General features: G+C 41.3%; 2 protein-coding genes across 2 annotated transcripts; both read left to right on the forward strand.

Annotated features, from left to right (window-relative positions):
- The first annotated feature begins 6,517 nt into the window (after positions 1-6,517).
- On the forward strand, positions 6,518-32,092 carry cds2 (CDP-diacylglycerol synthase (phosphatidate cytidylyltransferase) 2). Its single transcript, XM_080738005.1, has 13 exons — positions 6,518-6,714; positions 12,238-12,380; positions 14,281-14,377; positions 15,634-15,731; positions 16,775-16,914; positions 19,405-19,463; positions 23,815-23,897; positions 25,347-25,434; positions 26,153-26,221; positions 26,972-27,124; positions 27,618-27,737; positions 28,003-28,106; positions 28,800-32,092. The coding sequence occupies exons 1-13, from the start codon at positions 6,649-6,651 to the stop codon at positions 28,933-28,935; spliced, it is 1,356 nt and encodes a 451-aa protein (XP_080594131.1). The 5' UTR covers positions 6,518-6,648; the 3' UTR covers positions 28,936-32,092.
- Positions 32,093-35,941: 3,849 nt separating this feature from the next.
- Positions 35,942-50,861, forward strand: arhgap25 (Rho GTPase activating protein 25). The gene is made up of 11 exons (XM_080738556.1): positions 35,942-36,079; positions 41,453-41,655; positions 42,009-42,096; positions 42,459-42,572; positions 43,014-43,218; positions 44,708-44,840; positions 45,454-45,527; positions 47,329-47,450; positions 48,035-48,192; positions 49,110-49,678; positions 50,479-50,861. The coding sequence occupies exons 1-11, from the start codon at positions 35,986-35,988 to the stop codon at positions 50,678-50,680; spliced, it is 1,962 nt and encodes a 653-aa protein (XP_080594682.1). The 5' UTR covers positions 35,942-35,985; the 3' UTR covers positions 50,681-50,861.
- The last annotated feature ends 6,572 nt before the right edge of the window (positions 50,862-57,433 follow it).

A 57,433-nucleotide genomic window follows, 5' to 3' on the forward strand; every position in this document is an offset into this window, starting at 1 on the left:
ACAAAAATCTTCTTTTGGGGGTCCTCCTAGGCACAAAGTCCTTTCAGATGGGGGTCCGTGGCCAAATACATATCCATGACAACTTTAACTTTATAGAATAGATGCTAGGCTGCTTCCTTTGGATAGATTAGGTGCCAAATAGGCCTAATGGGAGCGTGTGAATAGAACAGGGTCATACAATTTGGATCCATTCACAAACTCTCAGATAAACTAGAAAATATTGTTCCTTCGAAACAATTGTGGGCTCGCTTCAAGCCGGAAAACAATGGCTATAAATGTACAAAATGTCAAGATCGCAGGCAGTTCTCTCTTTGACGTTACTGACGTCAAAGATCGGTCCATTTTGGACCAAAAATGTGTTGTGCAAAAGTTGACCCGCTGGTGGCGCTATAACAGGCCAATGTGAGAAGGGTGGTATCTGTTCCTTGACCTATTGGGAATGTGCTTGCAAGATTTCACGCACATTGCAGGCTGTGTTCATGATTTGAGGTGTTTTTGGCTTTGGCCACTTTATCGCTGCTTGCAGCTATATTCATTATTTATTTTTATTTTTTTGTGTGTGTGCACTTCATAGGCATATTAGATAAAGGTCCTTAGATTGTGTGTAGAATGTTTCATGCAAATTGCAAAAAAAGAAAAAATCCTATTTTGAGCGTTTCACAAACTGCTCAAAATGATATAGCGCCCCCCTTTGGCCAATTGGGGTAAGATTGGTTTTAGTGATATTTGGACTAACACTCTACATCTTTGCCAAATGCCATGAACATGTTACTTTGCATGTATGATTTAGAGGCAGAAGAATAATTTGCATAAAACTGCAACATTCATTGAATATATTTAAAAAGGCATGTTTCAATTTTAAAGAAATCCGATCTGACAGATCTTTAGATATCGGTCCAAAGTTCACGTAAAAAAAGTTTTGTGCACGTGGAGCGAAAATTCCAGAATAAAAGCGGGTTTACGCGTTTTACAAACTGCTCAAAATGACGGAAAACCGAAGGCCGGAGCTTACTTAACAACGACACAGATGTCTTCCGCTCGAGTCAAAGCACACGTGTAACAAGTTGCATGTCTTCAAACGAAACGAGTCATGACTTATGCCCGTTTGAAGTTTGAATTTTCAAACACTTCGTATAGCACCCCCCTTTGGCCCATTGGAATAAAATTGGTTTCAGTGATACTTTGACTAACCCTCCACATCTTTGCCAAATGCCATGAACGTGTAACTTTGCATGTATGATTTAGAGGCAGAAGAATAATTTGCATAAAACCGCAATATCTATTGAATTATTAAAAAATGATATTTCACTTTAAAAGAAATCCGCCGAGATAAATCTGACCGTATTGGTCCAAAGTTCATGTGAAAAAGGTTTCGTGCGCGTAACGAAAAAAACCCAGGAGGAGATAGATTTTTACTGTTTTTCATATTATTCCAAATTGTGGGAGACCTAAAGGTCAGAGGTCAAAAGTTAGAGGGTAAAAGTTGTTCGGCATGAGGAGACGCATACGTGTATACAGGTTTCATGGCTGTACCTAAAACACAGCATGAGCTATACCTGTTCAAAGTTCGCACTTTCGAAGGCTTCCTACAGCGCCACCATTTGGCCGATTGCTGTAAAAAGTAATAGCACACTGCGCCACAGTAAGCTGAACACATTGATGTTTTTATTTTCATTTTCTCACTAAGTATGTAGGAGTAGAAAGGAACCGAAGATCCCGTCTACTGATTGCCTGCCTGCCTGCCTGATAGATAAATAAATATTGACAATATCTAAAGTGTGCTCGCCTTATAGGCGAGCCCACAATCAGCACTGGAGATTTTACAGTGTGGATTGGATTCCCAGAGATAAAAAAAATCTATATAATTATTATGAAGTGTCCTTTAAATTTAAAATGTGGGGAATCACTGGTCTACAGAACAGAATAAGTGCATTAGCTTAACGCTGGCTACAGTACTTACCACCATCTGTGGCTGGAGAAGTGTTCTCTTTGTCTTCCATGGTGCTTGTAATGAGTTGCTCTGAATTCAGTTGATTCTCTGATGAGACATCGTCATGCAGACAGAGGCCATCAACTTGTTGAGCGTCATCTGTAGAAAATATGGCAGAAAATACATTTATTAACAACAGGCAGCTTGCTCGTGAATCGTGATGGCAGGGTTATTGTGCTAATAGATGTGTAGATCAGCGCGTTTAGATCTCTGTACTTAATAATATGCTATTTTCTCTGATGAAGCTCTGATTTAACTCAACAGAAACCGTTGTCTAACAAGGCTGCTTTGCACTGATGTCGGGAATCTCCATAATTATTTGCCATACAGTATGTATTTGTCCAGATATTTAACACTTTTTTTGTACAGTATAGAACGGAGATAAAGATAACATACTACTCCAACTTACCACCATCTGTGGCCGTAGAATCCAACCAGGTGTGGACTTCCTTTATTGTAGTTTCCAAACTTTCCACGGAAGATTGGAACAGAATATCAATCCATAGATTGGTGGCAGTGGTGGCAGGGGACAGCAGACGTTCTGGACTAGCTGACAGAGCTGCTCTCCTCTTGGAGGGGGGTTTCCCTGGAGTAGTCAGAGGACGCTTCTGACAACTCTTGGCAGGAGAGGAGAAGGAGTCTAGCAGCTTCTCCTCCTCTGCTTTCATTAACTCCTGCAATGAGTGGATGTCTCTGGTGGTGAATGATGGGACCGTCTGGTCTAAAGTTACCAAACTGGTAAGTGTTTGGTAGTCCTTCGGACAGAGGCCATCATCTTGCAGAGCATCATCTGTTGAAAAGATAGATCAATCAGTCAATACATCAGTGTATTAATAACAGGCGGCTTGCCCGGTGATGCCGGGTTCCAATTATACGAGAATGATGCCAGCACATTGTTTCCCTCACATATTTTCACTTTATTTTACTTGGGCAGCAACTGTCTTTAGTTTGTTATAAACACAACTAAAATAAGTGAATGTTGTATAGCTATTGAGATAGTTATCCCAGAATTCGCAAGCAAAGTAATGATGATTACAAATGTACCTATCACGATTAATTTTTTATGGCAAGTGGGCATGACCTGTACTCGCCCGACGCTCAAGTGCCTTCTAGACCTTAGTGTCAACCCCTGCTGAGGGATACAACGTGAGTGCTGGTATCAATTCTCTTTCACTACAGAAGACCTCAGACTATAAGGCCTTCTATAGTGAAAGAAATTGACAGGGCACTGATGCTCACCTTGATCAAGGAGGAATTCCTCTGTCATGATACAGTCAGAATACTGGCTGTCCAGAGTCCAGACGCAGTATTCAGGTCGCTCATAGAATGGCTCCCATTCTGTGCACCACATAGGACTGTCACAATGTCCTTTGTCACTATAGAAGACAAGAAACGTACAAGGCACAAATTACAGTATTTACGACAAAACATTAAGAGCACAAGGAAATATATCATGAAAGGACATTATTTTGAATACAATTCTAAAGAGTTAAGAGAAGAATAATATGTTCAAATAAAATATAAAAATAAGAGAAGATACTCACAGTGCAGATTGCAGAATGGGGCTTGAAGCACAGTTTGTTACAGCAGATTGATACTCTTGTGGAGCTAATAGTGTCTGCTCCTCTGAGTGCTGGTGCTGCACTGCATCAGGTGAGCTACAGTATGTGAAAAACAAGACACAAAACATTAAAACATGAAGAACATTAGACTAATTCCCATAGAAAGGAACAGAAGTGTCATTCTCTGCCACTGTGTTTTGTATTTGTTGATGACATGTAGGCCTATTATAGTGTTATTTTTTTATGCTATGCTGATTGAATCACATAGGACCACAATCACAATGGAAACGAGTCCCCAGGACTTATTTTTGTATTATCCATTTAGCCTTAATGGCTGACTTTACCACGTGCTGTTTACAGTTCTGACTAATAAAGTATTCAAATAATCAATTAGGCTACAGCATAGGCTTATTAACTAATGCCCATTATGGGTCCATTTGGTTCCATTTGTAGGCTACACTGAGTCCTTGATATTAAAACGTTTGAGAACCAATAATTTGAGCTATTCCTTCATGTATGCCTCATTATACTCGACATTTCTCTCTCGCTTATTTGGGTCTTTGCCTGCATGACTAGGAGGCTAGCTATCATGCATCAACCGTTGCTCTTTTTCTTGACATTTGAAATATTCCAGTTTGAACATAAAGTAAATAAAACATAGTCGACGACGGTTAGAGACGCACAATTTTTTAAATATTCCAAATTAACGTAAAGATCAAACAGTCAATCAATCAATCACTCACACACACACACACACACACGCGCGCACACACACACACACACACACACACACACACACACACACACACACACACACACACAATAATCAGGGCTAAATAGAACACTTCTATCTTCGCCATCATGTGATCCTGGCTCTGCCCATCAAATTAACATTGGTGTAAAAAGTACTGAAATGTTTTCGGGCGTGACAGTGGAGATTTAAGTAAAAGTATCAATACTGCAATGTAGTTACAAGTTAAAGAACGGAATTCAACATGTACATTTACAAAAGTACAAAAGTAGAAGAGAAAGTAGGCCTATGCATTATCCCGCGTTTCAAGTTTTCAAATGGATGTATTTGAAAATGGCAGATGATGAGATCTACACGCTCACACAATGCACCACATCGTGAGGCATTGTGAGCTTGTAGATCGGCTATTTTCAAATGGCCGAAATGTAACGGCTGAAGTGGATAACGTTAATGTAGCATTGTTGTAGCCTGTGTTTTGTAATAATAATCAATCTACAGAGTAGGCTAACTCGTAACTAAAGTTTTCAAATAAATGTGCCGTAAAATTACCATGTTTGGATCGAGATGTAGGCTAGTGGTCGTGGACTGAGTAAAAGTAAACTGGACTCAATAAGCGAGGTTCTAAACAGAGGTTGCACATCCATGTCCACGTCCAACGAAAACGACGACAAAAGTGATTGTTTAAACAAATTCGCAGAAACACAAAACACAATGAATCTCTACTTACAGTGTAAACTGCAGAACGGTGCTGGTGCTCATAATGGCGTCCTCCTCCTCCTCGACGTCGTCAAAAAGACGAAGGCCAATGTTGTTTTTGTAGACGGTGGTTTCCTTCGCCGTCTCCTCGCCACCATCCTCCAGGATTTCCATGGGAACTTGCAGCATTTCAGTAGCTTCAAAAGGCTCAAGAAGCGACTGGTAACGTCCAGTGTTGCTGAAATGCGTCGCGACGAACTGTATCTCTAGAGCGCTGCTGACAGAATGCAAGGCCGCAGAATACTAGTCTGGACTCTAGAGTCTAACGCTGAAGACTGGACGTGGACGTGAACATTTCAAACACCGTTCTTTTCGCGGCAGCGGCACGAGACCACACGGAGCTCGCGTTGTGATTGGCTGAGAGGAACCGTCAAACGCAGAGCGCACCAATCCGGGCGCTACCTGACCGCCAGGGTCACAACGCGATGACGTAACTCACCTCGAAACGCCTACTTTGACACTTTTATGATGATACTTTTGCTTTGGCATAGCAGACCACTGTATTGTATTTGTCTGTCATTTAATGTTGTCTGAATTGAAAAAGCTTAAACTATACGCTTAAACCAGTGGTTGGTTTTCAAATGTTTTCAAAATAATTAACATTTAAAAAAATGAAAATGGCAGATCTATACAAGACAATGTTGATAACATGACTTTAGAGATACTGTGTACCGCTTTGCGTGATTTCTGTAGGAGCAGTGTCCAAAAATGTGTTTTGCAAAAAACGGCCTGATGGTGGCGCTAAATGGGACAGTTGATGACACATGACTCTAGACATACTGTGTACCGCTTTGCCTGATTTTAGGGCCTCATGGTGGCGCTAGAAGGGGGGCATGTGAGAAATTAGGGGTGGCGGGTGTGGTTTGGCAGCCAAGGAGTGTGTATGCACAGTTTGGCATGGATAGGGGCAACAATGGTGGCGGAGGTATGAGTAGGGGGAAAGTGTGACGTGACGTGACGTGACGTGACGGACGGACGGACGGACGGACGGACGGACGGACGGACAGACAGACAGACAGACAGACAGACAGACAGACAGACAGACAGACAGACAGACGGTGGAGGTTGTAATTGCGTCCTGACGGTCGCAATTATAGCGCCACCAGGATGCCACAATAGGAGCACTTTTTCTAGTCAGTTTACTTTTATTTATTTTTTGCCAAAATCAGATTCGTCAGACTTATAAACGTTATAAAATATGCACATAGCACATTGATTGATTGATTGAAGACTTTATTAGAAGTTTGCATAGGAAAAGGTACAGTTTCATGACGGTACAGTTCACTGGTACAAGGTCTACTAAAAGGAGATCCATGAAAAGACTAAGCTTATTTCCACTGGAAACCATTGAAACCATTATCCTCGTTCTTCTGAGGGAGGAGCTACCGTGCAGACGGGTATGGGAGCTGACGTCAGAGACAGTCAGAGAGTCAACATTGAAGGAGAATCTCAGGCGGGGTGTTTGGGGGGAAAGTGTTTGTGTGACTGACAAGTGAAGACGTGCTACATCTGTGAATCAACCACGACTGTTTCTGAAACCACTGGCAGAACCTTCGCTGTCATCACTGGGTCGGGAGTAGCTGTTTAAGATGACAGAGCTGAGGCACCGTGGCACGACAGACGGCGAACTACAACAGCAACAATCCGAGGACAAGGTAACGGACGTTAGCCTTCCTTGGCTCGCCAGTCAGTCGCTCATCACATCACCGCTGTTTGACACTGGAGCCCATGTTAGCCAAATAGCTAACATGTTAGCAGAGAGCATCCCAGTGCTAAACAGACAGACTCGCCATGTAACAAACAAATCTTAACTAACAATAACATACATAATTGTGCTACAGCTACATCATGTAGTGTGATGTAGAATGTAGATGTTATACTTACTAGCCTGGTTACTGTTTGTTTTGGTGACGTTAGCTTGCCCCACGAACTCTTATCTCCATGGCTTAGCTCGTCTTGTGTGCTTATTGGTTGAAACAGATCTATTTTGGGGTTCCTTTTTTAAAATAATTACGTCTTTCTGTTTCTTTCGTGTTACTTTGTATGAAGATCATCACAACCGGTGTTTGTCAACATAGACCCCAACTCCAGTCGAGACCAAGGGGGCCAAAGGGGCGTGGCTGACGTACAATTCATTTTGGGGACATCATTGACATCAGCATGTCAATTCTTTGACATCAGCAGCCAAAAATAGAACGAAATGTCTACCAGATTTAACAATAGAATACGTGAAGTGATTTAAATCCATTTGCTATGCAGACAGTGAGAGCTATATCCTAGGCTTATCTTTCTTAAACGTTTACATTTTTGGAAAAGGGGTCCCATCAAAGAGCAAACTTCAAGCACACTTGAGCAAGGACTCACTTTAAAACAGCATTTTAAACTGACAGGGCAACATATTCAAAAACAATAGTGCCACAGACTCCTTTAAAAATGTTTGGATCATTGTTTGGAGTGTAATTTATTAGTCTTCAAAGGGTTTACTTTAGTAACATGTATCTACATGTACAATTACCATAACATGTTGGTCTGTCTGAATGTCTTCAGTTGGTTATACCTTGCGTAACAATAAGCTGATCGCAAATACATTTCAATAGTACATCTCTTAAAATGAGAGAATATATTTAGCTGATTGTTGTTCCTCACACAGGTTGTTGCAAAGTTTAGAAACCCATTGGCTGGCTGTTTCTTCAAAATAACTCTCTAGTGTAAAGCTAACATTATATCCTTACTAAGGGAGGTACTATAGTTCCATAACATATACCAGAGCCTAGGCATTAATTGTTTTAACAGTAGTCAATGAGAGTAGTTAAAGATTAGATAGTTAAAGTAGTAGGAGATTAAACAAGCTTAGTAGCCACAGCCAGAGATTGCCTTGAGATGGCTTGTGTTAATTGTCTTAAGCGTAATACATGACATGAGTGTAAACACAGCTAATGAACAATTCCCAAGTCAACCAGGCAGAGCTCAACAAGTGAGCCCCCACAGTCATCACCCTGAAAACACTTTAAACATTGACCAGTTACTTTAGTTTACTGTAGTTTAGATGCTATAAATTCAGTGATTCATATTTCTTAAATCTTTACCTATATCTGGCGGTCCACTCTCCTTCTATTTTCCCTTGAATAAAATGATTGGCAGATTTAATTGGCACAGAGAAATCTAGATTGAAACTGTGTACAGTCAGTATAGAAGGCTTTCACAAGATTTGATCATTGGCCAATGATGGTTTGTGTGAGTCCATTGGTTAGGGCCTAATCCATCAATCAATCAATGGACACTCCAGAGTCCACAACATGTTTACCTTGAGTTGGTTTCTATTTTGTACTGGTCCTCCCTCCCTATCTCAGATGAGAAAATAACATAACCCCTATCTTGAGGATATAGCTGCTCTACAGCTGCTGCTGCTGCCATCATCATCTGTAGGCCTGCAGTTTGCTCATGTCAGCCTACTAGAACTTGACCCTTTTGTAAATATCCTACTTTGTGTGAATATTGTCAGGTGTCCTTGACTACTTCCTGAGACACTTTTCACAGTGTCTGCTGAGAGTGCTGACCTTTGTTTATCTAAATATTAAGGGAAAGGATGCATATTAGAATGCTACACTTCAAACTTCAGTGTTTTAGTATTGACAGTATGATTATCACATATACTGTATGGTGTGTAGCATTGTTGTATATTTGTCTGTCATTTAATGTCTCAATGAATTGAGTACAAAGGACCCCAATGTAAACAAGACATAATAGTGCTTTCTTCTTGGGTTTAAATCCTATAGTAGACCTTGTAGTAGATCCGAATTGTACTGTCATGTCTTTTCCTATGCAAACTGATAATTAAAGCTATACTGTGTAAGTTGCTAAACTAGTGGTCAGTCACGGTATTGCTTTTTTCGTCCGTTTTTCGCCCGGAGTCCCCGTGGACCACCGCCGCGGACCACCGGAGCGGCGCCGCAAACGATACGAATCCATGGAGTGGTAGAACGTTATTTTCTGAGCAGGATTTGGGGAATAAGAGGTTAAGAATCCTTCACCATCGTAAACACTGGTTGCTGAGGGAAGCTACTTCCTGAAGAGTCGGTTATTGGCCGGTAGTGTATCATGTGTGTATGATCTGCGATGTGATTGGCCAACGTATACACAACGTATACAGATGATGCAGATTACGTCATTTTGCCGGGAAATCCCGCACCTGTCACTGCTAAGAAGAAAACATATAAAGAGAAGGCTTCAGAAGCTGAAAATAACGGAGTGGGTGTTTTAAAACTTTAGCGATTTAACAGTTAGGACAATTTTAAGATTTGTTTTATAAAAGAAGTTACATGGTATAACTTTAAGTATTCAATCAAAAAGCACAGCAATTATCACAGATTCACATGTGTAGCGAATTGACATTTGCATTCATGTTGATTAGTAAGAATGTTTAAACATTGAATTAACTGTTCAGCTTCTTTTCAAGATAAAGAGGAAAGTTGGGAAGGAGAGAGTGAAGGGAAAGGCATTGGTGGAAGGTACATGCGGTTCTGGAGGAAAACACATTTAACCACTGCATAGAAAGACACATTTGTTCTTAAGGGGAGTTCACAAATAATTTGCTGGACAGAAGCCTTCTGTCAGTAACTGGATTGAGGCAGCTGTGTTGTATCTGCAGGGTGGAGTTGGACAGAGTAGATAAATTAGACTGATGAGTTCACTGGATAATACAGCTTGCTTTAGTGCTCCTGTTCACCCCTTCAGTCTTTCTCCTTAATGGGCTCTGTGCAGTCATTTCAATTGCAAAATGGTTTGTTGACCAACTTAATGCAAATTAAACCACGTGGCATTGGCTTTTGTTGAATATGGCTGTCCTAGAATGCTGTCAAGTCACCAGCATGATGTGAATTTAGAATGTCTGCTGTTATGTAGGTAAGAAATAAATGTTGACAATTTGACATACATACAGTAAGTGGCAAAAACAGAAGTAAACTCACTTACCTCCCTAAATGTGGAAGACTAATATTGGTGACTTACTTACTAAAATATTTCAAAGCTGCAGGGAATGAGCAGTTCTGCTAGAGCAGTATGCCCAGAGCTCAAGCCAGGAAAGACAAAATAAGTGATTGCTTTATTGGCTGGATATAAATAAACACATTTCCTGAACGCGGTTAGTGATTAGCACAACCATGGTTTCTCAGCTAGTTTCACACTATTCATTTTGTTCTTGGTTCAGAATCAGGACTTTGTCGAAGCATCTGGGAGTTACGACCCCGTCAGGTTCTCCTGACCCCACTGGCTGCGAAACAGTGAGTTCTGAGCTGGACAAAAGTGGACACACTCTGCAATATGTCTTTTCTCAGAGGAAGCGCGAAAGGGGCAAGTGGGGGAGGCTCAGGGACAGGGAGGTGGTGTTTATGTGACAACTTACTAAGGTCTATTTTTAACCCCAGCATCCTGAGTAACGGGATATGGTTTCCATAGAAACCTACAGGCCCAGAGGTTCCATCAGTGTGATGAGAGCGAGAGAAAAGAGTGTCTCTATGTGAACTGGTCTTGTACACTCACTACAATTCTTTAATAGCGTGTGTAAAATGTATAGAATATTCCAGATGTTGGAAGTACCGTAGGTAATTGTTCACTGAATTTGTGTCAGCACAGAAACTAATAGAATATAGTCAACATTCATAGGATTTTAACAGGGAATTTTTCTTGACCAACTTCTAATTAGAGGATAGACTGGAGTTCAATGGTGTGTGTGTGTGTGTGTGTGTGTGTGTGTGTGTGTGTGTGTGTGTGTGTGTGTGTGTGTGTGTGTGTGTGTGTGTGTGTGTGTGTGTGTGTGTGTGTGTGTGTGTGTGTGTGTGTGTGTGTGTGTGTGTGTGTGTGTGTGTGTGTGTGTGTGTGTGTGCGCGCGCGATAGAGACACTTCCGCGCACATGTGCAACAGAAGCTGACCATCTGTTAGATGAGGTGAGAGGGCTTAGCCTAATATGGTCAACAGCACGGGATAGAGAGCAAAAGGCATTTCCCTGTTATGAAACAACCGCCCACAAAAACACATGGAAGATGGGCCTCCATGTATTTTTGTAAAATACAAAATATCTAAAATGTACAGTAAATGTCAGAGACAGACTGACCAAGACTGAGAAATACAGAGGGACGGGCAGTTCATTAAAAAAGACACTTGATCAGAAAACAGAATCCCAGAGGGAGTCAAATACCATCAGAGAAGGATGGACATATTGTATTAGAGCCTAAGAATGAAGGCTGCAGAGTTGTGTTGCCACTCTTGTTATGAGACTGTCTGCTGCCTGTTACTATGGAGAGGCTGGAGGCTGGCCTATCGCCATCAGAACCCCAGAGAACAGAGGGAAGCAGCAAATTAGAAATATGGAGAGTTCTAGCCAATGGCACCACGCTTAACCTCCCACGTACAATGTCACGGTTCGAGTCTCGGAACCGTGAATGTCTCGGAGAGAATGTAGGACCCCAATGCAGGATGAGGCCGTGGCTGAGCAGGACAGTTCAAAGTGTTTAATAACTAAAACAGAAACTAGCAATAAACTAGGAACCCAAGGAAATAAAAAACTAAGCCACAAGGACTGTTATATTCTTTGATACATACATATGGGTATTACAGGGCTTGGCCAAATTCGCTTCTTTCATTTTATGGGTTTATTTCATCATAGTGCAACAGATGGTGAAGTATCATGACATATACTGTAAACCTTTTACTGGAGAACATCACGTGACATGAAAATGCAAATATAATAATATTTGGAGTATATGGATGGAGTTACATATTGCTTGCCTTTTAAAATTATTATTACTGTCCGTAGGACTACCTTTAGTAATTCATTTTACTGCAAATCCTTGGTTTGGTGGTGAATGACTGTGTACATGAACTAAAAGTTATATTAGCAGATTGTAAGGGAAAATAAGAATGTTACTTAATATAACACCTACTGTGCAACACATCTACAAGAGGACATGCATAAGATTCTCTCCTTTCAATGATGGAACTATCTTCTTTTTCTGCAACACAATCAAAGCTTTGTGTGCACTCAATCAGTATATGAAATATTGAGATGAGTGGCTTGTTAAAGTTGAACCTTATTTTGCACTGAATGTCACTGTATTGACAACAACAATGACCTCCTGTAGTCTGCTGTGTGCCTTACTGTTTGTTTCTGTCTCTCTGTTAGGGTTCAGAGAATGAGTTGAAGGCAGATAAGGATGGGGCATCTGACACAGAGTCAAAGGCTGACTCGGGCGTCCCAGAGGTGCCGGTCTCCACTGACGACACCCCTGAGGTTCTAAACAAGGCCCTGTCTGGTCTCTCCTCACGGTACGTTCTTTTTTCGATTACATCAAATAGTTTGATTGCAACCCTAGCACATTAGTCTTAGCCATACTCCATGACTTCAGTGCAGGGATTGTGTATGGGGATGGAGTTAAACTAAAGGATGGTCTCTGTATCACTAGGCTACAGTGGCTCCCCATTCTCTTAAAGGGGTGGTGACATCCAAAAATAAATTTTGAGTTTTTTATGCTTTTTTTAATGTTCCCTGGCCTCAATTACACCAAAAAAAACACAACTTTTGACATGCAGTGGTTTTCCTGCTATCTGTGTGTTTGTGCCGGTTTCTGCATAATGAGTCTCAAACGCGCAGTTCATTGGATACTGGACTCATACGTCGTCAGTCCTCCTCTCTCCCAGTCTCCCTGTCTGTATTTCTCCCATAGAGTTATTTCTCCACAGCCCAAGTTTTGAGGAAGTGACCTCTTACATTATATCGTCCTTTAATTGTAAATATGGGCATATAAAATACATTTATCCATTCAAATATCTTATTTACATCAATATCCTTCATATCAAGTAGTCTGTTTATGCTTTAGTGAAATAATTAAAATCGCTATGTATTTGCGCACAGCGGAACCTCTCTCCTTCTTACCGACACTCTGTGTCGGCTGTGTCCGACTAACAGTGCACTGCTCCCCGGGGTAGAGCTAAGTGGAACCTCCCTCCTTTTACCGACACTCTGTCGTTGCTGTGACAGTGCACAGCGCACCCACCCACCCACACACACACACACACACACACACACACACAGACAGACAGTAATGCGAGCAGACAGTAAAACGCTATAACACAAGCAATAGGTGTTTCTCTAAACTGAGGCATTTAGCCAAAATATGTTGCTATAACTACAAAGGACCATGACGTTTTTCTGCATTGCGGAGCGGAGCTGAACGTTACCGCGGCGCCGACGGTCTAAATTGAACTCCGCGAAGGTACATAGTAACCGCAGGGCTCCGGTAATGTATCGTTCCCGGGGTAAGAAAAAACACCCGCGCCTCGGCTCGTAATGACACAATTCCCCGCTGATCATGCAGACGCGTATGCCTCAGGCCAGGGCTTAGCTCAGCCTCTTTAGCTGCCATGGTTGTGTGTGTCTGTGTCACAGCCACTGTCTTGTGCGAAAGCAACAAAAAATGCGAGCACGCATCTCTGTGTGTTGGAGCCGGGGCGGCCGCAGATCTGTATGTGCGTGGGTGCGCGTGCGTGTGTGCGTGCGTGTGTGTGGCCACTTTGGGTACCATAGTTTGAGAATCGCTGTCCTATAAGGGCTGAAGTGATTGATTTGTATTAATAATCAAAATCTACAAAGTTACTAGTAACTAAAGCCTCCAAATGATTGTAGTGGAGAGATAAAGTGCATTTGCCTCTGAGATGTAGTGGAGTAGAAGTATAAGAATTGAAAATTGGAAAGGGTTAGGGTTAGGGCTAATACTCAAAATTGTACTCAAGTACATGTACTTACTGCACTATAGGCCTACTAATATTTATTTTGTTAGAATGAGTGGGAGAGAGAGGCTCCCCTGGTGGTGAGTTTAGAGTATTTCAGGTGACAGACCGTTTTTCATGACACCTAAACAGAGAGAGACACCATGGCTCCATGGAGTGGATTTTCAAGTTTAAACATTTTAAAACATGTTTTTAGGACCAGGGCAAAGACTTTTATGATTGGTAAAAACAGAATGTCATTTAACCTTTAAATAAGCCATTTTCTTTAACGTCTACTGCCTTGGCTGTGATATTGATCTTTTTTTTAATCAAGGTTGTATTGGGCTTTTCCGATAGGTGGTTTGTTAAATCATATAGTTTTCACCTTTCAAATGACATTGACGTTTGACCAGAGCTGTTTGTTTGCATGCATGTTGTACTGTATGTCCACCCCTTTCAGATGGAAGAACTGGTGGGTGCGAGGAATTCTGACCCTCGCTATGATCTCCTTCTTCTTTCTAATCATCTACATGGGCCCCATAGTGCTCATGATGATTGTAAGTACTACAGGACTCTAAGAAGACAGCTTTACACAAGAGCCTCATGTGCTACTATTTAGGAGTATCTTAACTGCATTTCATCATTGAGACAGATGGTTGGATATCTGAGTTAAGACAGTGTAGGTGAGGTATAGGTGGAGGTGTTTGCCTAGATTGGATCCTTGACCAGCAGGTGTACATTTGGCTCCAGAGGTTAGTGTCATAACCAATACATCATTCATGGGCACAGTTTTGGTTAACACTGTGTTAAGATTGGCAACAATCCTTTGGTCTATTAAAGCAGTAAGCCACAAGAGGCTGTGGTTTACGGTGGATTTTAGAAGGACTAAGAAGCGACATGCTTCAGCAGTCCTGGAAAGTCAGGGTAAACCACAACCTCACATGGCTCAGTCTTGGGTAGCAAGATGATCAAAAGATCTGCACCTACTGATGCATTTGCAGAAATCTAAATTCAATGAATGATAACATACTTAATAGGCTCTGTACCTTATCTCCCCGATAGTCTTTACATTGGCAGTTTAACCCATTCAGGCCGGGTACACATTTTAGTGTATGGGAGGGGCTTACAGGGCTTACAGTACATGTACAGTATGTATCAACATATTTGTTTTTGTAGGCTAATTTCTGATTTGGGCCTAACTATAGGTTAGGCCTAAATAAGTTAAGCTAATGCCAATCACTTTTCCTTGTCTGTAGATGGATCCAGTTAAAGGTTGCCTAACTAGATGCTGCAGTATGTCTACTCCAAGTCAAGATCTCTTGGAAACTAATACATTTCCTATGCCATTTCCAGTGTTGACTGATCCTAACAGTAGGCATTCAGGCTGGATTGCACATCTGTGACATGCTGATCAATGAGCCAGGAGGCCTTAACCAATAATCTTATCATAGATAGATCATGGTGTGACTACTGGTCTGGCAGGGAACAGTCTTGTGAAATTTGTGTTGTTATAGTCTTACCTGAATGGGGCTTTTAAGCCGTGACATCATTTTATAGTCAGACCTCCAAGCAGATTTAATGTCAATATCTGTCCCTCGCTATTTCAACAGATCCGAGACAAAAATAACGACTAAAGTATAATTCTACCACTTTCCTTTCAACAACAAAGAGAAGAAAAATTTGTAAATAGTAAAAATAGTAAAAAGATTCGCTTTTTTGGGGGGCAAAATTTCTCCTCTGCCTACAAAATGATGTCAGACTTAACAGCCCCGTAGTGTGTAATGTGTATGACACAGTGTGCGTCTCTGTACAGGTGCTGTGTGTCCAGATTAAATGCTTCCAAGAAATCATTACTATTGGATACAGCGTGTACCACTCCTACCACCTGCCCTGGTTCAGAACCCTTAGTTGGTGAGCACACACACACACACACACACACACACACACACACACACACACACACACACACACACACACACACACACACTACTACAGCATACTATAGCAGTTATCTGATAGCTTCCAATGTCATTGTTTTAAACGTTCTCACTTTCTTCTTTTGTTTTCCTACATTTCGCAGACTTCCCGAGGTTTGTCTGGTGACTTGAATTACATTTCCTGTGGCTCTAGAATAGATAATTATCAACAAAAGCACTGTGGATAATCAGCTGTCTCTTTTTATTAAATTTGTAGTGGGTGTTTTGATTTCAGTACTGGTGATGAATAGATTTCTAGTGTGATAGTACAGTATTATATTTGATATTCGTTATGTTGTGAGTCTAAAAAAACCAGAAAGCATAAATATAGAACTATATGCCATGTTCAGTTTGTGAGCCAGTAGATTATAATATTTAACTTGTATTGCAAGTTTTGTAAGTGCACACCATAACCTGTCTAAAATATTCACACATACAGTTAATATTCCAGCTATGTTGCTGCCCTGTACAGCCTCAGTCCTCTACTCTACTTCACCAATTTGTAACAACCACTGCTAATTATTATACCCATCTTCTCACCAAAACATGGTAATAATTTAAACATGGTTTCTTCACTGGTGGTAACCACTATAAACATCTTGTGGCAGATATCTGTTAAGCTGTCTGCCATCATGGGAGCGTGTTGATATTTCAACATAACATTTGTTCTACGTCCCAGTATTTCGACGCGGGTGAATGTTAACCTGGTGAAATGCTAATCTTCCGACGCTGGTGAGTAGCTAACCTGCCGAGTCCCGACGCCGGTGAATGTTAACCTCTATGCCTAAACCTAACCCAAACCCTAACCTCAGTAACCCTGACGCTGGTGAGTAGCTAGCCTGCCGACGCCTGTAGTCGAAATAATGGGATGTAGAAAAAGCAAGATTTCCCCGTCTGCCATGCCTTTCCATCAAGTAAGAAATTGCACCTGGTTTTTCAGCAGGCATAGCGAATGTCTCCCTGTCTCCTCCTTGGTAGGTACTTCCTGCTGTGTGTGAACTACTTCTTCTATGGTGAAACGGTGACAGACTACTTCTTCACTTTGGTTCAGAGGGAGGAGCCACTGCGCATCCTCAGCAAATACCACCGCTTCATCTCCTTCGCTCTCTACCTCACAGGTACATACATCACATACTGTACGGACATGCATGGACACACTTTGAACAAAATGGCCCAGAATGTCGCATGCGCACACACGCGCACACACACAGACACACGCACACAGATATTTTGCAGTTACGAAAATCCAATTTGTGTCCACTTGCCCCAGTACTCCATGAATTGAGAAAATAGAAAATAAGCAGCTTTATACATTTAAATATTGTTGAAACAATGATACAAAATAACTTGAAATAATTTCCACTGTTTATCGTCTCAAAAAGAAAAGAAAAGATTGAAAAACAAGTAAAAACGAAAGAAGATAAAAAAAACATGTGTAACAACAAAATTTAAATTTTCATTTGCTGGTGTGTGTCCCTAGGTTCTCCATTATAGTCAATGTCTGTATATTTTGTAAATGTGTCATGTTGAACTATGAAAATCTTATGTTTATTTAGGTTAATGTTTGAAACAGCTTTGAAAAATCTGTGAAAGTTCTTGTCTACAAAATATTGATTGACAGTCATTTCTGATTAATCAGGCGTTAAGTGTTATTCAATCTTTATTTTCGGCACAGTTGTTGAATAATCTCATAGAGGAGTGGTGTAAAACAAATAATTGAAAAAAATAAAAAGTGTGAAATACTTTTTTGTACAAGCTCCAATCATTTGCCGTTTTCAATAACGGTGCATAGCATGTCCCAGTTCCTGTACAACAGTAATTCAGTCAATGAGGTCTTCAACATTACAGGCTGACACTTCATACCAAACAGGATGTGGTGTCGTGTGGAAGGAAAAATGTACCAACTCAGTTTCTAGCGCAACAGAAACCTCACTGGCTCTTATACTGCACCTTTGATCTTCACTTTAACCCATTAAGACCTGAGACCCTTCTACAAATGCATTCTAAATCAGTAGTTCTCACACTTTTTTTCAAAAATGTAAAAAAAGAAAAAGAAATAGCAGACGTAAAAGCTCACAGCCTTGCAAGAAGTGACATGCTGTGAGCTTGTATATCGCCTATTTTTTTAATAGCCAACACTAAAATCTAAAATGACACAGATGCCTGCCTTGTTTTAAAGTAACGTTGCATCCATACATTTTATATCACATTTTAGGCACTAGTATAACAATCTAATGCAGAGGGAAGGGTTTGTTTCATTGTGTGCTCTTGCATAAGATGACAGTACTCTTATTCTACTGGACAGTGAAGTATTTATTTTGACTCCTTTTTCTTATTTGAAAATCCTAAAAAGCTCAACCATTATAGAAATATAAAAACCTTAATTTTGTGGTTCCCAGGAGCATCTGGCTTCTCTCATCATTTCATGTACTGTATTTGACACAACGTGGACTACAGTAAGTATGCCCTGGTGAAATAGGTGTCCGATGTCATGTCAAGTTCACAGAAATAGTTTCGGGGCGCTATGCGCTATGTGCGATCTAGACTGCACCTCCGATCTGACCAATATGTCTTGAGTCATAGTGTCGGGTACTTACCCGGTGTACCCGTCTGTCTGTGTCCCTTTTGTGCCCAGCTGCCCATATATGGAGGGACAAGGACTGACGGTTACAGAGAGCCACAGATCCGACCTCTTTTATGCCCATAATTATGCCCATTCATATATGGTGATCGCTGATGTCATCAGTAAATGTCCATATATGGAGCTAACTGTTTTATTGCACCTGATGCCATGACGACACATTAAGTTTACACAACACACTGACTCCATATTTTTTGGAGTACTGTAGCTGCATTAAGATAGGGTTCGGTGTCCCTACCTAATGGTCAATATTCAATAAAGTCTGTTTCACTGTCCATGATTTCTCCATACTGTTGTAGCCTATAAATACAGTATCCCAGTATCAGGCATCACTTCTGAAATGAATGGCTTCAGCATCCCTGCAGCTATGGTATTAACTCTGGGTTATCTCTTTATATGGGCAGATCTAATTTTAGCCAGAGCACAGCAGAAGGAATCCAGGATTTATCATTCAATTAATCTTCATTTTTAAAGGCAGCACAATTCTGATTCCTTAACACAAGGGTCTTCAACAGGGGGTCCGGGACCCCTAGGGGGTCCAAATCTTTGTGTGATAGAAACCTTTTTTCTGCCTTTTTTTATATTAACCACTTGAACCCTAGCATCCATATTCTGAGAACGTGAGCCAAAAATAGCAGATCTACAAGCTCACAACTGTGAACAGCTGTTTTCGGCAAAGAGGTTTGGTGTAGAGGGGAAAAAGAGCAGACTAAGTACAGAGTGAAAGGTTAAGTTTATTAAGTATTGACGGTTCAAGTGGTTAAATATCTGAAAACACAAATTGACATGAATCCAAAATACACTGATGATTGTGCTGTCAAACGACTAACTATACGGAATCTATGAAAAGGTTGTGGGGGGGTCCCTGCTTCATCTCTCTCTCAACTAATGGGTCCTTGGCCTGAAAACGTCGAAGACCCCTGCCTTAACAGACCTCCTCCTCACACTGTTGGCCGTTGTGTTGCAGGTTTCTGCATGTTTGTGCTGAGTCTGGTGAAGAAGCACTACCGTCTGCAGTTCTACATGGTGAGTGTTTCCTCTGCCTCTTCCTGCCTGGAGGCTGCTGGATTATCCATGAGGCATGTTAACATACTGTATACAGGCCTAAAAAAAACTAGGCCAGAGATGGTTTAATAATCTACAGCAGGGATCACGTTTGTTTTGCCTCCGATCCGATTAAGATCATTTCACTATTAGTCAAGTCCCGAGCCGATATTTCAGCAATGCATCCTTTTTTTTTTCTTTTTTTTATTTAAAGGACAGTGTAGAAAAGTTCACTGGACAGTCCCTCCCCCTGGCCCATCATCATTGACAGCTCCACCCACCACACCTGCACCCACTCACAGCCCAATCAGTCCCTCTATATATATGTCACCGGATGATAGAGAAACAGGACGGTCGAGAAACGTAGCACTCGTCATGCAGCACGGGGCGGAGCGGAGCCGCTCGATTGTCCACGACATTGCAAGCGGCGCGCAGGCCAGCGGACCTTGGTCCTGCTCTTCGCCCCCGAGCACCGCAGGTGCGAGTGGCCGCGAAGAGCGGGCCAGGGCCGGCCGCGCGAGTTACGAAGCCGTGGTGAATGCAATTTAATGCAATTTATGCCCAGGCCGTAAGGCCTGGGCAAGCCCACGATAAACGCCCTGTCCAAGTGACTACAATGGAGCTAATGGCTAAGCTAGGCTAGGCTAGGCTAGGCTAGTAAATAAAGTCGCAAATAGAGTCGCACACGAGTGACGTCAGCGCCTTCACTAGTGAATGGCTGTTGTCGCCACCTGGTGGTGATTGGTGTGTGGTGAACGACAAAACAAGCGCTCTTACATAGAACGTCCTGCGTTACCCAAACATCCGGTAACATATATATCCTGCCTGTGCACTCACACTCAGCAGAAGAGGCAACAGCTCAAGGAGAGCTCTGGACTGGAGGCACAAGAACCCTGTTATGCGTCATGACCATAAAATATAACATCCTGGTGGTCCTCCTCCTCTTCACACTCTGACCGGTGAACCATGGCGGTGTTGAAACCAGCTCTAGAAACTAGAGTCCAAACCCTTTCTAACAGACAGTATCCAACATGGATACCTTTTATTGCTGTCTTTTATCACAAGTCTAATTAGTGCAGCATTTGAGTTACAGGGAAATTCAGAGTCCAGTGTTTTTCTCTATATGCATTTTACTGTGGCTCCCCCTAAGGTAACCGCTTTCTATGGGTCACAAAGGTGTCAGTAACATAGACCACTCACCACTGTAGGTCTTATTAGGAGGGCTAATTAATGTGTCTTGTTTCAAAACAAAACACAAATGTGTTTTGTTTTGTATCGTGCATTGTGAATTCCACGCTGTAGGAATATCCGATTCTCCGTCCTAATCATCTGTTGCCTACAATGAGGAGCTATGGAGATGAGTGGGGTGGTGACCAGACTAACCATGCTGGCTGTAGAAAGTTTAGAAACCAACCGAGTGTCACTGACTTCATATGGGAGAAAAAGAAAACGACCGATGGTGTTGCATCACTGAAACAATGACCAAACAAGGTCTTCAGCTGTTGTTAATAAATACGCATACATATTTAAAGAAGTTCTTTCAATCTGCAAAAGCTCACGTTTGCGAGCGCATGCGTAGCCACTGTGTGTTGTTGTTATGGTTTAGGCTATTTGATGTGTCTCCTCAGTGTGTGGAGGGAAAGGGAAGGTGTCGTTATTGTTACATTAAAGTAAAAAAATAAACCATAGAAACCTGGGTAAAAAACAGGACAAAACTGGTTAAAACTGTTTTAGCTGCTCCTCCTAATGCTCCGCGTGAAAAACAAACCATGTCACTCTCTGCCTTTGAAAAAGTAGACTACTTTGTCTGAGCTGTTGCAAGCAGTCTACAACGTGAACGAGTGCAATCGCGTGGAGTCAAGTAGGATTAACTTTTCGTTGTCACTAGGAAATTGTCTTGAATTCTGATGGCGCAAGTTACTTAACATTGAGTAAATTGAGCAAACGGGAGGAGTGTGACTTGTGTAAGTCAGTCTTCTCTTGCCTGCTGCAGCCTGTGCTGTACAGAGCCAGAAAGCCACTGCCAGCGTGACAGCGTCTGATGTGCACATGCAGACATAGCAGCATGGACCGACACAGACTTTGTTTGAAGAGTCCTAACTCTATGGTTCCAACTCAGACCTCACAGATGCGCAGAAGACGGACACACAGCAAAAACATATGACATTAATCATCAAAAGACATCTGATCATTTAAAAATAGCGTGATGTGGCCTGATTTCCGATCATGTGATCGGATCGCAGCAACAGTCCAGATCTGTCCGAGCCAAAGCAGTGAATGCCAACTGGTGACAGGGCGTTGTGCAAGCCGGACATTGTCCTGAAACAGCAAAGCCATGAGAAACGTACTGGTATATCTGTGGCCAAGTTAATACATTTTTTACAGGATTTTGGCAGGGGATATGGTTAGGCAGGCTGTTTATTGTCTAAATTGGAGCGTAGCATTGACAGGAAAATGGCTCCTAGAGCAGATCTGTTCCCAATGTCGGCCTATGAAGAGTGTGCTGTCTATGACCAGTTTTAAAGACTAAAACTGTCTCGGCTTAGGGTTATGGTCAATGTGGAGGGGATTCCATATTAGAACAGGATATGACCAAATAAGAAATAGCATAATAATTATTTGATTCTTTATGGTTAGAGGAAGAGTGGTTAGACAAGGAAAGGAGCAGCAACAGAAGGAGTCAGCTGACATAGCCCGGGGAGGAAAGGCCTGTGAGGCTTGAAGAGAGAAGTTGGCCCACGACTGAAGATGGCCATGTTAGAGCTTGATTAAGCGTGCTGCGTGGCTATAGAGTGGGAAGTTGTGGGAAGGCTACCAGACAAGGCGTGCCAGTCTCTTATTAGTCAGCACAGGGTCAGCTGGAGGTTGAGGCTATTGAGGTTTGGCTAGAGGGTTAAAGTGTCGCTGGCCAGTGTACTGTAGCTGACATTCGCAGGGAACTAGAACTGCAGTGTATCAGGAGGTTGGGTCAGCGGTCATCTCCTCTGAGAGTGAGGTTGAGGTCACTAGAGAGGTGGTTACAGTACAACTACTGTTGTGCTGATGGCAGTGGTGACAGCTGTTATTGCCAGCAGCAGAAATGACTGCCCTCCCCTGGGAGTGGATGGGATACGTTAGGATGACTTCCAGTGGTTCATTGAAATAAACTTTACATTTTATATAAATGTTCACCATATTTGAAAGGAATCTTGACTTGAAAGTATAACTGGTCACTGCACAATGTGCACATCCAGTCGGAAGAGAAGATGTATTCAATCACCATTATTAATATTGGTTTTGTTTATTATATCTGTATATTACACAAAGAGATGCATAATTGAACCATTTCTTAATTCAGATAATGTCAAACAATGACAAACAAATCCAACTGTAAACCTGTGGTCAAGGTTTGTGGAGTACACATGCTGCTCTACATGTTCCAACCACTAGTCTCCTGCATTTGAAAAACCTATTCTGGGACTGAACTATAGTCACTAGCCTGCTTCACTTGCTAAGGTGGCTTACAGGTTACCGTATACAGTAATAAAGACCGTACACTTGAAAACATACAGCTCATGTCTGTGAGTCACTTCAGTTCCTCCCTCCCATTCCATCCATGAAGGCAGGTCACAACAAATTGTAAGTAACACACATTTGGTGTGACACTCACTCACATGGGTCTGTGGCGCGTTGCTGATTGGCTCTCACATGAAAGTTTGTGTGTCTGTTTGTGTGCGCGTCTCTGTGCGGTGCCAGAAGCTCTGTTGTTTCATTACGACCTGGCGGTCACTTCTAGACCTTAGGGCGTCTTACTTGTGTATAACCGACTAGTGAATTAAAAGTGACACAATCCATTTAACTCATTTAGGCCTAGGATTATTGACTGCTTTAACTATTGAAAATAGCAGGTATTTTTTTTTTTGCAAGTCTTTGAATATATCTACTTAAAAGCGAACATTTGTAACTAAATATTTACTTCTGGGTGGTCCCTGGAACAACATATTTTGAGATGGGGGTCTGCGGCCAAATACCTGTAATTTTGGGGGTCCTTGACATGAAAAGGTTTGAGAACAGCATGATTTAGAGGAAGGATTTAGAAGTCGGGTCAAAGATCAGGTCAAGACTTGCAATCATTTTCACGATTTTTCGGTGCCGTGCTGCGAGCTTGTAGATCTGCTATTTTTCTAAAGTTAAAGCATAAAATAATGGTTAAAGTGGTTAAAATCTAACGCAACTCGGGTCTGTCCAGGTATTTGAGAGTTAAGTTGTACAGTATACTGTATGGCACTTGGTCAACTGTAGTATGCTCCAACTGTATCCTGCTACTGATCATTTCTGTCACTGTCTTCCTCAGTTTGGTTGGACTCATGTGACTCTGCTCATTGTGGTCACCCAGTCTCATCTCATCATCCACAACCTATTTGAGGGAATGATCTGGTAAGAAATATTTATCGCCCTATATCTCCTCTCAACTATGATTTATCTGCCATTCATGGGAGAAACTTGATAAAATAATGTTGCTACTGGTTATGATTAGAGTGTAAGATGGGAGAAGATTCTCTCAGGATGCACTAGAAAACACGTTAAAGGAGTCATCCAGACCAAAACACATATAGGGTTAAATCTGTCTTTTATCATACCCCTTTATACCTGCTTTAGTCCATTTTTTTCATAGCTGCCCCTGTTGCTAGATTTCGGCTGCCCCTGTTGCTAGATTTCGCAGGCCCTCTCATAACTAACAGAGCACTCACAGGCACCCTTACTTGTCAAACCGACCCCTCCCTCCCCTCCCTTTCTAGCCTCTCCTCTCCCTGCTCTGGTGCAGAGCAGAAGCCGTTTGACAAGTAAGGGTGCCTGTGAGGTCAAAACAGCGGTTTGGTTGGTCTCAGGACGTTGTGTAAACACAATCCAATAAAAAAATACTAACTTTGAAGCTGAAGAAATAACCGCACTAGTATAAAGGCTATACACTCTGTTAGTTATGAGAGGGCCCGCAAAATCTAGCAACAGGGGCAGCCGAAATCTAGCAAAAGGGGCAGCTATGAAAAAAATCGACTAAAGCAGGTATAAAGGGGTATGATAAAAGACAGATTTAACCCTATATGTGTTTTGGTCTGGATGACTCCTTTAAGTGAAGAAATGTAATTTTTTTGCCTCGTGTAGTATATTTGAGTACATTTTAAGTCTTAAGTAAATTTTATGATGTCAGGTGAGCCCTGTAATTGACATATTACTTGTTTAGCACAAAAGATACAGTACATATGTTGAATACTAGAATATAATAATAATAGGATTACTAATAATCCTAGAGTTCGCACGCTTCGCGTGCTCACATGCACACACGCACAACTGCTCTAAGCCATGTTGCCCACAAAAAGCACTGTTTCTTCATGTATTTTGTGTGTGTGTGTGTGTGTGTGTGTGTGTGTGTGTGTGTGTGTGTGTGTGTGTGTGTGTGTGTGTGTGTGTGTGTGTGTGTGTGTGTGTGTGTGTGTGTGTGTGTGTGTGTGTGTGTGTGTGTGCCCCCTGTGCAGCTGACCCCTCTCTCTCTCTCTCTCTCCCCCTGTGCAGCTGACCCCCCCCCTTCCCTCTTGTAACCTGAGACTCTCTCTCTCTCTCTCTCTCTCTCTCCCCCTGTGCAGCTGACCCCCCCCCCTTCCCTCTTGTAACCTGAGACACTCTCTCTCTCTCTCTCTTGCTCTCTAGCGAATGAGCGGATTGTGTGGACTGTCCTGTGTCCTGTGCCCTGTGCCCTGTGCCTATGCTCTTTGCTCAATTGTATAAGTAGATTACTTTAGAGGTTAACATTTTGGCAAAGCCTGTCTCACTGAAGATGATTTAATTAATTTGTGTAATACTCTTCCACCATGAAAATGTTTCTTGCAGGTTCATCGTTCCCATATCCTGTGTGATCTGCAATGACATCATGGCCTACATGTTTGGCTTCTTCTTTGGTCGCACCCCACTCATCAAGGTTGGTTGAATAAAGCAGTGATTCTCAACCTTTTTTTTTTCCCCCCCAGTGACCCCCAGTTTGATTTGCATTAGGCCACAGACCTCCATTTGATACAAATTCTATCTCTGGGACCCAAATCTACAGTTCACTGAATAACCCTCAACACTACTCCTACAGAGTTTGTCCAAACATCACGCAAATCGGTACACAGTATCTCTATAGTCATTAAACGAAACTTGTCTTTCCGATTTTTCATATTCCATCCTGATTGGCTAAGATTGGTTTCCAAAGTTTGCACTGCAGGAGTGTGCAGTTTTGAACAAAATGCCTCAAATCATGAACAGTGTGCGATTTCCATGAAACTTTGCACGCACATTCTAGGCCAAGGAAGATTTATTTACTTCGAATCAGCTTCAGGGTGGCGATATAACAGTCCGATTTGTGTTTTTACCTATGACTCCACCGATCAGGGTAAAACGTATGTGCACTCCCTAGAGGTAAAGAAAACCCTTTTGTCCTGAATTTTTCACATCTGCCTTTTATAGCGCCACCAGGAGGCCGACTTATGTAAAACAATTTTTTGGATATTACTCCTTCAGACACGATCTCTATTAGTCGGATACATTTTCTTTCTTCATATTGCTTTACAGTTGTATAGCTCTGCAGGTAATGTGCAGCGTAAGTAACTGCAGTGAAACTTAGGTAACCAGCTGTTAACCTTCTGTGTCCTCTTCAGCTGTCACCCAAGAAGACATGGGAGGGCTTTATTGGTGGTTTCTTCTCCACCGTTGTGTTTGGAATCTTGGTAAGAAGGGAAATGTCTACACCACCACCGTTACTGGAACTCTTGTCTCCCTCTTGTCTTATCAACTTGTATTACATTTTTGATGATACTAACATTACTTCTTACAATTCTTGGAGAGGCTGTAGAGCAGGGTTCCCCAATAGGCAAATGGCCCGCGGGGGGCTACTGTCTGACCCCCACCAACCCCAGTAACAATGGTGGTATAAGAGCAGCAATAACACTAGTATATCGTCGTTGTTGGGTGGAAACCTTGTATCTCCAAATTTGTACGTTCTTTCACACAGTAAAGCCCTGCTTCATCATACAAGGCTGTCACACAAAAGTAGTGAAAACAGCAGATCTACAAGCACACAACGCCTCGCGGTGCGAGGCGTTGCGTGCTTGTAGATCGGCTGTTTTCACTAGTTTAAATCATTTTTAAAATGATAAATGCAAAACAAACGGCTTTGGACATAAAACATTTTCACCCGACAACGACGTTATCTGAACTGTCGCTGGAGTCGCTGGGAACGCCACCGTCGCCCCCTGCAATGTTGTGGCCCTCGGCTTGGTACCCTAGACATAATTCGACCCTTGGGGAAAACTAATTGGGGAACCCTGCTGTAGAGAGTTAGCCTGGCTTAGCCCCGACTCTATACTAATGCAGCTAAATAACTGCGGTATAGATCCCCACCATGTTTTAACATGGTTGGATTGTGTCTAGCTGAGCTAGGCTAGTTGAGAGTTACTCCCCATGTGTTTGTGCCCTAGTTGTCCTACATGATGGCAGGCTTCCCGTATTTCGTGTGTCCGGTGGAGTTCAACAATGACTCCAACAGATTCACGGTGGACTGTGAGCCTCCAGAGCTCTTCCAGCTGCAGGACTACGCTCTGCCTAGCATCCTGGAGTCTGTCACTGGATGGGTGAGTTTTACAGTTTCTTTATCTTTCAGAATCTATGTAGGTTTGCACTATGATACAGCCGATGAATTAGGTGTGTTGTCCTTGTCTCTTTTAGTGCATTTAGTGTATCTTACCTGGTTTTAAATCTTCTACTGTAAAGCCCAAGGTAATCTTCCTATTTAGGTATTTAGTTGAAATGTTTAAGAGACCGTGCTCAGGATTCAAGTATATCGTCACTGTCGGGCAGAAACCTTGTATCTCCAAGTTTCAAACAAAGTAAAGTTTTCACAAAGTAAAGCCTGTTTCACCATACAAGGTTGTCGCACAAAACTAGTGAAAATAGCAGATCTACAAGCACACTGTAGATCGGCTATTTTCACTAGTTTTGATCATTTTTAAAATGATCAATACAAAACGAACAGTTTTGGACATACAAGGTTTTCACCCGACAACGACGATATGTGGGTGTATTTATCCTTTGGGTTAATGCCTCTCTCCTTCTCCCCCTCCCCAGAACACAGTACGTCTGTACCCATTCCAGATCCACAGCATCGCCCTGTCTGCCTTTGCCTCCATCATGGGACCCTTTGGTGGTTTCTTCGCCAGTGGCTTCAAAAGAGCCTTTAAGATCAAGGTAGATGTTAAGGAGGGCAGCACATGTACCATTTTATATTGTGATCTTTTGTTTTGTTCAAATGGTACAATATATTAAGCATTACTGAGTCATTTCCTTTTGGACACTGATTTGATACTGTCAATAAGAATTATAGGAATACAGAATGCAAAAAAAATGCAAAAAGAAATTAGGTACAGTCTGGTAATATCTGCCAAGCGTGACTGTATTAATGATTACCAGCTCACCATGGTAATAATTTGTAAATGCCCTTTGATCTTCACAGGATTTTGCCGACACGATCCCCGGTCACGGCGGCATCATGGACCGATTTGACTGCCAGTACCTCATGGCCACTTTTGTAAATGTGTACATCGCCAGTTTTATCAGGTATATAACCTCAAACTAAGGTCAAAAGTAAATGATAATATGTCCAGATTTCTGCACAAATACAACCATTTTCAAGTTGTATTTTATTATGTTTTGTGTACTGGTACATTAGAGTAAAATGTATAATGTTATCAAATATACAGCATATTCAACAAGGTTTAAAAAAGGGTTGGAAAAATAATTAATAACCAGAATAATGAAGCAAGATATTTTTCTTCATGAAAATGATCGGCACAATTATTGTTGATAATATCACAACATGAATTTCCATCCAGGAAACAGTTTAAATACGGGAGAGTGTTTTTTGCAGGTCTTTCGGTCCGAGTGTATCAAAAAGGCATCTGGGTTAAGGCAGCGGAAGCTTGTGATTGGCTGTGCAGAGGCGCCGAAAGACGAAGGGAACGGAGATACACCTAAACCTAACCTTAACCCTAACCACAGTAAAACTAACGCTGGTGAACGCTAACCTAGTGAAATGCTAACCTGGTGAATGTTTAAAAAACTGGTCGGACCAACGGTGCTTAACCCAGTTGCTTTTTTGAAACAATCGGACTGAAAGACCTGCAAAAAACACTCTCCCGTTAAATACAGTCTTGTCTTGCCCTGGATCATGTAACCATCCCCCATATGACATACTAGCGAGAAGCGGGTCTACTCTTTACAACACGTTTAAATGTTTGTCCTCCCTTCCAGGGGTCCAAACCCTGCTAAGGTTATCCAGCAGCTCCTGGCCTTGCGCCCAGACCAACAGCTCTACATCTTCAACTCCCTCAAGGCACACCTGACTGAGAAAGGCCTGCTGCCAATGCTGGAGGAAGCTGCTGCCTAGAGCCCCACACACTGACGCCCCCAGGAGCTCACCTCTGCTGGGGCGAGGTTTGGGTATCCCTGCAGTGTTGGTGTGTGCAAAAAAACACATCCAAGAGAAAAAAAAAATCTAAACCAAGGGTCTTCAACAGGGGGTCCGGGACCCCTAGGACGTCCTCAGAGTTACTAAAGGGGGTCCTAAAATCTTCCAATCCTTTTTATATTAACAACTTGAACCCTAGTGTCCATCTTCTGAGAACTGTGGCCGAGAAATAACAGAAAAAATAGCTGATCTACAAGCTCACAGAGCTTGTAGATCAGCTATTTTTGGCAAAGAGGTTTGGTGAAGACTGTAGAGGGATAAAAAGAGCAGACTAAGTACAGAGTGAAAGGTCAAGTTTATTAACTATTGACGGTTCACGTGGTTAAATATCTGAACACACACATTGTCATGAATAGAAAATACACTGATGATTGTGCTGTCAAACGATGAAACTATATGGAATCTATGAAAAGTTAGTGGGGGTCCCTGCTTCATCTCTCTCTCAACTAAGGGGTCCTTGGCCTGAAAACGTTGAAGACCCCTGATCTAAACTAAAGCCTTGGGTCATTCCATTTCGCATATGTGTATGTGTGTGTGTGAGAGATACGAGTGTGTGAGTTTATGTACTGTACTTTATGTGTGTGTATGTGTAGACATACAGTATGTTTGTTACATCAGTGTTTTCAGGTTGAGTTAGTGAATTACTGTATTGTTGTTACATTGTTTCCTCCTTCTGCCACAGTATAGCTACACAATGATGCCACTTTATCTGTTGCACAAAATGTTTGTCAACTTGTGGGATATCCTCTATACAGCTATTCTATTTTGTGTGCATATTTTATGGTACATATTCTGTTTTATATTTTTGTTTTAATGCACTGCTACTCTACATTACTCACACTGTATTTCCCCTTCCCAACTCTTTCCGTTTTAATTTTCTTTATTGTGATTGATTCTTATTTATGCTGAGGTGGTCAGAGTTTTACTTTTGGTATATTCTAGTCTATCCTGATGTTGTATTGTGAGAAATCCACAATTGTCATCTATCATTGACCATATTAACTTGGTCATACTTGGGGGTGGAGTTTCTAACCCTCCCACCAGAGTATGATGTAAGAGCATTCCTGTGAATATGGTCAAATTGGTCAATTGTATAACCACATCTACTGTTGTCTATGTCTTAGTTTATCATTGTTTGCCATAATACGTTTTTCATTTGTCATTCAGCTGCATGTCAAAACACTCAGCCAAGTCATGGATATGGTACCGTATAATACAACAGGTAGTTAAGCCAAACAAATCGGTTCAAAGATTGGTTTCAGCCTTGCTATTTGGTAATGCTCCTTTTGTTTTATGCATGTACTCTATACTATTTTGCAGAAGAGTTTGCAGACAGCAGGGAGCACACATACAGTTGTATGCCTAAAAGCCATAACACCCCAGATAATGTGCTTTACTGAGATTTTGGGTGCTAGGAAGCCATTATTACATCAGTGTCATACCCATAATTATGGTAAAAAATATATATGTATTTATATTATTATTATTACATTTTTGTGGAGCAGTGGTATTTGACAAGAGGGCCAATGACAATGCAAATAGGTAATTTCTTTGTCAGTACACTGATTGTTGAAAATTATAGAACAATATTCCTAAAATTGACTTGAAATCTGTTTTTTCCCCCCTCATGACCCTATTAGTCTACTAGCCAGAATGTGAACCCGGACATATTGAGTACAGTAAGGTTTTATGTTAGAAATGTTGAGTATGGGTCCCCAGCATGTAGAAACTGCCGGATGCTAACTTGTATATGTTGAGCAATTTTCATAATCAGCCGCTAAAGTTGGTGTCCCATTAACTTTACATTACAGGAAAAATAAGCAAAAAAATAATCTGCTTTAAGTAGCATATGAGGGGTCTAACTAGGGGTATTTCATGATTCTGAATCCATTGCAAGCATCCGTTTTGCATGAAAAACATTCCTTGGGCTAAAACGGACCCCAGAAACATGTGAAAAGTGATGATTCGGCACTTTTAATCACTAAACCAAGGCCGATATTTCGCCAAGGAATGATTTTCGTGCAAAACGGATGCTTGCAATGGATTCAGAATCATGAAATACCCCTAGTTAGACCCCTCATATGCTACTTAAAGCAGATTATTTTTTTGCTTATTTTTCCTGTAATGTAAAGTTAATGGGACACCAACTTTAGTGGCTGATTATGAAAATTGCTCAACATATACAAGTTAGCATCCGGTGGTTTTTATATGCTGGGGACCCATACTCAACATTTCTAACATAAAACCTTACTGTACTCAATATGTCCGGGTTCACAATGGGGCTCAATGGGCTGGCAAGCGGACTATATCCACATCTGTGCTTTGCAAATGTTGTCCACTCAGTGTGGATATCTGTTGACTGCTAGCACGGAAGCGACACCGAATTAGTCTGATGTACCTCACAGTTTCCATTCAATGGTTTGTTGCCTATATTAAGCAGACAGGCCTTAATTGATTGTTACAGTTGTGTTTAGCAATGTTATGGTGAAGGGAGAATTGTGAGAATTTAATATATGTGTGCTGGAAAGGGCTATAATCTAACAAGAATATTCCAAAAGAAATGCAGAATTGATTTCCTCGTAAAACAGTTGTCTGCAAGAATAATTTTGAGGATTTTGATAGTGTATCTAATACATTATTTATTGTAGAAGTTGGAACTGTGACGGTTTCTACACTACCAAGTCTACTAAACCTATTCAACTGTAGCTTTATTATTGGCAGTGTAGAGACGGCACCATTGGACAAGATCTACTTAAATATTGTGTATAGTTTGAACTTTTGTTTGCTAATGTTCTTATCAGTTCAACAATGCACCTACAGTATATGTGAGAAAGAACCAATGCAGGCGATGGGAGATAGTAACTTCAATGCCTGCCTTTCCTTTAACAACAGTAAGCTTTCCCCAAAGGTTCTCACCCAGTCTTACCATTTTAGGATGCAATGTGATACTGTAGCGTGCCATATTCCATGGTCAGAGATTTCTAAAGTGCTTGTGAAATGTTCTGCTGTTGGCAGATGTATTGTTTTGTGCCATTGTGAGATCAAAGGTATTTTGTGATCAGTCATAAATGGTGAAACTGAAACAAGTGTTATGTTCCTTTCTCATGGGTTTCAAACATTATACAAAGGCGGTAATCGTTACTGCAATTTAATTTAGATTATTGGTAGCTCTGTTTATGACCCAGGGGCATGTGGGCTCTGTGTTTTCGGTTTAAATCGGACAGACTGTACAGATGTAGCCTCGTAAACCAGTCTCTTCCAGTAGATGGGAGGAGTCAGTTTACTAGGCTAGTACAGATGTGCCGTTTCCTGAAAATGAAAAAATAGCTGATCTACATTTTCTGCAAATCCCCTGTCTCTTGTGATCCCCATTTCATCCATTCAGTTTTGACACTGTTTGATTCATATTCCGCAATCCCACCCCTCATTCTTCAACCATTCAAAACCATTTTTTTTTAATAAGCAGAGCTAGCTGATTTATTACTTTGGTATAGCAACCTACAATATGCTTGGCTTTCATGAAATACAGACCATTATGTGTGTAAGAGTAGTCATTTCTGTATGTTGGATATCTGATTTTGAGCAAACAACCTCGGTTACACTTTTCAAAAATAGCAGATCTACAAGCTCGCAGCGCGGCACTCGGTGCCGCGCTGTGAGCTTGTATATCTGCTATTTTTCAATAGGGAAATTGAAAATTTAAATTCATTTTTGAAAATAAAAATTCAATAGGGAAATCATTCAAGTTATTCCATTAGAACATCTACATGTTCATAATATTACTCTGACAAATGATGTCATGTATGTTACAGTTGCACGGAGAGATTCAATTTGTGTTGACAACCAATCCTGTTCTTAACCTTATTAAGTTATACTTAGTTTGAATTTACTGTATTTGAATGAAGTTGTTAAAGTGAGAATTTAATGTTGTGTTTTTCCAGGCTATTTTATAGAGATCAAATTATATATATATATATTTAATGCCTATGTAGAGGAGTAAGAATTATAACAATTTATCTTTTCTTCCTGTGATGTTTTGTGCACTTGGGGGACTAATATGATATTTGCTGTTAGAAGCTGTTCATTGTAGGCCTACATCATGTTCTCTGTTTTGTACTGCTAAGTGCTAACTGTGACAGTGCAAGTCAAAGCAAAGCAGTTTCATGAAAGTCAACCCCTATCATCAACGTTGATGGTTATTATTAGGCCTATTATCCACTGCCAGTTGTGAGTCAGTATCATGGGCAACCACGAGAGGGAGCCAAAGCTATTCCAACATTTTCAGTTGTTTCCAATCCTTGTCTCTGCCAATGTTGCACTTAAGCAGTGAGATACCTTTAACACTGCTGTTTGATACATTCCATTCCCCTTAGGTTTTGAGGAAACTGAGATAGATAACTTTTTAATACTATCCTCATTCCAGTAGAATGTTATGTATATAAACTTTGGGAAAGTATCTTTCACAACTGAACTGTAAAGTTTAAGTATTTGAAAATCTCCCTTATGCTACATGTAGCCCAGTGTACTTTTAACAATACAAATCAATCAAACTCACATCACACAGTTGCACAGGTTTATATAAATCAGCTTTACAGTATATTGTTTTGCAAGTACATTCTGCAAAATAACTTTCCGTGATGTATCAACATATAATTACTGTCCTATACTGGTACACTAATGCAGTTATTGTAGAGAAAGCTAATGGTGTTCACAATTCTGATCAAGGGCCCAAGTCTGAAATTAGCTTACAATTTGTCCACAGAACCAGAGTTGAGAATACTGGATTACAGAACACAAGGAGATATGGACTACAATCGACTAATCTATCAATCAATCTATCAATAATTTATGAATAATGAAAACGCTGTCTCATCAAAAATCTATGGAAACCTGTTGCACACAACCACTCAAAAACACCACTGTGCTTTTTTTTCTTTTCTTTTTTTTTTTACAATATAATTCTGTTTTGAATTGAAACCTCAGTAAAGTAAGAATTTCTATGGAATGTAATGGGAGCTATTTACTGTATTTGCTTCCCTTTGTGGACCCTTTTGTTTTGTCAGATATTGTCTTATACAAGAACTTGATGTTACATATTATGATTTAGATTGATTATTCTTCTCTATTTGATTGTCCAGTGTGTTAAGTTGTGCATTTGTCCAGAGAAACATTGTAACTGTTTCGATGCTAAAATGTGCTTTGCCAATGTTTGATGAAAATACATAGGAAAAATTATGTGGTTTGTGTGACTGATTTGCGTTGTTCCCCCTTGTTCTTCCCCATTTTGTCATTGTTTATATGCCATTACCAAAATTGGCTTTGTAAGTACTATGGTATTTTTAGGACTGGCACATGGCCATGCACTGTATGGTTAGCAACTGCCTGTAGTGCTTTATCACAACATGTGACTTAGATCAGTGGTTCTCAACCTGTGGGTCGGGACCTCCAGGGGGGTCCCCAAATTATTTTGGGGGGTCCCCAGATGATTAACTTAATGTGCAACAGTGTTTTCTCACTCAACAGTAAACAAATCAACACAAAGTTTAAGTGTCTAGTGGGTATCTGCACATTTCTAAAGTGCAATATAAGGACTTTTTAATACCTCTAAAATGACAAATTAAACATTGGCCAAATTGTCAAATGTTAGAGGCAGAAAGTGTGAAAATAGCAGATCTACATACTTACAACGTGTTAAAATATGATTATTTTGGGGGTCGCTGCCTAAAAAGGTTGAGAACATGTGACTTAACTCACCTTGAAGCAGGCAGGTACACATTCATGGGGAGTTAGGCACGGTTGTTGGTGGTTGTTACCACCAGTGGTGAAAAGTAACTACTCTCAAATACTGTACTTAAAATTTTAAAGTATCTTTATTTTACTGGGGTATTTCCAATTATCAATACTTTTACTTCTAATCCCCGACATCTCAGAGGCAAATATTGCACTTTTACTCCTCCACAATGATTTGAAAACCTTAGTAACTAGTTAACGTTGTAAAACAGACTGTACATTAACCACGTAAGCCAAGGCTATTTGAAAATAGCAGATGATTTTTATACATTTGGAAACATTGTGTGAAATTTATAATGTACATGAGTACTTTAACTTCTAGAACACTCCATTCCCACTGGCAGAATCCGCCCTCATATTATAAGTAGAACAAAAGGGCCCTAACAGAGTATTTCTACGTGGTGTATTGATACTTTTCCCACCACTGGTTGTGACAGTCATAGACCATTGGGTAATACTGTCTGCAGCACCAAGTGTAAGTAGTAGAGCTGTGTGAACAGAGTCTAGTCTATACTATTATAACTATTATTACACTTTGGCACATGATAGCAGAGCTAATGTGATGCCTCAAACAGTATCAATTAATACAGTATACTACAAAGTGTCTAATAGATTACTCCATGTGTCTTTCTTTATTACCGCATGCAATCTGAAGCAATAAGACTTTGCATATTGAACACAGCAACCCTGAGAGGAAAACCACTTCCTGGGCTGAGTAAGAGTGTGTCTGTGAGTGTGAGAAAGAGAGAGAGAGGGGGAGAGAGGGAGAGAAAGATTTGAAGTTGGGTTTTTGTGACCTTAAAAGTTGTATGTCATTTAAAATAAGCCCTCCGGAGCTATACTTAAAGCCTGTCAGCCTGGAAGGCTTTCACATATGTACAACACACTGTTAGAGAACATGAACAAGTACGCACATGGAAGTAGTCAAGCCTCATGAAGGGACATGTTTTGAAAGAGTGAACAAAAAGCAGAAGAAGTAGGAAGTAGGAAGTGTGATAGAGACAGGTTCTAGGTATGTGCAATAGCCTCCTGGGTAGGATCTCTAGAGGACCAGCATGTGCTGTCATGACAGAGAGTGTGCAAGTATGTGGATATGCATGTAAAGTATGTGTGCATGTGTTAAGTGTGTGAGTTGTATGTTTGTTTTGTGTGTGGCCGTGGAAAAACCTGTAAAATGATATGCTGGTCAGATCTATGAAACGGACTATGTCTCTCAAACTACCTCGGAACTGGGATTTTAGCGCCCTGAAGGCTGAGACGTCGGCCAGAATAGGTAAGCTTGTGAATTCTCTCCATCTGCCCTCTGGGATGGAGGATATGAATGCATTTACATTTCACATTAACAATTAAAATGAGGAATATGTGACATGAAAAACAAAAATAATTATGACCTTTTCATGAATAGTTTAAAACTGTCAAAACTGCTGTCAAACAGACAGTAAATCGTAAACGTATATGTGTGTGTAAGGGAAGCAGAAGAGACTTAACATTTTAAAATAACTCAAATAGCTGATCTACATTGACATGTTGTGAGCATTTAGCTCAGCTATTTGAACTATTTTTTTTTCTTCAAATGAGTAAAAAAAAAGGCAAAGAAGTTTAAGGATAAGGGGTAATGCATGGACAAAAATAGGGCCCTTGGTCACCATATAAGTGATGGTTGCACTGCATGAATATACTGCATGTACAGTATATGGTATATGCTATAGGCTATACTACATGCATGTACTGATCTCCTGTGATGGTTTAGACATTTAACCGTGAGCTTAGTGTATTTGTTTAAAGGCTTCAGAGCAATTGCATATACTATTTGTCTCTCGGGCTGAGAGATGGCACACCCATTGCAACATTATTATGGCAGATTAACATTTGTACACAGTGGTAACTGGATATGTTTAGCAGTACTTTAGTAGGCAATTAGCAGTTAGTTCTGCTTATCTTTTGTGTGCCATTATACAATAACACTCCCTTTATCTATAATATATTACAATTTAATATGTATAATAGACTGTGCAGAATTTAGTCAGGAAGTATATCTGCCTACTACAACACATTGTCCTGAATTACTGATATTAGCGTCAGTTCCTTAAACTGAATGTGACCTCACATATATTATGTAGTGAGAAGGGTCACACTCAGTTGTCTGAGTTGTCAAAAATGTCTACATCTATTTAAAATTACACAATCGTGCTGTAGATGTAGATGTAGTGTGGGCTTTGAGCAGGAAACTGATTCAATGTATGTCGGCTTGGTCTGACTCTGCAGCTCTGCTTCTGTGTGCAAAACAAATAAGCAATTGAAACTCTTCAGATAACTCTTCAGAGCTCTTGGAAAATGTATTTTCCAGGAGAATTGTATAATAAACATGTCTGATACATCTTCTTTCAAGGCCTTGCACATCAACAAGCGCACCATCCGAGTTGGCAAGCGGCGGTGGACAATGTTGCCATGTCCACTTATTAGAAGCGACTTCACTTTGGTCCGGTTTTTCTGTAAAGTCGCTTGGAAAATATTGATGTTTTTTTTGCTTGTTTCTAAAGAGTATTTTTAAATAGCAGATCTACAAGCTCACAAGACGTTGCATCGATTGGCTACTTTCGAAGATCTAATGCTCATGTAATGTGGCACTTGTACTGAGCAGGATTACTATTGCAACAACACATCATCAGTAGGGTAAAACTAACCTGTCTCACAACAAACTAAACTTTAGACGTGAGCTGGGTTTACTTTAGACTAATAAGTAATCATGCCTGCTCACGTTCCCTAGGGGGTGAACAATCTGTTCAGAGCCAACATCGAAGCATCACTTCTTTTGGACTTGTTTTCATAGACCTGGTTGCTTATTTCTCTTGTAAAGTCTGTCCACACTGGTGGTGGATGGAATAAGTTAACACCTGTCCTGTTGCAATGCTCAATGCCCATGGTTTAAGTCTGCAGTGTTTAGCAGAAATAGGCTATATTAGGCAACATTAGCATTTGCTTAGCCTGTAGGAAATGTAATGCACCTGTTACATAGCATAGCCATAGGCTATTCATTGATTGTTTTGTTGAAAGATCTCTGTTCATGGTTATATTCTGAAGAGTTTATTTTTGCCTGTTACCCTTTTACAGATTTGCAAGTTCACTTTTTTTTCTTTCTTTCTTTTTGCCTCTATTGATATGACAGTAGACTAGACAGGAAATGGGGAGAGAGATGGGGAGTGACTCGAACCCACGACACACTGTCAGGCATCAGTGCCTATGTTGTATGAGCCTGGACCACTAGGCCAGAGGGCGTTTTTTGATTGATTGAATACTTTAATTGCAGTTCGCATAGGAAAAGACAGGAAAAAGTACAGTTGAACGTGATTAGTGGAGCTGACTCTGGTGTTGTGATTGTGGATGTCTTATACCCTGAGCCATTCCACCGTGGTAAAATGAGCAGGGGTTAAAAGAGGTCCAGGTGTGAGGCCAAGCAGTAGCCTAACCATTTATTTTGGGATGTTTGGAGCCTTGTTTTTAAAGCCTTTGTGGTGCTATATGGTACCATGTGTGGACTGCATAGTCTAAGTTTTGCTTATTTGCTTTTTGAGCGGTGGTGACCGCTCCTATACGTGGCCGTGTGGGTCTGTCTGTGTGTCTGTCTGTGTGTCTGTGTGTCTGTATGTAGCCTGAACTTCCTAAACTTCGGCACGCTACTAGTCCCACAGTTTTGGCACCACACACTTGCGCCATATGTCAAATCGACCGGCTTACTGGGGAATAGTCGGCTAGTAACTTGCTAAGAGAAAGGTTCAATAGTTTAATTGATATTAATTTATTAGTGAATTAATTTTCCCCATTGACTTATAATGGGAATGGCAAAAACTCACATTCATTTTCTTTTTTTCTCGCAAACCATAGGGGCTACAGTTTCAAACCTCGGAGAGGAGATTCATAATGATTTTAAGAATTAATCGAAACATAATTACATCACTTGGCCACATGGTGGCGCTATAACGGCCCACTTTACGTTTTGCCCCGTAACTCTTGAACCGTAGATCGGAAAATTTAAATTCTTTTTTCCCTGGATTCCTTGGGTCAAGACGCATCTCCCCATATAGGCCACGCCCATTTGCGCCAGGATAGATTTTCCGCCATCTTGAATTTTCTCCAAAACACACTTTTTGTTCCTTTTCCTACATATTTTCTTCAAATTGCACAAAAAACGGTACACATGATCTATGAACCCATGCAATGAACATACTCAAGGGATATTGCGATAGTCCATTCCGTTCGTTCGTAACGGGCTTCCAAAGTTAGCGGGAGGGGCCTGTTTTGCAAACAATAGCCATAAATCACAAACAAAACGTCGAGTCAACACTGAATTTCAACCACAGGTGGGGGGTGGCATACTCAACGAATCCCCAAAAGCATTTCCACTTGGCCACATGGTGGCGCTATAACGGACCACTTGCCTCGCAACTCTGGACCCGTAGGTCAGAAAATTAAAAATATGTTTTCCCTGGATTCCTTGGGTCAAGACGCATCTCCCCGGGAAACCTGCGGTCGCGTATTTTTACCCTTAAGCACTGCAACCCCCGCTGCACCCACCCACCACCGCTCACTTCACACGGGTGTGATTTTTTAAATTAGTATTCCCCACCACAAAATTCCTCAGCAAATGATCAAATTCTCAATTTTTCTTCATAACATACATTTCCCACAAAACACAGACAAAGAAAAGTCAAATGGATCATCAACTATAAATCACAAAATCACATTCTCAACAGATTGCCTACATATGTCAATCAATTATACATACAGTGTCAAAGATGTAGGCTACCGGATTGACCCATTTGTAAGAGTGTACACTGACATTTGTAGGCTACATATCATACAAATGTAATTAGTACACTCTCAGAGTTAAAAGAACACTGAGGATTGTACAGTGTGCTTTGACTCTGTCCCCATTCATGCTATGGAAAACCTGCACACGTCAATCACCCCATATTCACGCCATGCGTTAATCGGCTTGACGTCAAAAAACATTACACTTGACGTAGGGCTTCATTTGATGGTGAGCGTTCAAAGGGTCTCTGACTTGCCGCGGGGCTGCTGAGTTCTGCCTCGTCACGAATGTGAGCCAGCTTGAAAGCCCTTTGTGAGCTTTGGGCTCCTCTGCCCAGGGCGCGGTGTCACGTCCATCACAGTGTGTGGGCCAGCCAGCGGTTCCTCAGCATCATCTTAACTTTCCACTAATCAAATGGGAGGGTGACGTTATTAAAAGTACACCAAAAGAGCCAGGCTCCTTGGTGGGGGGCCTTCAAAGTGTTGCTGGTCCCCGCGGCGATGATTCTTCGGCTTCCTGTTTACTGAGGCCGGGCCGTCTTTTTCTCCTCTTCTCTCTCATCTGGCCTATCAGTAAAGCCTAACACGACACGGGGAATTGAACAACAGAGAGACTGCACTTGATCGCCATCTCTCTGGGTCTGCCACCCCTGCACATCGCACCAATGTCTCCAGCCTGTCTCCTTCCTAACTGGGCCACGTACACCTCTGTTGAAATCCTTTCATCTCTCTCCTTTCATACCACACTAACGGCTGGTTCTACAGACAGGGATCTCCATGTATGGGCATAAAAGGGTATGATGTCAGATGTCATAGATATCATAGACTTTCACATAACGAATAACTGAGTAAGCATGTTTGGGCTCTCACAGCATATCTCCATATACAGTACATGGATCTCCATATATAATCTGTTTTAGGTTATAGGTTGTAACAAGAACACATTTGTTTTGACAGTAATAGGGCTTCCTAACTGGCCTAGAAACTATGAAGAAATGAAAAAAGGAAGCTCCTTGAATGCAGAAAAAAACATAAAACAATTTAAATCGTGCTATACATTACTGTACAGTTAAATAAGCACCGTAAAAGCTAGGAACACCAGAATGCTGTCAACACAATACATGCTGCAGAACTAGGCAACGCATTTCACACTATAGTCCTTCCTTGGACATTCAGTCTATTTGTAACTCACCATTTCATAGTGTCTGTGGAACAATCACTGCTGTAATCTTACAGCACGCACCTTACACAGGAAACCTGTGAGGCCAGATGATATCTATAAGTTTCCTCTCAAGACTACTGCTCAGAACAAGTGCACACATCGATAAACACCCACTCTGCATCATTGGGCCAGAATAGCTAGTGTGTACACTTACATCTCCAATCTTCAGAGATGGCTGTTGAAGCTGAGGCTGGGGACATCTTTGGTTGTGTTCTGTAATCGCGGCATACTGCAATTTGGTCATGTTTTTTGGTTGGTGTGTTTTTGGAGTTCACTATTTTTTGGAGTTTGAAAATGTGTTATTGTCGGCAAGTGACACTGTCCTACTACGGCGTATAGATTTGGCTTAAGGAGTGGGCAATCCATCTTCATATTCATTCTTGTTAAATGGTTGAACAGGAGAAAAGGCACTGGATTATGCCTGGCCAACTACAGGCTTATGTAGCCATTCATGTTAAACAATGGACTGTCCCTAATATATCAAACTAAAATCTCCCTTGGCCATGGGGGAATTCACCTTTGGATGAATGGAGGATGTTTGGTATCCCACGTGGCGGATCTGGCCTCAAATCCAGGTGATAACACATAATATTATTTTTGCTGCTATCTCTGCAGCACGGTCCAAGAGTGTGATGCCAGCCGAGGGGAGCCCAGGCTCAGGCTCTCCAGGCTCTCCCAGTTCACTGGAACGGCCTCTGAAGGCTGGCTGGCTGAAGAAACAACAGAGAAACATAGTTAAGAACTGGCATCAGCGATACTTTGTCCTGAGAGGGAGCACACTCACCTACCACAAAGACGACAAGGAGACCACAGTACAGGTAAGACACAGTCAGTTTAGTTTATGGGGTTGTGTTTGGTTTTAGTTTGGCTGGTTTAGTTTAGTTTAGTTGTATTTCGTATTAGTTTTGTTGGTTCTGTTGACTTATTTTCTTTCATTTAAGTTTTGTTGGTTTCCTTTTCGTTTTATTTTTGTTTGTTGGATTGGTTTAGTTTAGTTTAATCTCACCCGCATTTTTAAACATGCTGCATGTTTAAAAATCATAGAGCACTGTCTTGCATGTACTGTGTGGATGGTCATGGATGTGTGGAGTCTTGGACCTATTACCTGCATCACCTGTTGCCTGTGTGCATGTGCATGTGCATGTTGTTTATGTGTGTGTTGTTTGCCCAGGGAATCATTCAGCTGAAGTTCAGCAAAGTCAGCGAGCTGCCTCCCAACACAGATGATCCCGGGAAATACCTCTTTGAGATTATACCACGTACGTAAGCAAAGAGGATTTAGGTCTAATATACACTTTGTCAGATGACAATGTCACTCTGCAAAAATGAACGGTTTTCAATCGGAAAACCTATTATTTTCGTCAAACACATTACACAGAAGTATAAATTAGGCTTTACTCTACAAGAGGGAGGGATTTCGAAATGCAATTACATTTAACAGACGAACCCCAGCTCTACACACGCCCACATGCACCATTTTGTTCCATGTGTACACTTTCAGAGTTATGGGGGCCATTATCTACGCATACCAAACTGAGGGCCCATGAAATTAAAACGGTTTGTGAACCACGTACTGTCATCTCCACCAGGCACATCCATCTTGTTGTGTGTCTCCTTACAGGTAGTCATGGAGACAGAGTGCGCAGTCCTTATGTGTTTATGGCCAGCTCTCAGACGGACATGGACGAATGGGTGCGTACTCTACGGAGGGCCATTGGAGTACAAACTAGTCAAGGTACTAATTGATTCTTTCTACTTCAAAATAAGGATTTTGCAACCATACATTGTGTGGTGCATGCATTAATAGATGCCAGAACTCCACACTGCCTTTATTAACCCTCATTAAAAAAATAATAAAGGGGCACTCCGTGGCGTGGGGCACATATTTCCAAGAGACCTAAGTTGTGGGTTGCAGCCATCAGGACCTGAGGAAGAGTTTCTATGACATACATTTCAACTTTTTGCATTTGTGTGGCACCCCCTATGTTTAAAATTGAAAGCGCATTTGGGGCACACTCTAGAGTTCCCTCAACGTGCAATTCCAATTTGTGGTTGATTGGATGTTGCATTCCGTAATATATCATTTATTACTATGTGAACATGCTGATTTTATACAATCAGATACAATCAGCCTAAGATGTCTGCATTTTTGCCCCACCCATCTTGCCCGTCACAGTGTTTGGAAAGAGTCTCGCAGACACGGTCACGTACGAAAGGCGTTTTGGACCTCACATGGTGCCCATTCTGGTGCAGAAGTGTGCCGAGTTCATCAGAGAACACGGCCTCAATGAGGAAGGCATCTTTCGCCTCCCTGGTCAGGAAAACACTGTCAAACAGTTCAGAGATGCCTTTGATGCAGGAGAGAGACCCTCGTTTCCAAGGTAACCAAATCCTAGATGGCTTGTGTTGAATGCTTTCCTACTAGTCTATATAACCTCTTGAACCCTCGCATCCCTACAGTATACTTTGATTGATTGGTTGATTGATTGATTGATTGATTGATTGATTGATTGATTGAAAAATGTTATTAGACAAAAATGGAGAACAGTATAAGTATAGTCAATACAATACAAATGTAGTACAGTACAAGTACAGTTAAACACCCTTTTATGGTCTTTTTTACGTTGGAAGTCCTTCATGGACAAATATCAAGCAAAGAAAACATTCAATATCATCGCAGTTATAATACTTGGGGAACATTTGGTAAAAATAGCAGATCTACAAGCTTGCGACTTGTTGCAATGTCATGCGTTGTGAGCTTATAGATTTATGGAAAAAAGCAGACCACAAACAAGGCAGACCCTGGTGAATTAAGTATTATTTTAGTTATAAAGATAGGCATTTCTGTAGAAGACTGTGTGTCAAATATTGGGCAAAGAGCAGCGAGGTAGCCCAGGTACTGTTCATATGAAGTACTCTCAGAATACATTTTTAACAGTTGAAGTCAGTCAACAGGTTTGAATCAACTAATTGACAGCATGCAGGTTAGGTAATCGGTGTTCATACGTTCTGGGAGCTTGAGGGAAAATGAGAGATGAAGAGAGGATGCTAAGATAGGGGAGGTGACATTACACTTCTGTCTGCTTTGTTCTGCAACTCTTGCCACATCCTGTCATATGCTGAGGACGTCTGCATTACCCAATTGCACCTTCAGTTCAATCAAATGCTTACTCGTGTTATTTAAACTGTCCATTTGAATCAAATCAACAGCTTGTCTGTAAACCGAACTCACCTTGTGATGACTTTATCAGGTTGACCATATCATGCAGCACCGAATATGTGTGTTTTCAGCAATATCCTGTTGCACTGTGTGGGTTCTGTGTGTTCATGTAGTTTGTTGGTAAATGGTAATCCTTTAGTAATCATGTGAGGGTAGACTGCAGGGGTGTCACAGCTGCTGCCGCATTGCGAGCTTATAGATCTGCTATTTTTGAAAAATCGTGAAAAAAGTCTTTGAATATTTCCTTCCTTCTAAGGTTCTTTTTTAAAAAACATATGTTTCTATGTCAGTGGTGCTCAAACCTTTTCATGTGGAGGACCCCCAAAATGATATGTATTTAGCCACGGACCCCCATCTCAAAATATTTAGTTCCAGGGACCCCCCAGAAGCAAAATTTGAGTTACAAATGTTCGCTTAAAAAATACATATTCAAAGATATTCACATTTTCACAATTTTTCAACAATAGCAGATCTACAAGTTCACAGAGTGGCACTTGCTGTGAGCTTGTATATCTGCTTGTATATCCCCCCCCCCCCCCCCCCCCCCTTTTTTTGACGCCCCTGGGGTGGACTGCCACAACACATGTCCCAAAGCTGATTCTTTTTATGTGTTTGACACTTGATTGTTGGTCTGGTTTTGGTTCCTGCAGTGACACAGATGTCCACGCGGTGGCGTCTCTACTCAAGCTGTATCTGCGGGAGCTGCCTGAGCCAGTGGTGCCCTGGACTCAGTACCAAGACTGCCTGGACTGTACTCACCGGCTGAACCCAGCAAGAGCAACAGTAAAGTCATGTTTTCTTTTAATGCAGGGGTCTTCAACGTTTTTCAGGCCAAGGACCCCTTAGTTGAGGGAGAGATGAAGCAAGCAACCTTTTCATAGATTCCATATAGTTTGACAGCACAACGTTGACAGCACAATCATCAGTGTAGAGTTAACATGTGTCAACAAAATCTCAAGGGCAAATATTGTACTTTACTCCACTACAATTATTTGAAAACATTAGTTACTGTTAGTGTTACTTTGTAGATTTTGGTTATTATTACAACAAATATACAGTAACCACTTCAGCCCTATATACATCCATTTGAAAATAGCTGATCTACAAGCTCACAATGCGTCTGCTATTTTATAAAGATTTTTATACATTTGAAAACTTGTGAAACGGGACATTCTGCAATGTGTACTTTCTACTTTTGGTACTTTAAGTACATTTTGATGTCAGAGTTAAGGGGAGACCTTGAAATGTAAAAGTTTGAGAAACACTGTATTGGAGTAGAAGTACTGAAAATTGGAAATACTCCAGTAAAGTAAAAAATACGTCATAATTGTATTTGAGGACAGTATTGAGTAAACGTAGGTTTACTTTACTTTACACCACTCTTCTGTCCTCTCAGGGTCTGGAACTGTTGGAAAAACAAATTGCTCTTCTTCCCAGGATTAACTACAACCTTCTCAGTTATATCTGCAGGTGAGTACTAAAATCTGCAGCTGATTATAACACCAGTTAAGGCTTGGTTGAGGAGGGTTGGTTTGTGTGTAGATAGATACCTTTATTATCCCAAGGGGGAAATTTAGTTGTCCAGTAGTAGCACAGCAGTATACAGTTATTTACAAAGTTACAGAGACGTAAGAAAGATAGATAAGAGGGGAAAAAAACAAAAACAAAGACAAGAGCAGTACAGTACCAATAAGGAGAAGGTGCATCAATAGAGGGGGCGAATAATATATAAGTATATATACATAAAGTGTCTTGCAAAAGAGACCATAGCAGTCAATGCTAGTTAGTGCAAACAAGTATCTCACTGTCATTGTTAAACAAAGCAAAAATACTCAGAAACTACCAACACTAACAACCTAATAGTGCAGTGTCAAAAATCAGTGCGAAAAAAGAAGAAACTAGGAAGCGTGTCACCGCAAGGCGCACATGAGCACTCTTCCTGGAAGGTCCTTAGAGGTCAAAGTCAATACAGCAATTGTTCCTTAGAGGTCGAAGTCAATACAGCAATGGTTCCGTAAGTCTAAGTTAGGAAGGTAGACCTTTTCAAGTGTCCGTTATGTGTCTCGTTGTACAGCTTAAGGGCAGCCGGTACAAAAGATTTTCCTAATCTCTCACATCTCCGTACTGGGTAGGTAAAGCGGTCGTTTCCTCTCTTACTCCAGTAACTGGTGATCTCTAGATGGAGGGGGTGGGAGGGGTTCTCCAAGATGGCATCTAGCTTCTTCGCAGTGCGCACCCTGGTTACTTCCTCCACCCCCTGCAGAGAGGACCCCACGACAGAGCCTGCTTTCTTCACCAGTCTGTTTAGGTTAAACGTGTCACCTGCTCTGTTGTTGCCACCCCAGCATGTTATGCCAAAAAAGAGGACACTTGCCATGACAGACTGATAGAACATCTGTAGCATCCTACTGCACACCCCAAACGATCTCAGTCTTCTCAGGAGGAACAGCCTGCTTTTCCCCTTGCTGTGAATCGCCTGCGTGTTGTCCGACCAGTCCAGTGAACTATTCAGGTGTACTCCGAGGAATTTGTAGTTATCCACGAGCTCAACCACCTCACCTCACCTCACCGTGTGTGTGTGTGTGTGTGTGTGTGTGCGTGTGCGTGTGCGTGTGCGTGCGTGTGTGCGTGCGTGCGCGTGCGTGCGCGTGTGTGTGTGTGTGTGTGTGTGTGTAGGTCATAGTATTCCTTGATTCTGATTGGCTTCCAAAGGGAGGGGGAGGGGAGGACTATTTTACAAAAAATACCCCAAATCATGGCCTCTAAAAATCGATAAGTTTGTGTAAAATGGGCCGGCCCCTACTACAAACAGTCAAGTGGAATTGAATATGAAAAATCTGAATGATACATGTTTATCACATCATTCACATGCCTCCATAATGTGTGAGTTTTGGACAAATCTAGCAAGAAGAGTGTTTTGAATAAAATGCCAAATGGAGGACAATCAAGTCAGGCGGAAATGCGGCTTGGAGTGTTGCATCATAATCCAAGCAAGGAATCCTTATTTTTTATTGTGTAACAGTTTAAGAGTTATATGGCAAAACACAAAGCGGTCTCGTGGCGCCATCATGAGGCCAAAGAATCTGGAGTGTCTTCCTTGACTTACTGGGAGTGTACATGCTAAGTTTGATATCAATCTGCCCAGCAGTGTCCACGATTAGCTGCACGGACACACATGGACACAGACAGACATGGACAGGGGCAAAAACATAATCTCTGCTCCCATCCTGTGCCTGGCAGAGATAATAACAGTTATGTTAACATGTTACAGGTTTCTATACGAGGTGCAGCAGAACAGCAGTGTGAATAAAATGAGTGTGGAGAACCTGGCTACGGTGATGGGGATCAACTTACTGAAACCTCAGATAGAAGACCCAATAACTATGATGAAGGGTAAGGTCAATGGAATAGAGGCCTGCACAACAGGCACGTGAACAAGGGGGCTTGAGCCCTTGCCCTTTTACCTGTCTGTAAAAAGTGTCCTCTCCAGACCGTGAATGCAGTTTTTACTATGGTGAAAGAAATGCAAATGCCCTCTTTCCATGCCATACCTGAAGGCAGCGTTCAAGAGAATTGCCTTGTCCCAACTCTCCTGAACTTGAATGCAGCATCTTATGTTGAAAGAATTGCCCTCACTGTAGAAATCCATGCTGTACGCCACATCTCCATGTATTTCCTTTTTTATGCTTATTTTATGGGTATCAAGTACCGAAAATAGCCGACCTCCAAGCTCACAATGCGTCGCAGCTTGGAGGTCTGCTATTTTCAATATTTTCACCAAAGGGCCCTTTTAGAAATGTCAGCCCCTGCCTCTCTAACATTCTCTGCACTTCCCTGCAGTACAATTTCTGTACACACTGCTCAAATTATATCACACAGTGGGGTTATCATATTTTGTGAATGAAATCTACTGTGCAGATTGAAGAGATTGATTTCTTGTATGTTTCTGAAAACAAGGCTTTTTAACTACCTTCCAGCAACACCTCAAATACAGAAACTGATGACAACGTTGATCAGACAGCACCAGGCTCTGTTTCCTCCCGCCAAGGATGTATTTCCATCCACGCCCACCAGGAAGAAAAAAAAGAAAAAGAGCAGCGCCCCTCGCAGCTTCGTGGGCTGGGAGTCAACTGAGGTTAGTAACATCTGCAGTAGTTCACTGTTGCCAATAGAAATTCCATTTCATGCTTTTGTCTTAGTACTATGAATTACTGTATACACGTGATGGCCATTGTAGACTTACTGCCTTATACTTTGTTTATCTTGCATAAGTATTGTGTCACTGTAGAAGCCCTGTTGTTATGCTTTTACAATTGTTCTGCTTTAATATGATACTATGTCTATGTGTTTTAAATACATGCAAAGTTTATTTTCAAAACGGACATATGTCTTCATATGGAGCATTAGTAACTTCCATGTATCTTCTAAGAGTCAAAATCTATTGGATAAAACTCGGAATATTCTATTTTAACTGAACAGAACAACAACAAAGAAAGTGATGTTGGTCTAGCTAAGTAGCCGACGTGGCCCATAGTTCAGGAACCTTCCGTTTCTGTGGAATGAGGCAGCTTTTGATGTACAAGTACATCGTCACTGTCGGGCAGAAACCTCGTATCTCCAAGTTTCAAATTTGTATGTTTTTCGCAAAGTAAAGCCCTGCATCATCATACAAGGCCGTCGCACAAAAGTAGTGAAAACAGCAGATCTACAAGCACACAACGCCTCGCGGTGCGAGGCGTTGTGTGCTTGTAAATCGGCTGTTTTCACTAGTTTAAATCATTTTTAAAATGATAAATGCAAAATGAACGGTTTTGGACATACAAGGTTTCCACCCGACAACGACGACATGCTAGAATGTCATGGCTAGGGAATTACACCCAATCCAACACTTGAAACTCAGTTCCAAACAGGGAGGCATTGGGTTCCTTTTTTCTTATAGTCAACCACCCAATTTCAGGGCCGACACTTTAACCTCTTTAAGGCCACTGAGATGGTCATGTCTATGGTATGGTAAATGAGAGTTTAAATCAGTATCACCCCTGTCTATTTCAGCTGTGTGAGGCTTCCCTGTCGGAGTCTGCTGAGGACGAGGATGACAATGACAGTCCAGAACCAGAGGCAGTAGACGGCAACTCCTCTGCCATCCCTCAGGATCCACTCTCTGCACCTTCCTCTGATCCCTGGTCATCTGTCAGTTCTCGCAAGCGCACTCAGACCTTGCCCACCTTCAACTGCCCCACCTCTGGCATTGTGGCTAAGGTTGAGGCTCTGAACCGCTGGAGCCGAATCCAGGAAAGCACAGAGGAGAAGAATGAGACATTCTCAGAAGACATCTTCAAGATCCTGGACCTCCAGAGGTCTTCGCTGTTTGGGGGTCCTAGTCTGAAGACCACTGCCAAGGAAGGAAAGGACAGGTGCATGGTCCGCAGAGGAAGTGACGTCACGGCTTCTTGCGCCGAAGGGTTGCCAGAAGCGGTTGTTGATACTGCCGTGTCCACTGAGACACAGTCACATGAGCAGCCCACCGAGACCCTCACAGTCAACACGTCAGCCTCTCAGTTAAACAGTGAGGCTGAAAACCATGAAGACAGCCAGGAACACACACAACACCTCATTAACAGGCGAGTTGTCATATATTGAAACATATTTAATTCAAGAAAATGCTTTTTTTCCTTTGCGTGTTTTGCAACTTATCACTCTGAGAGTGTCCATTATGAGTAAAGTAAACTTAAAGGAGTAGTTCACCCCAAAATGACTTTTTTTCTATTGATTACTCATGCCACAGAGACTTCAGTTCAATAATATTTTTTGGTTATTATTTTCAAGACAGACATACCGGTATACTGTATGTCTTCATATGGAGCATAAGCAACTTCCATGTATCTTCTATGAGTCAAAATCTATTGGATAAAACTCAGAATATTCTATTTTAACTGAACAGAATAACATAAAGAAAGTGATGTTGGTCTAGGTATCAAACTTACTTACCGGTATGCATTCTGGCTAGCCATCGCCACGAAAAGGGACCGCCCACTTGTCCCTTGCGTAGCCATCATTGACTCTTGGCTTGAGAGATTGAACGGTATGTAACCCCTATTGATTCCGGATGGGGACCCAAATGCATTTGGGTCACAATGCATCAATGGGGGTACATTTATTGTAATCACATTTTTATCTTTGGAAAAAAATATTATTGAACTCAAGTCTCAATGGGGTGAGTAATCAATATAAACAAAGTCATTTTGGGGGTGAACAACTCCTTTAAACTTTATGTTGGTTTGTTTACTGTTGAGAGAGAAAACAATGTTTGCACATTTAAGTTAATCATCTGGGGACCCCTGGGGGTACCACCGACCCACAGGTTGAGAACCACTGATATACAGTACAACATGTCTCAGAACTCCTCTCTTTGTTCTTGTAGTCTGCAGCAGAAGAACACGGAGCTAACTGCCACTGTGGCCGAGCTGAGGTCAGCCCTGGAGAGTGAGCATCGCCAGAGGGCTGCACTGGAGATCCGTCTGAGGAACGCAGAGCGGAGCCGCAACGAGGCCCAGAGCCGCAACCGGGAGCTGGACAAAGAGATCCAAGCATTTCTTACCAGAGAACCACGAGCCCCCAGCTAAGAAAGGACACATCGGACCCACACAGATGTGTGCATCCTTCTTGTGGGATGTTTCATTCTACTCTAACTTATAGCGCCGTCAGAGTGCATGAGAACACAGAGGATAAATGTTGAAACTTCTTTTGTCTTTAGATCTTTTAAACAGATCAAGGACTTTGGAAGTAGAATGTAGATTTGTTATGGTGTTAAAACATGTTAAGAGGACTGATTTGCAGGATGGTCATTCTCCTTTAGTGATATTTCTAGGGAAATTATTAACTACTTTGCTATGTGTTTGTACCAAAATTGCTGCATGATGATGAGAATGGATCTTGTTTTATGAAAATGAATGGAGAGGTTATTGTCACTTTTAGGCAATAACTCTAAATCTATAGGAAAACAATGTAGGTGTAGAGTCACATCAGCCATCCAGGTAGTAAGATATCTAAAAGCATTTCTACAGTGACAGAAACAGTACATTTACACAGCTCAATTATGTGTATGTCCACTGTACTCTGTCTTAGATAAAGTGTTTAGATACAAACACCAAATACTTAGCCATGATCAATGTGCCTTGTCTTAAGGTAAATGCTTCATTACGCATATTGTTTCAAGGACAGCCTGAGGAAATCTTAGTAGCCTATTGAGCTGTTGAGACTCATGTCTAAAGGAAGTACACAGGTACAGTATGTGGAAGTTACAGAGTCACATGACAGAAAGGTCCCATGTTCCGTTGTTCACCCCCAGGTGTGCATCCTCTGAATTTGTCAATACGTTAATAGCCAGTAGTGGAAAAATTACTCAAATGTTTTACTCAAGTATCAATACTGCAATATCTGCAAAGTAACTACTGTAGTAACTAAAGTTTTCAAATAAATGTAGTGGAAAAGTACATGAAGACAGTTAGTGGAGAAACCTCTGATCTGTACTGGATTAGGCTCTTTCTACACTTTCTACACACAACACTTGGAGGTGTACTGTACATCTTTGGACCTGTTGAAATGGTATGAATAACATCAGTTTACTGTCAACATTTTATTTTGTTCCCTATTTTGAAACAAAGCAAACGATCTAAAAACATTGTTTGAAAATTAAACTTTTACAGATTGGATTGGATATTTTAGAAATATTGATGGACTTGCAGGCTAATCCCCCTGCCATCCTTTTTTTTTCCTGTTACAAATCGTGTGGTCACATGAAAATGCACTTAATAAAAATAAATAATAACACTGGCAAGGTTTCAAAAATAGGAAATAAGTCATAAACACTTGACAATTCACCCTTTGTCAGCCTTCTGATTGGTCCCTGACTGACCAAACAGCAGGCTCTTTATGCCTTGTCTCGCCCTGGTTCCGCCTTTTTTATGTTGAATTTGCTAAAACATCATTTTTGGAGAAATAAAAACATTTAAAAACATGCCCAGTCACTATACTGCACCTGAGAGTCTCCTTTTTTTTTTTACTGAAACCAAGTTTAAAATGAGAATTGAATACACAAAATAACAATAAGAAGCAACTGAATTTCAATGGTAGTGGATGGAGAGAAAGGGCTGTTGTCCCACCAAGTCACAGCAACCAATGGGTGCAAAGAAGGGCGGGACAAGGGGTGGGACTTGACAAAGGGTGAATTAACTAAGTAAAAACAACTAAGTTAATAATTCTAGACTCAAGCAAAACTGAACTTCCCTCACCTGAAGCATGCCTTTTAAAAAGGTGGGGCAAACCATACTTGTAATTATTAATTGGCAACTCATTAACTAAAATATGGCAACCTTAGGCCCATGAGTTATCTTACCCAATTACTATACGAATTTCCAAACTGATTCAACTATATTGTACAGGCCCAATACTTTCACTTATATATCAGACAAAACATAATACAATACTCCTCTACAGTGCTTGACCCCCCACATTAACGCCCCCACAGAGTCAATAAATAAACAAATTAATATAAATCCTTTCAGTACTTGTGTGTTGTCACTTCTAAAAATATGTACATACCGGTACATTAATTATTGGATGAAGCTGTGTCTCTGTGTGTGTGTGTGTGTGTGTGTGTGTGTGTGTGTGTGTGTGTGTGTGTGTGTGTGCGTGTGTGCGTGTGTGCGTGTGTGTGCGTACGTGTGTATGTGTGCGTGTGTATGCCCCGTTTTCAAAGTGGGTGACAGGGCACCCTGGGGTGCCGTGACAGCAGTCCAGGGGTGCCGTGAGATAATTCGATAATAGTCTGAATTTATTTGGACACTTAAAACATATATTTAGTATCATTTTAAACTTGAAATACAACTTTGTTTTCAGTCAGTTCTGACCAAAATGTCTATTATCTCAACCTTTTCCTTGCAACAACACGCTAAAATGTGCTATAAAAATAAGGTGCTGGGAGTGAAAATTATGAATGAAAGATACATTTCTAGGGGTGCCTTGAGCCCCAAAAGTTTGGGAACCCCTGCCGTATGCACAGACAAACACTATAATGACAATGGAGCTAGGGCTGTCTCTACTACTGAAATGAATGTTAAGGTATGTCTTTAACACCATGCTTTTAAAAATATATATTTTATATAAATATTGGTCCATAATACGGTTTTATACAGGTTTTAGCCTAAACAACCATTCAGATATTGAAATGTCATGTTCTGTCTGTCTCTAATTCCAAGCCATTTCAGATGCAATGCCAAAATGCCCTTTGTTGGCAATGGGGCGCTGTCTTTGGGGTAAAATTGGAACGATACAGAGATGGCACCATGCTAATCTTCTCTGTATCGTTCCAATTTTAGCACCACTTTAAAGCCCTTTGCACACAGGACAGTTGCGTTTTTTTCGTTTGCGGCATGAATAAAACGCATTGGATTTGGTGTGCAAGGCTGTGCGGAATCGGCGCTGCGGATCCAAAAAGGAGTCATAAAAGGAGTGATGAGTTTTTTACCGCATGCGACAAGACGCGCGAATCGAACTGGTTTCGATCGAGAAAAAAACGCACGGCGGCAGCCACTCGTCGCACTAATTCGGAGCCGGTGTGCATGAGGTCATAGAGAATCATTGTTTTCTTTTCAAAAAATTATATTGTCCGTTTTATCCGTGCGGTTAAACGCGCCTGTGTGCAAAGGGCTTTACTCTTGGTTCCACCTCATATATATAGTCTCAACAGAATATAGCCCCCCAAAAAGTACCGCCCCATTCTCGAGGGGGCGCAATAGCAAATGAGCCCCCTGTGACATAGAATGGGGACCGTGTTAACAATGTACTAGATATAACATATTCATCAATTATTTTAAATTAATGTGAATAAATGACTAACATATGAAAACAACAGAAGGAAGAGGGAAGAGAGGGAAGGCATGTCCGGGGAATGTCATGGCAAAGAACAGGTCAGTAACAAGATAGTGGGTCAAGGCCGATAATAATGTGAAAACTGCAACATGATGGGGGAAAATTGTTGGGACGTCGTCATGCCATAAATACCAGATTGTGTGTGCCTGTCTTTCTGTCTGTCTGTCTCTCTTGTGTGTGGACATTGGTACAGGAAAAAGGCTCCCAAGAGAGTAAGCCAGAGAGACAGAAAAAAAGTGTTTGTGGCGTGTGACAGGGTGGTGAGACAGACAAGGACATTGCCATTATCAAGCTTTCCTAAGCCTGTCAGGAAGATGCGAGAGACTTTTGTGGCAGACAGACTTGTGTAACGGAACACAGGAGAGATAATGGCTCATCTGTCAATTGTCAGCCTGGCAAATGAACGACGGGGAGGAAGAGGACCTCATTCCTTCCCAACTCTCTGACTCGCTTACTATTCAAAGTGTATCTACAGGTCAAACACAGAAGCCCTGGAATGAAGCACTACATTCACCGGCTATTGTGTAGAAAGATTGGTCTTTAGGTAGCATGCCAATATACGAGCTGGACTATCGCTGCAGCAAAAAGATGTGGGCAGTTGTCACATTCCAGCAGAAAAGGGTATTACGGGTGATGTTTGTTTGCTTTGGTCATCATCTCTGATTGGCCCATTACTACTGCTTTATTTTCTTGACCTTTGGATTAAGTGATGAGGGATCACACTCATATGCATACATGTTAGGCCATGTGTCTGTGAGTGGACCGTATGATCTGCCCAGTCAGGTGGCCTTGTCAAAATATTATTTTAAGGTTATTGCCTATTGACAATAATATTGTCGCATACTGGAGTGGTGAGAACCTAAAGGCAGGACAGCCAGGCTGGTAGTGTTCAAAACCTGTGGTTGGGTGTTTTAATGCAGGTGTACAGAACAGACATCACAAACAAACTGACATGACTCTGGGTACTTAGAAAAGTGCTATCAATTTGAGATATCGTTATTATTGTGATGCAACACCAATGCATGCAGCAATGGTCGTCGGGATTGGGCGTAGAATTACCAGCATAGGTGCCTCTTAAAGGCCCACTTCACCTCTGGGACAACCAGATCTTATCATATGATGCATCATGCTGCATCATATGATGCAAAATGATGCATACTAAAATATCTCAAAACACAGATTGAACACAAAAAATAACTCAGGATTGTGTTGATTGTGTCCCAAAACAAACGGTTTTGTCTTCCGCAGCCTATTGTAGATCAAGAAGGAAATTACATTGGTTTAAATGTATTTTTTAAATGTGTTTGCTTTAATTAAGTGTGCCTGCCATGCAATGGCAAAACACTTATTGTAATCCGCCATACTTAAGTAAGTAATGTCGCCACAAAATTTCGGCACGTAATAAGTGCCGCACGATTTACGCCACCGCCGCAATATATACATCAAAACGTGCGGCTCGGCCGGGAATGGGGTGCTATTACTTTTCTAAGAGAAAAGTTGTATCGTTTAATTGATATTAATTTATTAGTGAATTAATTTTACCCATTGACTTATAATGGGAATCGCAAAAACTCACATTCAATATTTTTTTTCTCGCAAACCATAGGGGCTACAGTTTCAAAACTTGGAAAGGAGATTTATAATGATATCAAGGATTAAATAAAAAATAATTTCGTCAGTTGGCCTCATGGTGGCGCTATAACAGTCCACTTTACCTTTCGGCCTGTAACTCTTGAACCGTGGGTCGGAAAATTAAAATTCCTTTTTCCCTGGATTCCTTGGGTCATGACGCATCTCCTCATATAGGCCACGCCCATTTGCGTCAGGATAGATTTTCCGCCATTTTGAATTTTCTTCAAAACACACTTTTTGCTCCTTTTCCTACATATTTTCTCCAAATGTCACAAAAATCGATACACACGATCTATGGACTCATGTGATAAACATATTTAAACGATATTTTGATAGTCCATACCGTTCTTCCGTAACAGGGTTCCAAAGTTAGCGGGAGGAGCCCGTTTTGTAAGAAGTAGCCATAAATCACAAACGAAACATCCAGTCAACACCAAATATTAACCACAAGTGGGGGGCGCTATATTGAACATATAACCAAAAGCATTTCCACTTCGATAGGGGGCACCACAAACGCGCAAAACGTAACCGTTTCATGCCAAAACGTGTTTTTCAGGGGACTTAGCGAGCTGCAGGCACACTTAAAATTTCTTAGAAATTTTCTTTTCTAGTTGACCTTCTTATTTGAAACAGCCTTTAAAACAAAAAGTAGGAAACAAAAAAATGAAGGGACCCATACAAATTTGTCCGCAACCCACAATGTTTGGGAACCAGTGCATTACGTCGCTTCGGGACTTCCTTTCCCCCCTCAACATCATAACTCTTCGCCAGAAATAGCAAATTTACTATTGCTATTTGCTATAGTAGCCATAGAAGTCCAACAGTGTGATTCACCATGGTTCTAGGGTCACCTTTGACACTGTGCCGTCACCCTAATCAAAGAGGAATGCTTCCAGACAAGTTCTGTGTTCCTCTAAAACTCCATCCTGGGTATCTGGACAATACAATGTTTTGTATTTCTCCTTAAGTAGCCTATTTTGGAAGGATTCAATATACTGTTAAGTCACATTATTTCATCCATGATTAATATCACATCCACATTAAAATGAGCAACATAATTCCACTTTGGTTGATCCCACATTGGTCAAACGGATATATTGTTTAAAACACAATCCAGGCCATGAAAACCTGCCACAGGAGCACTCTTGACCACAATCCAAGATGAGACTGTGGTGCCTTTATCATAAGCGTATTCATAATTAGCTAAGATAACCCATATCCGACATTCTGACGTTTGTGTGCGACTGCCACCCAAAAGAGGAAGTGCTCTTACGTTAGACAGAGAGCCATACCAAAGGGCTTGAGGGAATGTTGTTGTGTTGCTACTGCAGCAAAGGTGGTATACAGTGGTGGGAAAGTTACTCACTCACATGTTTTACTTAAGTAAAAGTATCAATACTGCAATGTAGAAATACTCTGTTTCTGTTTTGTAAATTTAAAGAAGGAACACATCCAGTGTCTGCCACCATATTCATCTATTTACAGCACTGCATGTAATAATGACATAATAACTTTATTTACTTAAGTGTGTTACTTTATATAATTACTATTTATGTTATAATATACTGTAATTATCTTATCACAAAGCAGCACTACTAGGCCAATCACTTAACAAAACTAGAAAGTGTTTTACATAGAACTTGTATGCTAGGATTTCTAGGATTTTCCCTGGATCCTTATCCTACAGGTCCAAACAAAACCGCCTTAAGTTCTAGATGTTGGTAAGCAAATTCTCCTATACCGGCTTGTTGCTTCAGTTCATCCCCTGGCCATTTTCCTTCACACCTAATTACATTTCAATTTGTCGACTGTTA

This window comes from Nannobrachium achirus (assembly GCF_963921795.1).
Source record: "Nannobrachium achirus genome assembly, chromosome: 12".
Lineage (NCBI taxonomy): Eukaryota > Metazoa > Chordata > Actinopteri > Myctophiformes > Myctophidae > Nannobrachium > Nannobrachium achirus.

What these genes read in the sequence shown, in the direction of transcription:
- arhgap25 (XM_080738556.1), top strand. Translation starts at nt 35,986, where the DNA reads ATGCTGGTCAGATCTATGAAACGGACTATGTCTCTCAAACTACCTCGG. An exon ending in CCCAATAACTATGATGAAGG is followed by an intron (nt 47,451 to 48,034) that starts GTAAGGTCAATG and finishes ACTACCTTCCAG; the next exon opens with CAACACCTCAAATACAGAAA. An exon ending in ACACAACACCTCATTAACAG is followed by an intron (nt 49,679 to 50,478) that starts GCGAGTTGTCAT and finishes TTGTTCTTGTAG; the next exon opens with TCTGCAGCAGAAGAACACGG.
- cds2 (XM_080738005.1), top strand. Translation starts at nt 6,649, where the DNA reads ATGACAGAGCTGAGGCACCGTGGCACGACAGACGGCGAACTACAACAG. An exon ending in GTCGCACCCCACTCATCAAG is followed by an intron (nt 25,435 to 26,152) that starts GTTGGTTGAATA and finishes TGTCCTCTTCAG; the next exon opens with CTGTCACCCAAGAAGACATG. An exon ending in AAAGAGCCTTTAAGATCAAG is followed by an intron (nt 27,738 to 28,002) that starts GTAGATGTTAAG and finishes TGATCTTCACAG; the next exon opens with GATTTTGCCGACACGATCCC.